The sequence below is a fragment of the Petromyzon marinus genome, chromosome 22 (assembly GCF_048934315.1).
Source record: "Petromyzon marinus isolate PM22_M1 ecotype Great Lakes invasive population chromosome 22, UKy_Petmar_22M1.pri1.0, whole genome shotgun sequence".
Taxonomy (NCBI): domain Eukaryota; kingdom Metazoa; phylum Chordata; class Hyperoartia; order Petromyzontiformes; family Petromyzontidae; genus Petromyzon; species Petromyzon marinus.
Genome location: NC_133688.1, coordinates 14661541 through 14733629, shown reverse-complemented (window position 1 = coordinate 14733629; position 72089 = coordinate 14661541). Strand labels below are relative to the sequence as shown.

The 72089-nt window shown below is 42.4% G+C and overlaps 2 protein-coding genes across 2 annotated transcripts; one reads left to right on the top strand and one right to left on the bottom strand.

Annotated features, from left to right (window-relative positions):
• Positions 1–17456: 17456 nt before the first annotated feature.
• On the bottom strand, positions 17457–46779 carry LOC116944961 (chloride intracellular channel protein 5-like). The gene is made up of 6 exons (XM_032958958.2): positions 46515–46779; positions 39622–39731; positions 33688–33813; positions 20482–20597; positions 20108–20274; positions 17457–17763 (listed from the first exon to the last, which is right to left on the bottom strand). Exons 1-6 carry the CDS (start codon positions 46563–46565, stop codon positions 17605–17607), a joined length of 729 nt encoding a protein of 242 aa, XP_032814849.1. The 5' UTR covers positions 46566–46779; the 3' UTR covers positions 17457–17604.
• Positions 46780–56160: 9381 nt separating this feature from the next.
• HDDC2 (HD domain containing 2) lies at positions 56161–63307 on the top strand. Its single transcript, XM_032958959.2, has 6 exons — positions 56161–56381; positions 60645–60766; positions 61216–61318; positions 61695–61763; positions 61968–62106; positions 62647–63307. Exons 1-6 carry the CDS (start codon positions 56316–56318, stop codon positions 62853–62855), a joined length of 708 nt encoding a protein of 235 aa, XP_032814850.1. The 5' UTR covers positions 56161–56315; the 3' UTR covers positions 62856–63307.
• Positions 63308–72089: the final 8782 nt, after the last annotated feature.

The following is a 72089-nucleotide window of genomic DNA, read 5'->3' as shown; positions in this document are numbered from 1 at the left end:
GCGGCCCGCGCTCGTCATTCTTTCAGTTATCCGGCCCACTGTGAAAAAAGTTTGGTGACCCCTGCTTTAAAGTTATCAATTCCGGTTCAGTGATACTGCACTTACTCTATCACTATAGTACTATACCGCCTTAAACTTTTATGAACGACTGGGTGTTTAAGGTTAGCGATTTGTCGTATTATCTGGTTGTATAGCAAATAAAAAAATACAATTACTTTACTATGCAAGTTACGTTGTTTTAGATTTCAGTTTTTTTAGGGCCCATTTATAACATATGCTACAGGCCCCGCACTAGCTTAATCCGGCACTGATTACACATTGTTTTTTTCTGTAATGATACATGCTACCACTTAAAAATTAACTCCAATGAATTGTCCTTCACATAAATTTGAAAGGCAAATGCAATAACTAAAATAAAAAAAAACACATTAACAATTGTAAGTGAATGGTGTTTTCCACATTGGCGTTTTAATAATGCCAGGTAACCAAAATAAAAAAAAAAATATCTCAAAGATGTTTGCATGCGCCACAATTCCAGTTGCTACATTATTTCATGCAACAATTCAGACGCATGCTGTGTGTTCTGCTCAGCTAGCTGTGCACAATGGGAGTTGACCAAGAGATGGCTCGTAAGGGTGAAGGCTGGGTCGTTTGTCAAGGACAATGACATTGCTTAGTTTGAACGTTTTCAAAAATTCTAAAGAAAAAAAGAGTAATTCCATTGCAGCTGAAAGCAAAATAATTAAACTGTATACAACGCAAGAACACCGAATTGATATATTTACCTTTTTATCGCCGGGTGTGTATAGTATATGCCACAAATGATAGGTTTACAGTTTTGCTCGCTGACAGATTTCCACACTATTGTGTATATTAATACCTGTTGGGACTTAAGTTTACCTTGATAAGATATATATATTATTTTCTGCACACCAAATGTTTGACGTTTTTTAAAATTACATACTACTTTATAGTGTCATTCGGTGTACACCCAGATAAAAGTTGGACGGGTGGAGTGGTGGCACAACTGTGAGAACCTGGGTTCGAATCCTGGCCATGGCTGGCATCACAGTGGTGAGTGATGTCTCAACTGCTTCTTGGCCTCTCCCCTTTCACCAGCCTTTACTGGCCATGCGTGGTGGAAGTGTGGCATATGTCAGTCAACAACCCTCATCAGCCTACATGGTGTGGAAAAGCCTTCGTGAACAGAGCACTGGATTCACAGAGGGTTGTTAATATTGTCCATCCATTAACCTTCAATTTATGCAATTCAAACAGCTCCCTCTACGTGCACAAACTGGACATTTTTGAAAAAGAGCTGCATAGCTCATCAGATTCCTACAGTCTAAATACAGTTTCTGATTCTGAGAGGTTAGACTAAGCTTGTTAAGGCCACAATTGATTGCAGGCGTTGAACAATTACGAAGATCACTTCATCCAGGGTCTTTATTACAAAAACTAATTATTCTTGAAGTAGGGATTAATCTGGATTTTTACACAGGACATTATCATGAAGGACCAAGTGCACTTTAAAACATCGTTACTGGATATGACCCAGATATGTGTGAAAGTGCAAATTCAACACACAGATAAGACCAGTAAATGGAGCCAAACATCCCGTATTTTTATTGTGATATTCTCTTCGAGTGTAAAGTCACTCAAGGATCTCTACCTCTGGCTTATGAATGACATGTATTGATATTCCATTTACAACATTATATACATTACTGTAAATGGTAGATACAAAATGGAAAGGACTAGCACGGTTGGCTACATACGGTGCTAAAGAAGTTCAACATACATACATGATGCATCTATTAAAATCCGTCCTTAGACTCACGATGCGTGTTAAATTATACATATAAGAGTATTTAATATACAGGGTGCTTAACAAAAATTAACACTTCTGAGAATTTGCAACAACACCACAAGAAATGTGCTGCTGCCTCCGGGCTCTGGAGACCACCTGGAGAAGATTCAAGGCCACGTGTTGACAACGATGGCGAACAAGTGGAGACTCTTTGACTTTTTGAAGCTATAAAGATACATTTGTTATCATGTTACAGTGTTTTATCCGTTCTTTTTCCATTTAAAACGATAGTCCCATCTAAGTGTCAACATTCTTTTCAAGCAACCTGTACTTTATTCTCTAGTTAACGAATGCAGCCACTCGAGGTGCTACATTCAAGATGGTCACTGTATCGTGCGCTTTCAGATGCGCTCCTGTGGCCGTCTGGAACGCTCTTCCTTCCGATATTAGGACGCCACTGGGGCTATGCACTTTTAAATCTAGATTGAAAACTAATTTCCTTCGAATTGCTTTTTGCGTTTGGTTTGTTGTCCTTCCCCTGCACCTCCAATTAGCACGGTTGGCTACGTATGGTGCGAAAGAAGTTAAACATACATACATTGTAAAAAAAATATAGATTTGTGGATCAATTTGTGATTTCCTAATCGTGACAAACCATCAGATTGCAGAGTGGAGAGAGTTCTCTCATGTTTACAAAACGAAGTGCAGTGTATGAATGTAATGCATTGACTTTGAGGCAGGGTGAATGGGTCGCTCACAGACGGGTTTTGTGTGAAACACCGGTCTAACAGAGCAAGGTAGTTTTTGTAAATGGCTATAAAGATAACAGGCCAGAGGTCGGTAACCTGAGGTTACGGAGCCGTGTGCAACTCTTTAAGGACTGCTTCGTGACGTTCTTTATTAAGTACCCACCGTCTCTTATTCGCATGCTTTGTGGCTCTTAAAATATTCTGTTTTTTTTCCCGAATTAGAAAAAAATGGCTCTTTTTGTTACTTAGGTTGAAAACTTTTGGATTCGGCATTTTTTTTTTACATTTGCACATGGCTTATTTTTAGTGTCACTGACTCATATGTGTGAGCGTTCTCTCGGCATTCCTGTTCCCTACCACACACAACATTCTCAAAAAGGAATTGTTGAAACATCCTGAGGCAGGGCCATCATAAAAATTGACCTCGAGACTTCGTGAGTTGCTTACTCACCCCGCTGCTGGTGAAAGGGCCTCCACTAGAGGACGCTCTAGCCATCAAGGCAACAGTTTGGAGTAACCACACTTTACTCCCAACCACATGTGATCTGGCGAATAACTGTGGTGTACGGACCCATTTATGCTTCTGGGTGGACGGAGGTAGGGAGATTTGAGAAACTCCCTCCATTGTTTCAACTGTTGCGCTGGCAGATCAAACCGGCGACCTCTGCACATTGTGCTAATCATTACACCACGATTATCCATCCCTCAGTTTACTATCGGCGCCACGGTGGCAAGATGTTAACTACCTCGCCTTGCATGAAGGAGGTCGTGGGTTCCATCCAGACCCTGACGCCTGTATATTTGGAGTTTGCATGTTCTCCGCATAGTTGAGTGGTTTTACCTTCACATTTAGAAACGTCCGTGTAAAGTATTTGGCTGTTATCAATTTCCACACTATAAGCCACTTCGTTGAGCTATCATTTGTGGCCCGGTTGCTTCTGAAAAAAAAGAGCAATATCGCTCAGTGGGCCTTACATGGTAAAATAAAAATAGTTTTGTTTAAAAAAATGTGTTTATTATCCTTGGGAAAACAAAGACAACACTATGTAATATGTAATAATAAACATCCGTTTGTCAATCAACTACTGGACCCAAGGCCTCCTTCCTTCCTTTTGTCATTCATTTGGGATTGAAGTTCGACTATTCTTCACCACGTCGGTCAGTTGCGGATTAGTGAAAGGTAGGCAGGGAGCAGCAACGATGAAGACATTCACTCGCCCACTGATGCCAGCGATGGTTGGGGAATGAAACTCAGGCCGCTGGGACTCACGTGGCAGGCCAGTGCACGAGCCACTGCCTTGCTTGCCACCGTTCCACCGCATTATTCCATTAACATCATTACTCTCACGAGACTCTTAGATTGCTTAAAGGATGAAATGCCATGGCAATTAGTTCAATTCGTTGTCGATCGTTTACAATCACAGATGTACAGTATCTATTGCTGTCACAATGTAAGCACTTGAATGCCGTCACTACTTATGACCACAAAGCAAACGTCTACAGTATTGAGAGGCGTGTGCGGGTGTTATGATCTGTACAACAATGTAACAACCTGTCGCTTTAAATGGATGCGTGTTTGTTAAAGTCCAATACCTCAGTAGTTTGGTATTTGAGCTAAAAGTTTGTGTGTGGAGGGGGGGGGGGTTCACACGCTTTGTGTCATGCTCTGCCACATGAACTCACCTTCAAATGGCCTCGCAAAGGGTGACCACATCATTACCTTCACCATAGCTCTGCCTCTTTAAATAGGAAATGTTTGTTACTATAGCTGGGAAATTATTGTTCGAGCCATGTACGTTTTCCCCTAAGTAAAATGCGTCTTGGTAGTCTAATACGGCTAATAAGGCGAACCAAAACAGTGTTTGATGTGTTTTTTCTTTCTTCTGGAACGAGTGACTTGTATGCGGTCAATGGCATTAAAAATAAACGTTTCCAAAACCAGCTTTCCCACGTGGTTGGTTGATCTCTAAATTGTGCATTTTTCCATTCCTTATGATCTTTGTGAGCAATTTGTATGTATGATTAACTTTTTTCGCACCGTACGTAGCCAACAGTGTGACAGAAAGTTGCATGGATACGAAAGAGGAGGGAGACTATTCCATCATCATTTGCAGCCCTGTGTCATTCTTCTGCTGGATGAAGGCCTCCCCATAACATGTTGTTCATGGGGACACCATGCTTTGCCACAACACATCTTGTTATTGTAAGTTGCTGACCCGCTACTACTGGAGATCTGTGAAAAAGAGCGTTTTAGCTTATCGAATTCCTCCAGTCTAAGTAAAGATTCTGATTCATTGGTCAGTACAGATTGGGAGTGGAGGATAGGCCCAGGATATATCACTCGCCACTGATGTTGACCACTACAATTACTGCTGATTAAACTCTGGGAAGGGGATGTTTTTTTCAAATAGTGAAGTGGGCTAAGAAGTGTTGCAATGCTCCACCCCAATGGCACCGCAGAGTTTTAAAATATGAATACTAAACAATGATTATTTTATTTTACCAGGTAAGGCCCACTGACCTATAAAGCTATTTTCCAGAAGCGACCAGGCCACGAATGATAGCCCATGTACTGTATATGTATATAAATTTGGATGAAAAACCCAGAGGACCGGGAGAAAAATCCACACAACCACGGGGAGAACATGCAAACTCCGAATATGAAGGCGTCAGGTCGGGATCGCACCCACGCCCTCCTGTATACCAGGCGAGGGCGTTAACATCTGGCCACCGCGGCACCCAAAGTTGCTGAACTGTCTCAGTTGTTGAACACTTTACATGCAGATCTCCAAATGCGTTTACATAACTTCACAAGCATAAACGTAACCTGACAATGCCTTAGCCATACCTTCACGCACTTCGTTAACATTTCCAGACAGAGGAACAAGACTTTGAACTTTTTATTAGATTGTTTTTATTAATGATAGCATGCACTTTCTATATTAAATATTATCCACCGAAAAACTCGCCACTGGCAAAGTTCATTTTGAAAACTGTCAGGTGATGTGTTTTATTTGTATTACAGTACTGCACAAGAGCTGCATGTCTGTCTAAGGTGTCAGACCAGCAGCCTTCTTGACAGGTATTAAGTGACGTGGATTCCAAGAGCCTCACCCTGTCCGCGTTATTATGAAAGTAAATATTTGACAGACGTACAAATAATTGTTTTCATGTTTCTAAATGCATTTTTGTTACGAATCATGTGATGTAAAAAAACCAAATTGTTATGAATTTGCGTCACTTAAAAGCCATGTATTCAAATACAAATAATTAATAGTGCAGTATAAACTGGAGTGGATCCAGGTGGAGGGGGAGGTGCCCCCTCCCTTCTGCTCCCGAAACCCACAATTTTTTTTTATTTTACTGATATTTACCACAGAAAATACAGGTTTCTATTTTTACTGTGGGGCACTGCCTTATGTGTTGAAGCTTGACAGTCCTTCGCACCCCGGGCAGCTATGCTGGGTAGGGGCATCCACACCAGTCAGATAGAGTGAGGCGAGACAAAATGGGTCTCGTTTCACCGACCCACATTGACGAGCGTGGGGAAGAATGATAAACAACAATCCCCATGACTGTCGCACATAAGCCACGGTCCCCACGGCCCACAGCAGCTGTGGATCTACAGCTGAGAAGGTGGAGGAGCAGTAGGGAGAGCAAAGAATCGCGGGGGTATGAACAGAATGCCTTCGGAGTTGACAAGTGCTTTGATGTCGTGTCACGTGGCACACTGTGATGTCACACTCCTCGGAGCAAGCCGTGATGTCACAGAGCACTGAGAACGCTGGGATGTTAAAGAAAACATTGTATCCATAATAGAGGTTTTTTGTTGTGGTTAGATCGCGTAAATATATCAATGTGTCGTTAAAACCCGCCACCACCCGACACAGCCAACTAGTAAGGGTTGTCACGTAAACATAACATGGCAATTCGTTACTAGTACAGCACACCGGTGTGTTGGAGAGCCAAGCCACAACATTACAATCTGAGTACGACGTTTCGCCAGTAATTACAACTAGCTTCTACTGGCCAAGACTAATTGGAGAATCTATCGAAATTGAAAGAAATAAAAATAACTTTAACCGTTCGGATAGCTACCACCTTAGTGCTGCGTGGAAGCGAATCATCAAATAATACATTATATAAATGCATGCCTACAAAGGGCAGCGTACTTCAATAGGAATTGCCGTTGGTACGACTATTTTACTCCACGTAATAGACAGGAAGGACAAGGTCAAAGGGCTCGCATAATGCACATACATAATGTTCGTTGACTCAGTAATCCCCCCCCCCCCCCACGTGGCGCAAGAGCGCACAAGCGTGGTCACCACATCTACGCCTCTATATAAGGAACAAAACAGGTGGACTTCTCCACAAATCTGGCTGTCGCCTGATGAAGCTAGTTGTAATTACTGGCGAAACGTCGTACTCAGATTGTAAATGTTGTGGGTTAGCTCTCCAACACACCGGTGTGCTGTACTAGTAACGAATTGGCCACGTTCTGTTGACGTGACGACCCTTACTAGCTGGCTGTGTCGGGTAGTGGCGGGTTTTAACGACACATTAATATATGTACGCAATCGAACACAAAAAAACCTCTATTATGGATGATATTTGTCGCGAAAGCCTACGTGTTAAACAGCACATTGCACGTTGTGATGCCCATTGAGAATAATTGTCCTCGGCATACAAACTCCAATGCTTTCCAGTTGTATGTTTCGCAAAAAATGTTACTCATGAGGTTTGTTTTCAACATAACGTATTCACCCTGATCCCAACATCGCAGCCGTCTTCATTACATTCCTGTAACCGTTTAGGTCGCTCATTTCCATTGTGTGCATTGGATTGTAGGGAATAATTGTATGAACACAGTGGCGCAGCTATGGAGTATGCAGGCGGTGCAAATGCACTCTGGCCGATGATGCGGAGGAGCCCAGGTGCCTGGCTACAAACAGGAGGACATTGGACAGTGGGCCCATATCACTCATTCAATCAGAATCCATGCCAATCACGCTACTCAATTGAATCGAGTGACTATTTGGAGTTTGCGCGGACATATATGACGTCACGCACCTGGGGGGGGGGTCAGACATTTGTGACGATGTGTCACGAGGTGGGGTTGGGGGGTGGTGAGAAATGTGACGTCACATCAAAATGCGCAACTTTAAATAAATACTGTATAGACAACACGTTCTACTGAATTAAATAGACTTTTTAATAAATGTTTTCTCCTACAACATCAGAGTGCAGCGCCACATTAAATACGCACTACAATGAAAATAGTTAAAAGCGATTTGAAGCATGTTTTATTTTTTTGGGGGGCGGGGGGGGCAGAGCTTTGTGACGTCATATTTGAGGGGGGGTCTGACTTTTCGTGACGCCGTGTGATGAGGGGGGGGGGGGGGTCAAAAATCGTCAAAAATCGCGTGACATCATTTATGGACGGCCCCTAATTTTTCGCAATGCGAATCCTACAGAAACGTTGTATTTCTGTTGCTATGGTGTCTTGACCTGTATCGCTTTTGTCACGTGCCACGCTTGACCGAGAACGACTTTCAAAGAGACAGATGCGTGCACACACATGCGCAGGTGTGAACAACTCCTATTGTTCTGCCTTAAGGCCAAGGGGGCCGCGATGCTTATTTTGCTTTCGACTGAGGACAATTGTGCTGTGTATCGAAGCAGAGAGGTGCGTCGTGGAGTGGAAGGAGATGCTGTACCTAGAAGGTTGGTGGCCTATGGGGGGAGGGGAGGGAGGGAGGGATGAAGGAGGCATTCGCAGTGGCCGGTGAAATACTGGTGACAGGTTGACGCCGTGTTTGAGATGGCAAGGTTCGAAAGTGCGGGCGATGGATGTTGGTGGGAAATGAGATGGGGTTGGAGAGAATCCACGGATTCCAAGATGCACTTAGATGGCTCGTAAACACAGATGTTGGACTCAGTCGTGGTGATGGATTGAGAGAGACGTAAGGTCGAGTCCAGAACAGAAAATTCAGACTCGGGAGTCTATGCCTAGGTTTTGGCTGACGGGAGATGACAGCGCGTGAGAGGTTGGAGGAGGTGGGTAGGAGGTGATGGGAGATATATTCAAAAGGGGGCGATGATTTTGGGGAATTTATGGCAGAGACTTTACAACGGGGTGTAGAAATGACAGCGCGGCCACCTCCACTGCCAGAGGATTGATGGATATGCTCATATCGACGGTAGCCAGGAGGGATGGCTTCAGAGAGGGCGTAGAGCTTCGAGATAGCGTGTGCCAAGTTTCAGAGAGACGGTGAATACCAATGATCTACACCGGAAGATAGTTGATAAGGAGTACAACGCTTTCTGTAAATGATGAGAAAACCCATCACACCGGGAAAATGCGTGCGTGCGGGAAACAAATAGATTTATCATGATTGGAGTAATTCCTTCTCTTTGTGAGTACACCTTTGTGTGTTGTTAAGACAATTGAGACCATCCTTAAATCCCAGTGAGTTCAACACTGGGCACCAACTCTCACCTATCATGAATATTTACAGCTCTCTGTATGTGAACGTCAATACAGTATTTTCAAAAACAGGGCCAGGCTGTCAAATCATTGAGATATACTGTTTCTCTTGGTGATAGTAAAAACAGAGAGAGCTGTTGTTATTTTTTTATTAAACAGTTGTTCTATGTTTACAGTCACTAAAGCAGTAACTTGATAACTCAACTTGAAAGAATTCCTCATTGGGTTCAATAATTGTCATCAATCCCAGCGATACTTATGTTACTGGGGAAGGTGCTTGATGCACTTGAACCAAGGCTGCTGGCCAGTAGATATCCTCACTCTCCTCTCTTCCATCATTTGCCATTCGCTCGGCGGTGAACAGTAATCTTTCCTCCCAAAATTTCGTTGTTGTCTCTTAAGTCCTCCTTTTTATGCCATGAACCCACCTCTTGCGTGGATGGCCTCCGCTTCTTGCCCCTTATACATGGCAGTGCAAGGCCACTGATGATCATTCGTTGGCCCTCCCTTCTTTTTACACTTCCAAAGCAATGACGTCTACGTCTTTGTACCTTTTGAACCAAAGTCGTATGCTGCAGGCCTCTTTGTTCCCCGATGGTGCATTAATTAGATGATCGTATTCGTGACGCTCCCAGAATCCTTCTCGGCTCGATCATTTCTTCTTTCTTTCATCCGATCTGCCGAAGATCCAGCGTGCATTATTCAGGTCCGTAGAGCAGAACTAGGGTAGAGCTGGGTTCACCATTGCCATATTAATAATACAATAACCATTTAACCAATTTTTTTACGCAAGGCACTGCTGGGTGAAGGCCTCTCCACACGCCATGTCAGTTGTGGTTGTTGTTCGCCATACCGAGTTCACTGCGCCGGTCAATACGTGTAGATGCAGCGAGGTGGCCCAGAACTGTTTCAGATATCGCTTGCCACTTATGTTAGCCATCGCTGGGAATGTAACTCGGGTTTGCTGAATTCGTAGCACACTGCACTAACCACTACACCACTGCTTCGCGCCACTGCCCTCTAAAATGTGAAATTGAGAGAAAACCACGCACCGTTCATTCTAATCTTCTTGTCTCTGTTGTATTTCTTGTGTGCGATGTCATTAATAAAACACAAAGCATGCAAAATGAAGTGCATTGTGGAATACTGTATTTCATCTTTCGTGGCTGTCTTCCAGTCAAGTCCTGGCTGATAATATTAGCAAAATTTTAACGAGTGTATTTTTCTCTAAATAAGTAGGGAGTGTTCACTGGGAAGAATGCTAGTCCGTGCATGTTTGTGACGTTGGGGGTTCGTACAGACTAAGAGTTGGATGTTGCTGCACTGCCATGTAATGTTCAAAATGACTACCACACCTGTGTATGCGCATGCTGGTCACCCGTCCGAGCACTATCCAGGTTCAAACCTGCTAAAGCCTCCAAAGTGTGAAGGGATCCGGCACATTCCGGGTGATTTAGTCATAGGGAAATTAGTAATGAAAGTATAATTAATACGCATTCTTGTCGCTCTTATTGGGGAAAAAATATATATATAATTTATGCATCGAATGAAATGCAATGTGGTAGTGCTTTCATGGGTCGGGCATTCCAGCAAATAGCAAATTATCTTGAAGTGGCTACTTCCTACAGAACAACAGCCTTGCTGTTATTGTGGGAGGTAATAATGAAAATCCTCCACGCTTTTAGTGAGGAATGGCAAATCGCCAAAATAACCTAATTGCGTGCAACGCGAGCCAGCCAGCCTGCGAGTGTAGCAGAACCATTGCCAATTAAATTGGGATTTTTTGTTTTGCTCCGTGTGAAAGCAACCCACGTTAATCGCAAAGCTGACCCTCATCTAATTTCTTTACCCTATAAGGCAGTGCTCCTTTTGTTTATGTTGCGATAATGTCGAACATGGAAGCGTATTGCTTCGTAAGAGTCCATTGGGGTCATGATCATTATGGATTTTTCGTTCTCACCAACATCTTGATAATCTACAGCAATGTGATTTTACATACATTAGAACGCAGTACTATATGCGAATGGTAAAAGGGCATCGCCCTTTCTCGCAAAAAAGCAGGCGTTAAGTTGTTCAAACACCAAATAGACACATTGCAAGGCATCGGGTCTCCATTCGCCACATATGCTTGCGCAAAAAAAATGCACCACAATATGCTTTGATAATGTATGCATTGTCGTTGAAGCTGATTGGCCTACACCAGAGACAGCCGATTTTATGGCTTTGTCTCACCAGTTCTAGAGCAAAGACCGCCAAAAGAGGAACATCGTAACGCTTGCATTTATGCCAGAAAGGGTATGAATCCTGTTTTTGGTCATTCAGTATCTTCGTACTATATATTTCAGGGAGTTGAGTCTGAGATGGCTAAAGTCTGCACAACTACTGGTTTTGAATGTCACATTGCATAGCTTTACATTTCACAAGCGAGTTGGACAACATCTGGAAACCCCCTCTGTTCCCATTGACGTAACAGATGCGCCTCAGGTTATCGGATATCAATGAAGGTCTGAGCCACTTCATTTTAACGTGGTCGAATATAACGTGGTCGAATATAACCAGTCAAGATGTGCTTTTATTCAATGGGCGCATTATAATTTCCTGCTCAGTTTGATAAAGCTTGGAATGCATCGCCTGTATGACCTGAGCATGCGAGGAACCCAAATCGAACCAGCCGGAGGAGTGTGAAGGGGAGATGCATGTTAGGGTTTGCCTCGCCTCTGGTTGTGTGGCTCTTCCTGAGGGCTACCACCGCTTTTTGACACGCGGAATGTGGGATTGCTAGGATTGTCACAATTGAGTTATCCTCCAATAAATGCGGCACGTTTCCTTCGATCACAAATACTTCGGGCGGTTTTAGTCACGGCATTGAGACGCTTGTGTGGAACTTCGAACAACGCACTAATTTTTTTATGAGTGTTTTTTTTAAACATCGTCTTCGATGGAATGTGTCATTGTTATGCTTCGGGAAAAAAAAAAAAACATACTTGAGCTTTGTTTTTGTAACGGGTATGTTGGCTAAAATGTGGCCCCTGAAGATAAATGCTGTATTTGGCAGCTATAAATTTCCACACGATAAGCCACTTCGTTGAGCTATCCTTTGTGGCCAGGTCACTTATGACAAACAGCTACAGTATATTAGCTCAGTGTGCCTTACACGGCAACATAAAAAAAATAGTTTAATAGATTAGTTGAACATAAAATAACGTGACATGACATTGGAGCACTCTTCAAAGCGAGTTAATTCAGTGATTTACCATGCGGCCTGACGAACTGCCTTGCCCCCTCCGTCTCTCGACGAGCTTATTATGTCTCGGTCATGCAGTCTGCCTCTGCCCGCCATGCCGCACCAATGCAGTTTGTGTGTTATTTTTTTACGAGCAGCAGAACAGATGGGAGCTGTCACATTAATAATAGGCGGTCGCCCATTATTGTTGATGGTGGTGGGGAGGGTTTGTTGGAGGAAGAGGGCGGAGGAACGTGACAACAACGATGTTTTATTTCCACGTAAGATGCCGAGTGCACATTTTAAGAACGTAAATAATGCAACCTTCTGGCTCCCAAATTGAAGACAGTCCACGGATGTGCAATGTCATCGAATGCTTTGATTATGTTTATTGAGCAAATGGTGAAATAAACCCGTAGCATTACCAAGAAATTACAGTTACGTTAGTAGAACTCTTAATGTTGTTACGCAACTTCAAAAATCATAGCTTTCTTTCTCCTGTTGTCATCGCATTACAATGCGGTCTTACTTTCAGCCCTGGTATACATTATACACACTCAATAAAAAATTTCACAAAATAAGAATATGTACGTGAAAATCTATATTTACATTTAGCACACAAGGACACAACAATGAAACCACGCAAACACAACCTGGCTATTACCATTCCGTGAGAACTACTGCCTCAAATTAATTATTGTGTTCAGTTTGTATGCCAAATGCAAACCTTTTCCCCCCCTCGGTCATGTGGGGAAAAGGACCAAGCAGAACCACGCGTGCTTTGTATAAAGGTGCAGCCCTGCAATGTCTTGGGTCATGTCACTGCTGGTAGAAAGGGCATCTCCCTCGTCGTGGGAACGTCACGATGTGTGGCCTACCCTTCTACGCTGGCCAGACACCTAGGAAGAGGTGGGAGCACCCACACGCTTGACCCTACCATAAAAGATCTGCCCATTCATTTATACTGATGGGTGTTGGACAGAGGCTGTGGGGGGTGGGATTTAAGAAAATGTCTCTGTCGTTTCAACTGCCTTGCCGGGGGATCAAATCGAACCGGCGATCTTTGGGTTGCAAGTCCAGCGTGGTTAGTTGACCCATCCTCCCGGCACATCCGATTAGCATGGTTGGCTATCTACAGGTGCGAAAGAAGTTCAACATACATACGTACACACGGTGGGCTCCTAACCATTAGACCAGGGCAGCATTCTTCTACCATTATGTAAAACCAGGTCATTTCTGAAAACGTGCAAGAAATTTCTGAAAACTAAGCGACAGTCCGTGAGCATAGTGAAGGTTGATGAACTTTATATATTTTTTCCTCAGAGACTACATGCATTAACCATGGCACGCTTTTACGAGTCCCAATTTGCACAGGCCTGACAGATGACGTAACAACTTTGTGTAATTGTAATATATGCATGGACATTAACTGTAAAGTATAAATCAACTGTTAGAGTTGCTGTTACATCACTGCTGAGCTCACGTAAACTGGACGGTAAACCGGCCATTCTCTTACGAATAATAATAAAACATCTTATCGTTTAATTTTAAAAGTGCGAATAGAAACATTAAATAAAACATTAATAACAAACCGTGATGATTAATAGACTTCAGTGTGATCAATGGACCTTTCAGTTCCAATGGCTTTGCACAAACACAACCTTTCCTCGAGTAAAGGAACACCTGGAGGGAGAGATATCATTGGCAGCTGAGAAGCATTTTGTGTAAAGCCCATTTGTGAAGTCAATGTTATATAAAAAATAAATAAATAGAAAATGAAATATAATTTTAATACGGGGGCAGTGTGAGGTGGGTGGATGTACTCTGCTTAAGGTATATATTACGTGTCTACTTGTTTGCTATATATGTGTCATTTGACACCATGGGCACCTTTGCAAACGAGATATTCCATCTCAAGGGATCATCCAGGTGAAAGGTTTTAATAAAAAAAGTATAACGATCTGACACTGATGTACAACCACTTCTGAGCCATTTTTCGAAGACTAAATTTTTTTGTCTGTGTACATAGTCCCCATATGTCATATGTAACGTTAGGGTTATTTTTTACCATACTTTGCCATGCTGGTCAGCTCGGGTTGGTGCAGTAGGAGAGGAGAGACGTTGTGAGGATAGCACAATACCATGGATTTTTCTGTACTGCCCTCTGCTGACAACAACCCACACCATATTTTTGTAATGTGTGGTGGTCAACCATCCAAGCACTATCCAGGCTCAATCCTGCTTATACTTCTGAGATAGGATGAGATTGGGCACGTGCGCTGGGTGATTTGTCCCGAGGCTGATTGAATGTGTTCAGAAATGCAGTTCAGATTGTCGCCGATTAGTTCAAGAGGACACCTTTAACGACACCTGAAATCAATGAAATCACACTGATCGTGGCAAACGTTCTCATTTTGGTTTGTGCCTGTGCATTCTTGAAAGACGTCTCATGAATATGACCGAAAGAGAACAAGGCCCTCCAATGCATGCTTTCCCCCGAATGCATGCTTTCCCCCGAGAAATAAAGGGTTGCGCGGTGTTCCAGAGAGAAAAACACAAGCAGAAATTCACGTGGATCGATGCGATTAGTCCATTCCCAACCCTCCTAGACGCGAGCGCCACCACTGTCAATCCTCAAAAACATGTGTTTGCGGACCCACTGCTCACCAACAACAAAATGACTCCCAAACACCGTATCGGCAACAGTTCCGGGTAACGCCTCCCATGGCCTCGGAGATCTTCTGTGGTCCGCAGACCACAGGCTGGCAGCCACTGGTCGATTCCACGATGGCAGCTTTTGCTTGCACTTTACACAAAGGTTGTGTGGAGTGCAAGCATTTTCAAGAAGTTAAGATTTTTTTTCCCCAAAGGTGTATGTATGCGGACTATGTTAATCACCCTGTAGAGTTGGTATAGTTTCTGATGAGCGCATCAATTTACTGCATGTGCTCCTGAGCATATGACATTTTTTTTTCTTTAAAATTTTTAGGAATGAACGGACTGAACTCAAAACTCTTGTAATTGCTTTAGTAGGACCATTACATTTACAGAACTAGTAGCCGCGACTATATTGTCCGCAACTCCTATTATTCACGGGACTCTCGGGTCCACGAAAACTCATCATTCATGGAGTAAAGTCGCAGATGACTCAGCGGATAAAAGGATCCGCAACATTCGTCGACCACGTCTGATCACGGATAAGAGGAGTTCTTTAACCACCACTTTGGAGCCTCCACTTATTTATGGCTTGGTGTACAAATGTGCCATGGCCCCTAATGTGCTACAAAGGAAAACATTCAATTGTAGTCTTGCTGTGACATTTGATAACGAACTAGGTAACATAGAAAAAAGAGCCATCAAAACAAAGACACCTCTTAGTTAAGCGTATAATAAACACACATCCAAGACTTAACAAGAAAAAAAAATAAGCGAGGACTCAATAGCATTGCCATCAACGGCCGTGTTTCGTTTAAGATAAGCGAGGACTCAATAACATTACCATCAACGGCCGTGTTTCGTTTAAAATAAGCGAGGACTCAATAACATTACCATCAACGGCCGTGTTTCGTTTAAGATACAAACTTCTGTGAGTAATGTTCGATTCATCACAGATGTGTAGGTCAGATTGCGCGAGTGTGACACACTTTGGCCCAAAAACCAATTGTGAATCACACCTTGATGTTTCATTGTTGCAAGTCTTATTTGAAGATAGTTGTGAAGAGCAGTATTGTAATACAAAGTTTTGAGTGTGTGAGCACTTCTGAAAAAATAAGTATAAGGACGTCACACATGTGGTGATATGAATTTGTTTTGTTTTACCATTAATTACCAATTTAACCATTATCGATATCAATAGACTAGAAAGTATCTATCTGCATGCATGTGAGGCATCTATAACTGGTTGAAGATATCATTTCCAGAGTATGACATTTTATAAGGTGATGTTAAACAGTCTTTAGCACTTGAGGAGTGTTTTTCCATAAAGCTTTTTAAAATAATTAAACTGTACAATAATATTACTCGTAACACATGACAGGAATATGCGCTTATGCGATGCCCCAAACACATATGTTTCACTTACTTTCATAAATAAGTAAATTCTATTCTATTTTTGCGTGTGGCAATATGTTCAAGAGCTTAATGCCAATGTCGAGGTCTGTTGGCCACGAGAGGGCTTCAGGAGAGAGTTGGTGTAGTTTTTGCAAGTTCCTCCATTTAGTAAGTAATTAAGCAAATTACACGTTTCAATTGTTGAAGCCGATAAGGCGATTGCACGGTGTAGATTATTGAAGGTCTTGCCTTTGTCTGGTAGAGGAATCTTCATTCTAAACCTGGAATGAGTTCATTACTGTTACCTAATCGGATTTGCTGTGCATCCCTAAAGAATGCAAGGTCATACCTGGAATCTGTATGGACATTAATTTGCCGTACCTCAATAGATACAAAGTAGTTTTTTGCCAACTACTGAATTACAATCAAATAATTAGATGTACAAAATCAATGATGTCACATGAACATTTATAATGTATTTATTTATTAGTGCTAGAACTAATAATGCAGTCATTCCGAATGCACATTACACAAGCTCAGATTCTCCTTATGACCATTAACGTATTTGTGTAAAAAGATGCATTAAAACTAATCTTGTAAGCACGATATATATCTATATAATTTATATGTGTAGGAGATATAACATATGTACAGGTGATTAATGTTAAAGCTTATATTAAAAGAGAACGTTTGAAAGTCATTTTTCAGGAAAAATACTGTTTGCGATCTTTAAGGTCTGCTTCGATTCCCACAGCTACAGCCGGTGCTAAGCAAGAGACAACACAGACCATCATCTTCAGCAACGGGCATTAGCGGGGGGGGGGGGGGGGGATACCAAATTTAACTCTGCTGAACCCTCCAAGCCGCTGACATAGAAAGGGATGCAAGTTTGCCTTTACTATCCACGGCTTGCGAGAAGCACTCGCCCCAGATGGGACACTAGCGCTGGGCGCGGTTGCCACCACTTGCATGTCATGGGCAGCAGAAGAATGTATCACAATACCGGACGATGTGAGAACTCCAATATGACGTGTAAATGCATTGTCTTCGGTGGTGTAGTAGTAGTAGTAGTATTGTTATTATAATTTTTACACAACTTACAAAAAAGCAGGGACTTTTCATATTCCGGGAAGACTTCCCTAAGACGGTGCACCTCAAAATAGAGGACGATGCTGGGAATGCCAGGACTGGTGTCAATCCCAAGTGCTTTGAAGGCTGTGCGGCAGTGGAGGGGGGGGGTGAGGGCGGTGTTGGGGTTTAGCCTCTGGACAGGGCCCTCGCCTCACTTCCTTCGGCACACCTCAGCGTAAGCGAGCTCAATCTCGCGGTCCGCCGGGCAGGTGCGCATGAACTCGTCCTGGGCGTACGCGTTCTTCAGGTAGTGCCAGATGCCCATCAGCTGCTCCGGAATGTCAAAGCCTCTGTAGCGCTTGCACACCACCTGCGAAGAGTGGCGCGTGGCATTGTTGGGCGTGAAGGAAATTGTACTTGCCCAGTCGTTAACTGAACGGCTGCATGAGACTTGGTGCCTTCTGGCAAGTTTTTTTTTGTTTCTGAAAGAAAACATTAACTGTTCGGAAAATGAGTGTCTTGTCATTCTGGTTATCTTGATCGTAAAAGTGCAGGCATGAAATTACTGGAGGAGGTGGGAGCACCCACATGTTACCCCATCACACGTGACGTTTATACTGCTGGGTTGACAGAGGTGTGAGTTTTAAGAAACTTGCCCATTGTTTCAACTGCTGCGCCAGGAAACTTAACCGGTGACCTCTAGATTACATGTTCAGTGTGCTAACCATGACACCAAGGCTTCATTCGTAATATAGTCAAGCAACCATTTCTGTTAGGTTATACATTGTTTTATATTCTTACATCACGTTTAGTAAAATTTTACAGGTTTTTTTACATATCAACTGGATTTTGGAATATATTCTGGTATATTTAAGAAGCTGCTATAATGCAGTTTATTGCGTTTTGCAAAATCACTTAGGACTGGTCACCAAATATTGATCTGAATTATTGAGTGCATTATTGATAGGTCTGGGTGAGTGGTGAAGTCAGGGAATCCATGAAATGTAGACTCTCTAAACCAAATATAACCAGAACCTTGTATACTTATATATTATTTTCAATGTTACCACAAAACATTTTATGAATTGCATCTGAAAGCCCTCCCAATCTTTTTTTTACAGGAAACCACGAATATTATTCAATAGTAATCTGTAATGGGACATTCTCCTGATTTCTATCTCAGTTCACGTCACACTCCACGGGAGACAAATTAGTTGCTTCAGTAATAATAGGATTGTACATTTGTAGTGACGTATATTGGAGGTCCCGAGAGCCAATCGGGGCTGTCTGTTTGAATGGAACCCGTCGGTGCTACGTCTCTTCGATCCTCGGTCCTTGGTCTTCGATCTTTACGCTCGGCATCGTGGGTCAGACAATGTGTTACTGACTGACCCGGTTATGTAGTTACCCCGTTGTGGTCTAGTTAACCAGTGTACGTTTATGTAGTTACCCTGTTGGGGTGTGAGAACAAACGTGTTGCCTCCAAGTTCAAGTGTGTGCCTCCGTGGGACCCACTACACATTTGTAAGTGATGAGCAACTTAATGCTTAACCATCCTCCTGGCCATAATTGTCAGCAGGCAAAATCCAAACATTGTGGAATTTGGATGTTTCTATTTATAAGCACTCAATTGTACTTATGTAAAACTTTCAGCTTCCTATCCCTTCTTGAACGTCATTCTAATTCACATTTAGGCAGTCAATCACGGTTGTCTAGATATACAAGACATGTATATCAATCGTGAAAATTATTTTGTATATTAGTGTCTGATATTCATTTGCTTTCTTTTTGTTCTCACTGTTACAAACTAGGTGGTGCTGTGCTAAGCCATGCATTGTTTAGTGAAAGAGCTCAGAGCTGGAGTTCAGCCATATTCATTGGTGATGGGAATGAGACCAGCAACGCATTACAATTGAGAACCCTGCTTATTCACAGGCGTTTACCTGGATACAAACTCAGGATCTCAGCGGCTCCGGCTCAGTGCTCTGACATCTGAGATGCCACGCTACCTCCTGCCCGACTCAATCAGAGGTCCCTGGCTCAGGTGTGACTTTCGTCAGCATCTGTTTGTTTAGTCATAGCCTTCGTCTGCACCTTCGTTATTTAGTCATTCTCTTTAGTCGACTAAAGCAGTCAAGAATGTAGTTCACCGTCAGTTATTAGAGGTTGGTGTGAGAGCCACGAAAGTTCCCCTCCCCCAACTACAACGAGCAGGTCGTCCAATCAGTGAACTCAGTAAATCTATTTGATATTCATTTACAAATACAATTTTTTGTAATCTTCCTCGTTGCACTGGAGTCTCTCATGTAGTTGATAAATTATCTTCGTCTGTACCTTCATTCAGCCTCGTAAATGTTTGTCTCGTCACAGCGAAGTAACGCTTTGGTCTATGGTGGGCAGTCATCTACAAAGGATGGTTCAGATGTCTTGTGACACCCAATTAATTGACTCCTAACATTTTTATTTCTTTTAAATTGCTTCCATTGCATGACACACCCATTGGTATGCATGCAAAAATATTACGTTTTAGAGAATTAAATAGGGGGGGGGGATCACAAGACATCTGGCCCAGGCTGTACAATAGCCGTCAAATCTTGATGCTTACCATCCGCTCAACAGTCAACGTCGGCTAAACAAAAAAAATGGAATAATTATCGCCGTACATTTCCGTCGCTGGTTTCGTTAGCAAAGCGAACACCGCCCGGGCGGCTCACCTTGACGATGTGGAGTTTGGGCAGGAGGTCGCAGTCGGCGAGCGTCAGCTGGTTCCCGTCCAGGAACTTCCGCTCAGTCACATCGCTGCTGTTTTCCTCGTATGGCAGCGGCTCCTTCAAGTAATCGTCGAGCCGCTTCAGCGCCTTCAGGAGGTTCTTCATCAGGTCTGCGCAGAAAGCGTTTCCGTATCGGGGGACATTCGTGTTGAGTTGTGGTGCGGTATCAATAATTCGGCGATGAATGCGCCAACAAACAAACAAACAAAAAACACACATTCTGTTTTCTCGAGTAAGACAAGTGTAGACTGGTATATACAAATAAAAAAAAAACTCCATGAATGTTTAAGAAGTGAAGCTGAGCCTTGGGCACTCACAGTTGTCGGAGCCGTTGTCCGTGGCGCTGGAGTTTTTGATGTACGCCGAGAACCTGGAGAACACATCAGCCCCTGCCTTGTAGGACGACTGATATTTGACGCCCAGGCTTGGGTACCTGTAGAGTGAACGACGCATTGCATTAGATTGGTGTGAATGCTACAAAAATAAGACACTCAAATTCCGTGGCCTAATAAAGGCTTTCATTAGAGGCGTAAAGATCCTTTGGTGTATTGATTAATGTCAATTCTCAAGGCTCACAATATACCGCATCGAATCACACTTGAGTAATCGGCATTTTTCAACGTATGATAACTACACGTGGATGATATGCGAATCTCTTACATTTAGGCAAATGGAGAGAACAAAATTGTATAAATGAGACCAAGGAGAAACAATAAAAATATTATGGTAAATAAGAGATACAAAAAGGTGTCTGTCCTCGCATGGAATTGTTGCCCTTAATCTGAACATTACATTGAACTGCCGGGTAGGGAACCATTACACCCCTGGTATTCATTACGAATATATCTTACCTTTGAATAATTTAGACATTTGAAAAAAACAAATGAACCACAATATTTTTTTAAAAATCCCCTTGGGTCTTGTACTCAAACAATACAACTACTCTATATCATGCACGGAATAAAAATTACACCATGGGAATTGCTACCATATTGTAAGTCCCTTTTATAAATGTTTGATGCCACGTGTAATGCGTTTTTCCAGCCATTTGTGCCCCTTGCGTGCCATAAACATAACGCACAAATGCGCTATTTGGCGGCTTGTTTAATAAATAATAAACTGCATAGCGAGATGTGATTAATGGATGAGCGCATTTCATATGGTGTACAGTGTTGCATTTTCAATTATAAGATGCCAAGGGCAGCATTTTAACCCTTAGAGGCAGTAATCCCGACGAGGACACTGAGCGGCTGATTCAGGACCTTGTGAACAATTGCATTTTCACTCTGCGGAGCTTTTAGTCAAGACGGATTATCTGTGTCATCTCCACGGGGCATTACAACTGCGAAGTCCCGTGCGCTGCCAACACGTTTGCCCTGTTTAGTCTTTTTTTCATGGATATAAAAGACATTATCCTGCTCTCCCCTAAACTAAAAGCTGTTTGTTTTTTTTACATGTTTTTTGTTGCTGTTGCTGTGCTGGTAAGCAAAACAAAAAGATGTATAATATAGAATTCTACATTCATTGTTAAAACTAATGGCATCACAAAAACACATCGTTTTGTTTTGCCATGGCAGTAGTTTTGCAAAATGAGTATACAGTGCTTCATGTAATTGCCAATCATAATATATTAATCACGTACAAATGCCACATTACTGCTGCAGTATTCAGAAATATATCTGTTATAACTACATCTTGCATTCGCTGAAAACATTCCCATTTAGAATGTTGCAAATAATATATGTGATAGCAGCAAGTACGCAATTAGCTAAGTGACCAATTTGGAGCAAGCACGTGCAGCATTTGGTCTGACAGGAGCGCGCCCGCTAATGCACATCCGTGTAAGATGAATCGTTACATTCCCTCTTATTTGTCCTTTGTTGTCACAAAGCCATTGTGCATGGCTTTGTGACATCGTCAAAAGCTGATCCATCTAATGCCTATTGTGTGGCTGCTGTATCATCTGCTAGACTGGGTGGGTGGGGGGCATTATAAAGGATAATGCAGAGGATACTGTCCCCGGATTTTGAAACCCATGGCTATCAAAGTATTGCCTTAAAGGTAAATGTAGAGAATGGAAATGACAATAATTCATCCGTCCATTGCTAGAATGTACCGCACCATGAGAGAGAGGGTGGCACGATACTGCCCTTACTGTATTTGTGGCGCAACTTGTTGTGTCATCGTCTTCAACGTTATTCACGAATAAATGTTTTAGGTTTTTATATGAAAAAAAAATATTGTGCCCAGCCTAGAAACAGGGGCGTATTCTTGAAAACAGCCCAATACTCATTATCCATTATAAAATCCTGGCATTCCGTTTGGCCGTCAACTGAATTAAAAGAGCTTTCAGAAGGCCTGCATCAAAAAAAGTTATAGAAAGTGGGTAGAAAATTTATCCAACAGGTTTCCAAAAATTGTCGACCCCCCCAAATTAGTTTTTACCTCCCCGCAAAAAAGAAATTTCTTGTGTGGGCATATATGCATATTAGCCGACGGGCGAGGCGCGATGCGCCCAAATTCTAATGCATTAAAATTGACCGCACGCATAAAAAATGACCTTTCGGTAAAGAATACAGGATAATACATTACTGTCCTGTAGCTGCCTATCTTCACTTGAATAAAAAATGAGATTAAATAAACCGATAGCAATATGCATTGCATGTTATGCTACACACGAAGACAAAGATCCCCCGTATATCATTTAAAATGTAAATGTTGTTGCTTGGCTCTCCAACACACCGGTGTGCTGTACTAGTGACGAATTGGCACGTTCTGTTTACGTGACGACCCTTACTAGTTGGTTGTGTCGGGTGGTGGTGGGATTTAACAACACATTTATATATATACGTGATCTAACCCAAACAAAAAACCTATATTATGGATTTAAAAGGCTGTTGGGGCAAGTGCTGTTCGCGAGCATCTATGCAGGCCGGGACGGCACACAATGGGGAGGGTACCACCCCCAGCCGTCTCCCCCCCCCCCCCCCCCCCCCCCCGTGTTAACGTTGAACTCACTGCACCACAGACTCACTATGAGGCTGAGTCCACGTAGGGGGAGGCCCAGGAGCGGTTCAAATATTCTCCACCGTACATTGGTCGTAAGTGGGAATTGAACTTGGGGAAATTCGGGTCCATAGCGCAGTGTGCTAAGCACTACACTCCTCATACATGCAGCTCTCAGACATGCAATGTGTGCATATATATAGTTTTATCCACCCCTTTATTGTAACAAATGCAACTTTGTATGTTTAAATTGTGCATTTTTCACTCTTAGTTTGATCTCGATGTAGTTGGAGTGCTTGCTATTTGATCATCTAAGGATATTCAAATTCTCTCCCCTCTTACCACACTCTAGGCTGCTTCACATGCCCTCCTCACCACCGACCAAGGCCGTTTGTTGAATCCCCGAGTCAGCCTTCACTCTGTGGGACGTTGCTTATTCTCATCTGGTACCTCCAGGTCTGGAACTTCCTCCTGCTGACCATCTGCACTGCTGCCTTTCTGCCCGTGTTTCTAAGTCCAGCCTCAAGACCATAACTTTCTCTTATTCCCACGACTCTTTCGTCACACAAAAGTAGAGTGAAGTTACTTGACCATCGGTTAACTGTGTTTTAGTTTAATTTTTAAGTAAAATGTAACCAGATTTTCTGATTATAATGTGGCTTTGAAATCTACACACGATTTTATTGGCCCAACACATGGCCTTTACTTAGTTTTGTCTTATATTATAGCTCATATGGACTGTGCTTCAACCTTGTCTGTGGCCCAATCACCCCCTAGAATCTGCCCGATCTCATCAGAGCCAAGCAAGGGTTTGTGCACCTTCAGTATTTGTGTGGATGACCACTGGCGTTAGGCAAGTTTTGTTGGCATGGGGCTGTGGGGTGGCCAGGGGGTGGTAGGTGTTGAGTTGCCCTACCCCCCGCCTTGTATGGGATCTCTAAGCAGAATTTTGTGGCTTATTCCTCACGAAATCAAAACACTCATTCGTCGTATTCGACAAACATTCCAATGCAGGATGACTCTCGTGAAAGGCAGTCTTGAGTCTCACGGAGGCTTTGCCAGATAAACAATTGTCATTATGAAAATAACTGTTTTATTTTTCCGAAACTAACCTCATAGCATAAATCGTAGCTCGTTAGAGGTTACTTTCTAACCCACGTTCCCCTAAAACGAGTCACCCCTGAATTTAAGAACCACTCCCACTTGCTGCTTGTTGACTTCTTGAAATAAAACGAAGTGCAACGTTTGATCCTTGACCTTTATATATTGCACCCCCTTTCAGAATCAGAGGTCAAGTAAGTTGAAACATGCAGCACACGTGATGCGAGAGTTCTATTGTGATCACATCAGTGGCAGTGACAAAACATATGCACGCATTATTTGTCATAATAATGACGCATTGTAAATTGTGGTTTTACATGGCACCACGAGATGAGTTTTTGTTGTCGTTGCCGTGCTGCCGAGACGTGAAAACTACAAAGTATTGCGCGCACTTGGCGTCAGCTGTGCGACTGTCGGGCATCAGAGTGTGACTCAAGAACGCTTTGAAGAGCTCTAGTGAGCCACACCCAGAGTGACAGCCTCTGTTACCAGGGCCAACAGTTCAGTTGAGCCCACGAACCAAGGGGGATTGGTCAGTACCACCTGGCGTGGCAATTGTTTCTCATACCCACCATCAGCAGTATCCACCCAATGTGGGCAGAGAGTGTGTCATATATATGCCACCTACTTTATGGACACACTTCCTATATATTTTCATATTCCATGGATGTTTAATGTAAAATTAGTTTTTTTTTTATTTCCCCTAAACATTATGCTCTACATATTAAATAAAAAATTGTACTGCAATACCGATAAAAACTATAAACTATTTTTTATTTTACCAGGTAAGGGTCTTTTAAGTAGCAACCTGGCCAAAAAATGATAGCTCAATTAAGTGGCTTATCATGGACATTTATAGCAGCCGAATACTCTTCTGAAACAACATATTTCTCACGAAAAGCTACCACAGTGGTCTTGCAATCGAACAAACACGTGATCGAGAGATACCATTTTTCCAGAAAATAATCCTTAGCATGTGCCATCGTTGGTGGTACCAATAGTTCCATTCTTGGGCAAATGGTTTTGAAGCGCCAAAGTGAGAAGTGCGTGTGGGGCGGGGTCAGTTGTGCAACCGGACGCTTGGACACTATCTCAGGGCTGCGGTGAGGGCCTACCCGGTGCCGGCGAGCCATCTGCCTATCTTCACCCTAAGCGCCAACTTCTCCTGTAGCTCTTGCTCATGTATGGGTAAAGGTGCAGCCCTGAAATTGCTCGCTCACGGCACTGCTGGCCAAAGGGCCTTCACTAGAGGGAGTTCTGAAGCGCCCCTTTTATTTTGTCTCCTTCTCTGTACTAAGCGCAGGACCACTGTTTAACGCGCAGTACGTTTTCGTGACCAATATTATTCGGTAGAGGTTTTTTTTTTTTGGGGGGGGGGGGTTAGATCACGTCAATATAAATGTCTCGTTCAACCCACCACTCGACACGGCAAATTGGTAAGGTTTGTCACGTAACAGAACACGCCAATTAGTTACGAGTTCGGCACACTAGTGTGTTGGAGAGTAAACCCACAAAACATCGGTGTGAACAGATCTACTGCTCACAAGGCTTATTATATATGATGGAAACTAAGAGACGCCAGTGGTGTGGTTAATACGATTTATATTTTTAGCCTCGTTTTTTCAGTTTCACAGGCCCATTAACTTAACTTTGCTGTATAAATTTGAATATGAATTGCACACAGAGTAAATCATTGTTATCACCATAATTTGCATACAAATGTCAAAGGCAAAATTAATAAAAACATGTGACTTTACCGAAAGACCCAAAGAGTAGATTGAACCTATTTTTAATAAAAGAATCAATTCGTCATCAAGGGCCAAGTGGTTCATTAATGTAAAGTGTGCGGCATGCCCACTGACACTAACTTAAGTGTTGATATTACCAAAGTGGAATAAGCTGTTGTTCAGCACTGCATATAGTGTTCATTTCCCGTAAATATCAAGAGGCGTTTTAGTCATTAGTCATCCATTCACATTATTTCACGAGGAAATAATAGTAATTTTCAAACCTGTTACTAATCTACTGCTGGATAAAGGGCTCCCTCCACATGCCGTATCAGTAACGGGGTTATATTATCATACTTCCCTCGGCTGACCAGTGCGGATTGGTCAAGTGGGATCCCCAAACCGCTTTAGACATCGCTCGCCACTGATGTTAGCAGTGGCTGCGAATGAAACTCGGCACGCCGGGTTCAAAGTGCAGCAACGCGGATTGCTGCGCGAACAAACGAAAATGACAAAACTACGATACTTGAATATCTGTATGTACAGTATATGAATCTCTGTATGTATTTGAGGCTCTGCAGTGGAGTTAATTGTCAGGCCAATGTCCCCACACCGGTCGTACTGGATTCCAATGAAGTGAACGTCGCCATCAAAAGTGCTGCCCAAGGTAATTGGCCAATCGGGAGCCGTCTTAGCCACCTGGCACTGACATTCAACAGCCGCGATGTTCCGAGTCCACAAGGTTTGATCCAAAGCTTATCCACCACAATAGGACACTTATGTATAGTATTATTACAATATATATATATTTTTTACATTATTCAGCATTTCTTCTCATTATATCCACAACTTTTTAGTCACCAAATAACTTGTGATATTACATGTAGATACTGTATAATTAGGAAATAGTGTTGCTTCTTGATGATGATTTATTATGACTTAATAACTCGTGATTGCTTTCTTACTTACATGGCCCATGATGGTGACATGTTAACTACCTCTCCTGGTTTGCAGGAGGTCGTGGGCTCGTTCCCGACCCTGATGCCTGCTGTATATTTGGATTTTTCACCGGGTCCTCCGGTTTTTCCCTCCACATTTCGAAATAATGCGATAAGCCACTTCATTGAGCGTTCATTTATGGCCAGGTCGCTACTGAAAAAGAGCCGTATAGCTCAGAAGGGCTTTCATTGGTAATATAAAAAGAGTTAATCGTAGTAAGAAACTCTGTAGCCTATGGGATGGGCAGGGGATGGGCAGGGGCTGGGCAAAGCTGGGCAGGGCCACATTGTTTCACTCTTAGTTTATTTCAGCGTTGATTTACGTCAGAGAAGGGCACGTTGCTTTATCGATGATAGCTGGTTACTCACAGGGTTCAGAATAACCACGTTTTAAAATGTCGGAGTGGCCTTAGTGATGGAAGGGTGTGGTGGCCTGCGGATTAAGTAGGTGGCATATTGTGTCTAAATTTGGAACATGTACCGGATACGTCCAATGAATATAGTCACTGGCCTCTCAGGAATGAGTAATAAAGTACAAGTTGGTATTTTTTTTTCTAAACGATCCCTGGCTGTGATGGAGGGAAATAGATGAGGAGAGAATAGAAAAGGAAGGGGAAAAATAAAAATAATCCATAGAAGCTGATAGAAAGGTTACACCTCATCAACAGTGGTATCCAGACAGCCTCCACGGCTGAAAAATACATTTTACTTATCAAGTAGGGAAATTTGGCAAAAATCAGAGATCCTGTTAGACTCCACTTAAGTATTAGCAGACACCATGATTAATTTCACCGTTCACTTTGAAGATAATTGTGATGTCTTCAACGTGGAGCGGAACGTCAGTTAACATGTCATGAAAGTATTTAACAGACCTTCAGGGAACCAGATGCAATTGCCCTTGCAAACAGCACAGTGTTTTTGTTGGGGTACTTTTTCAATGACAGGGCACACTTTTTTGAGTCCATTTTCTCCTCCTTGCATAGCCTACAACAACCAGGGCTATAATTGTCCCCGTAATAGAAGGGAGGTGTGGGGGGGGGGGGAAACTCACGTGAAATGACAAGCCCTGTGTGAGACTTAAAAGGAGCCTTCTGCCGTACATCCCTCTTTCCCTGGATGCAATTAAGATACTGAGCTTGGGGGCTTCTTCCACGGCAATTTAACCATCACTGTCCTCTACTCCTGTTTGATCGTGAAGTTCATCCTCTGTCTGGTTTATTATCCTTGCACGTGAGCGCGTCGTTGATGGCCTTTGCCCAAATGTGTACAACGACAACAACAGAAAGCAGTTGAGGTGGGGTGCGCGTGATCGAAGTCAACTGGTCGCGGGTACGAGCGCTGCGATGCATGTCCGTACGATGCCCGTCCGTCCGTACGATGCCCGTGCCGTACGATGCCCGTACCGTACGATGCCCGTACCGTACGATGCACACGTACCGTACGATGCCCGTACCGTACGATGCCCGTACCGTACGATGCCCGTACCGTACGATGCACGTACGTATGTACGATGCACACGTACGTACGCTCGTGTACATGTTGTGCGCTGAACTTCGTTGGTGCCGTAACGTGGCCAACCTGAGTGAATGCCCCGCGGGTTGGCGCTTTGCGAGCTTGGGAGCCCCGTTTGCACTGAAATCCGAGATACGTGGCCATTCCAGAGTGTGTGTGTGTGTACGCGCGCGCGCGCAGTCCGTGTGTTTGAATTACAATTTGTTTAGACATTGGAGCAGCCTGTACAATATCAACATGATTTTTTTTTTCCATTCAGCCGCTCCGCATTGGGTTACTTCTGTCCGTAGGCGAAGTTTGACTCCTGTATCTGGAGGAGGGGGTGCAAGGGTTCGCCTTGTCGCTCGCATAAGGAATCGCGGGTGCATATCATTTCGTTATTTTTTTAAAATCTTATTCGTAAACTTCTGAAAATAATAATAAAGGTGTCCATAATAGAGGTTTTTGGGTTAGGTCGCATAAATATAAATGTGTCGTTAAACCCGCCAATACCCGACACAGTCAATTACTAAAGGTTTGTCACGTAAACAAAACGTGGCAATTCGATACTGGACAACGCGCACCGGTTGTGTTGGAGAGTAAAACCCAGAACGTTTACAATTCGAGTATGACGTTTCGGTGGTAATTACAACGAGCATCATCAGGCGCACACAGCCAGAGTGTTAAAGGTGTTCAGTTTGGGCGAGGAGTTGCCCCCCCCCCGACCCCCCTCCCGTGCCCCCCCCCCCGCCTCGCGTCCCCTCTCCCCCTTACCCCCCTTACCCCCCCCCCGCCCATGCCCCCCCCGCCCATGCCCCCCCCCCCGCCCATGCTTCTGTCTCGGTCTTTGCGCCGTTTCGTTAAAAACCCCGGATACATTTGGAACGCCACTTGCTGAGTAGGCACCAAGGTGAACACGAACGGGGAGCCGATATCGCCGCTTGCATCGCCGTTATTGATCGTCCCGAGTGCCACGCCTGTGATGCTCAGGCTGCAATCTACACGAGTGTTTATTGAGCCACACCTAGGCACAGCTCTGTACATTCTCACGTGCTTACGAAGATAGGACATCGCCCGAAACGTCGCCCAGCACATGTTTTCCCTGTAAGGCGACATTGTCGCTGACGGATGTGTTGATTTTGTGTTGTTGTTAATTGTGCGCGGTTGCACCACACTTCCAATGCAGCGGCACCACCAAATCATGTGTGCGCTGCAACAGGGGGTGATTCCCTCATGCTTCTATCGATACCCCAGTGCTCTCCTAATGACCAGCTATTTTCTCAACGGGGTCGTCGAACAGAGCGAAAGCGACGGGTCCGTATCTAGCATAGCTGGAGGAAGCAGAGTGTTACAAGATTTAAATTGGTGGATTGAGATTGGTGGGTAACACACGTGCAGAAGCTTTCAATTGAGGTGTTGTTTTCTCCAGTTTCTATCTACAAATGCATCGCACTGTGTGTCTGTTGTAAGGTAGTGGCTGTTTGAGGAATGTTGTGAGGTCTTCGTTTGGCTGCAATAACGTTCGGCCCAGTGGATGGGCTCCTCTACACCCCAACAGTAACTCTGTTGCGAGTGGCTGCTGTAAGCAGCAGCCACTCGCACCGGAACTAGCCAGGTAACTGGCAAAAACGGAATTTTCCGTGTAACAAATGAACATTGACTTGAATTGAAACGGCGCAAGAAGCAGTTTTAAAGACAATAGATCGTGCCACTGTTGAGGTGGAAGCAACAAATGCAGAAGGCTGGCACGTTGCATTTTAGATTGATCTAAATTTGCCATGTGTGCGCCTATTAATGTAATTCTTTCGCCAGAATATATTTTTTAAAATCATGGAGAATATAAAAAAAACATCACAATAAACATTGTCTCGTGCTCCGATTACAAGATTGGGATACGAGTCGTCGTCTTAAACTAAACTTTGTAAAAACGATGTTTTATTTTACCAGGTAAGGCCCACTGAGCTATGTAGCTTTTTTTCGAAAGCGATCTGGCCACAAATGATAGCTCAACAAAGTGGCTTATTACGTGGACATTTGGAGCAGCCAGATACTCTTATATTCCATTACATTGAAAGAAATATATTTTAGAGTGCTTTGTCAATCTACTGCTGAATGTCACCATCGTTCATTATTCGACATGTTCTATCCACTGTTGATATTTGGCTGGTGGCTTCCAATGTTGTGTTAACTCAAAAGCATTTAACTGCAGGTGGTGTAAAAACAAATATACTGCAGAATAGTGTGCGTGCAATGAACAAGGCTATTGCCTTTAGCAAGTAGACACGTGTTTGTATGTTTGTTTATGTCAGACGTGTTTGTATGTTTAAGCTGTTTGTATGCGTGTGCTATTACGTGTCTACACCATAGACACCGTCGCAAATTAGATTCTCCATCTCAAGGGTGGTTTCACAGGTGGCATTTAAATTTGGCCCGAGTCTTGTCAGTTACAGCTACTGAATGATTGCCATTGCCGTAGAGGATTGTTCTCACTGGCAACAATTGGCAACAGAAGCCATTGAACCTTCACTTTGATGTTACGATCAAACTGTGGCTATTTTGTGCACTAAAATAACACCTACAATTAAATTAAAGGTCACGCAAATATAAGTACATTGCTTAACCCTGAATGATGCTAGGAAATCGTGAGGGTTCAGTTCAATATTCTGAACATATATGTGTGGTGAAAGTGATCGTTTAAAATAACTACATTGTTATCCAAGTGTGGTGAAGTATTGTCAAATAACTCCCACGATCCACACAGTCTGGGGAGGTCTTCACCCAGTGGTGGATTGACAGCAGTGTAGGTATCGGTGCATAGCTAACCATGAATAAATAATTTTCATGCCTGGGTAATACAAATTTCACATAGCACTCAGCAGCATTCTGAACAATACTTTTAAATTATACTCTTGATGCTATACATTTGTGTCAGTCCCACTACTATGTGTATGCCTCTCCAAGCTGTGCTGCTCATGGGGTTTATTTGGCCATACTTCACCATGCTGGTTACAGTGTGGGTCGGCGAGTGAGAGCCGAAGACCGGTTTAAATATCACTCGCTCAGATGTAAGTGGCCATGGCTGGGAATCCAACTACCCAAACTGCCAAGATATGGTAAGTAATGTAGGGGGTTACTTTCATACTTTATATTTAAACTTTGACCACAGTGGACTTACTATTTTCTGTATCAATTGACTGTGAAATACACGGTCAGCTATTCCTTTTCAGATTGCAGAATTCTGCGATATTGCAAATGCACGTTTTCCATTGTCACCCAGATTCCACATTCTCACATTTTCATGTGGACAGATGCTTTTGACTTAGGATTATTCTTTGTGCTGGTAATGATGTACATGTTCATAACTAAATCATGTGTTATGCTGTTTATAGTACACAGTAACACTGAACACATTACTTAGTGATGAAAGCAAATAGCGATTTGATAAATGTGGTTTTCCTTTAACGTGTGGCTTGCACTAAAAATAGTTCCATTTTGGTGAATCACAGTAACACGTTTCCGATATTGCAGCTGGTCTGTGTTGAGTCAAAAGGAACACAAAGGAAACGGGAAGTGACGATGCCATTAGGACATGGTTTGGTGGGCTGGAGACATTGACAGCACCGCAGTCTTGGTTCGTCAAGAAGCGGAAGTTCACGTATGGTGACTTGAATACACAGTGGGTATACTTTGATTAGTAACTGCATCGCTGAGTCAGAAGTTACATTTTTAAAAAGTACTTTTAAAAAATTATTGTCACATTTTAAGTGGGAAAATTCCAAATGTACATGAAAGAAAATATTTCATTGTATTTCCCCCCCCCCCCAATGTATTCCAATTGCCATGTCATTAGACAAAATAATCTATTTAGAAATGGCACACAGAAGCTTGCCACGTGTCAGAGAATGGCCTGCAAAAGAGATTTTGCACTGGACCTATCACAAACAAATTAATCAAGTGGATTCGTTATCCTTTACACAGTAATAGTTGCATTTTCTCATGCTCTTTATAATGAGACTCACATGAGAGTCATACCAATATTTTACTTTTATTTTCAGAGCTGGGACTTTAGCCAAACATACTGCAAGGCTAAATTTGTTTTGCCAATTGGTGACTGGGTTGAGGACTATGAGCTCACTGCACGTGAGTAGCCAGTTTAATCGTGGGTGGCTGCCCAGATTTTAACCCAGTGTCTCAGCGGTTCTGGCTCATTGCTCTGGACTCTGAACCAGCCAGCGACATCTACACAATATGAATTAATTATTTTTTTGGTATGCCCTTTTATTACTTTGGAATATTTGCAAAAGGTTTTGTGTCAACATGAAATTCTGAGCCACATCGTGTCTTAACAGTTCCATAATTGATGTGGCTGTGCAACTTTGATGTATGATCTTGCATTTAGGGCCTAAAAAATACACTGCAATGCTCAAAAAGTAACCGGCTCAGACCTGTGCCTACACATAGGGCTGGGCAGAGGTTTTCAGAACAGGATGCGAACTAATCTACGCTCCCTTTGTGTTAGTCCCATATTTACGTATTATACATATACTATTACGTAAAATTCGTAAATGTGGGGCAAAATAATGGAACTATAGGGGTAAACTTTAAATGCCTTACAAGATACGATAATTGTGAATGGATATCTTCATTTAGTTGGCCTAAAACCAGAACGTGTCCAATCTCATGAAATCTGAGAAGCTAAGCAGGATTGAGCCTTGATAAAGCTAGGGTGGGTGACAATCCATATACTAAGAGTCTACATGGTGGGCAGCATAAGGTAATGTAATTGTATCTTCATGCTCTCAACATCGGTGGGATGTTAACTATCTTGCGTGGTATACAGGAGGTCATGCGTTCGATCCTGACCCCTGTATATTTGGAGTTTGCATATTCTTCCCATTTTCGCGTGGATTTTTCTCAGGATCCTCTGGTTTTTCCCTCCACATTTAGAAACATGCATGTAGAGTATTTGGCTGCTGTACATTTCCACGTGATAAGCCACTTCGTTGAACTATTATTTGTAGCCAGGGCACTTCTAAAAAAGAGCTGTATAGCTCAGTGGGTCTTACCTGGTAAAACAAAAAAATGGTTTAGTAGTTTAAATCTATGCGACCCACCTTCACCAACCCACACTGACGACGTGGGGGGGGGGGGAGCCTTCATTCAGCAGTGGATCATCAGCTCGTGGTGTGCGAATGCTCACCTCGGGGGGCAGAGGGTCTCCTCCAGGAACTCCTCGATCTTGATGAAGTCGGTGCGGACGTCCCCGTTGAAGGTCAGGAAGGGAGGCTGGGATCCAGGGGCCAGGGAGCGCAGGATCGCCGGCTTCCTGCAGGTGCACAGGTTTTGGGCAAAAAAGGAATTTGTATGGAACTTAGGGAACACTCTGGAGAAGCGATGTGTTTCCAGCGGTGGAACCTGGTCTGTTGATTGAGTTGTTTCCACAAGGTGTTTTTTTTGTAATTGCATCAATAAAATGCTTTTTCCCGGTCTATATATTTTTACATACGTATATGTTCATTGTCGTTTTATCTTGCACCCTATTCCATCCCAATTGTGTTGAAATAAAGAGTCCATTCGGATATCTTGTAGAGCCGTGGTGCTATAGAGCGGCTCAGGGATGTGGATATTGCAGAGATCCACTCAAGTGACCTCTGGTCCCTATATAGGGGGGGGGGGGGCAGAAAATTCCCACCTGCCCTGCCATATCAGAGTGCTGTTTACCTGCCCTATGACAGTCTCAACAATGTTTTTAATTGTCAGAGTTCAAAATCAGCCAAATTAAGATTAAAATGTAATTTGATGTTATTATTTTGCACAGTCATCGCTAACCAGGCTGGGACCATCCACAATCAACAAGTATTGGCAATATGGTATCGGAAAACTTAATAAACAGATGCAAACCTAGCTTTCTTCAATAATTATTAACTGCAGAGACAACAAAACGTTTGGTTCAGTGATCAGAGTCTTGTTAATGACTGAGGTTGCTAGGTGGATCACGGCTTGTGTGTTCATGTTAAGGGCTAGGGGTCACTGATTTCAACCTCTATTGACAAAAGCACTCCATTTCAAAGTTCACAAAAGTGCTGAGGCTGTCCAGTCTATAAAGCTTCTAAACTGACATTGAATATCCTATGACATTACATATATATTCAGGAGGCTATTGATGCCAAAGTCAGGTAATAATGGGAAAATATTAACTATTTTTTTTGTTAAATAGGTTATACATGTGCTTTAGGGAATGAACCAGTATATAATTTAGAGTGGAGGTTGCAGGATGGCATAGTGATTAGCACACTGTGCTCTGGAACTGGAGACCAAGGCAAGTTCCCAGCCACGACGCACATCCATGGTCAGTGATATCTGGCAAAGTCTGTGGCTGCCCCTTCATCAACCCACACTGACCAGCATGGAGAAGTATGGTAAAAACATTCCCCATGGCCAACACGGCATGGGGAGGCCTTCATCCAGCAGTGGCTTGATAAAAGGGCTACACGTTATTATTGTTATTTAGAGTGTATGTAATATGCTATGTCTAGAATTCATGTAATATCGTACTGTATTCCTAATAACTAGAACACATTTCCTTCATTTAAATTAAATGTCATGGTGCTCCAACATAGGTAATACTCAGGGTGGTTGAGACCCAGTGCATCTCACATTAGGACGCTTTAGGTGATTCAAATAAAACCACTCTTTGTGTAAACGGTGAGAAAACCCACAATTGCCTCTTTGTTTGCCCTACTGCTTGTTGAGATGGTCACATTACCATATCAAACTCTTTGCGAGTTGGTGGCCGAAAGAATAACGACCAAACGTTCAGCTCTAGAGCTACTGACTTGACTCAATGTTGAGCGCATCGTACTGCACATGCGATGTGGTAGTCACATGATAAGCACGCAAGGAATTATGAGTGCTGTGCTTTATTACTGGTGTTTGTGACCCCATCCTGGGTATCCCCTAGGTCGACTCAGCCTTAAATGAGTACCTGGTGTGGTGTGCAAGCATCAGTACTGGGGAGACAAAAGCCAGGCAGTTTGGTGTGTTGCTGGCCAATCACTCTCTGGCGTGCAGTGCGCGAGCCTTAATAGGTGCTGCTCGCTAAAATAATTTTCTCCAACAGTCTGTTAAGGCTATATGTGTGTTGTTGGATCTATTAATATGCTAATAGAATGCCAATACAGGAGGCACGGGTTATACTGCTGCATGTGCGACTCTCATGCATATACGTGTGCACAATGTGGTGACATGTCCTCATGTCATATCCGCAACACACGAGGAAGAATAAAAGGTACACTAAAGCCATTAAAGCAAACCTGCTCATTACTGGTTATTTTTAAAACAAATATTAAGCCAGCTCTTTGCAAGCTGGTTCCAAGTCACGTGTCCATTTTGTTTGTAGTTTAACCATTTATGCTTTCAGCTTAGCACTGGCAAAAGAAAAGTGGACAGCTGGGAACAAATGTAAACAATCAAAACAAAGTGTCTCATAAGTGAGGGATGAATTCTGTGTATTTTACATTGTCCACTTAAAAAAAAAGCAAAATTATGCAAACCCACGGGAGAGAGATACCAGATAACACAATAAACACTCAGTATATCGTTTAACAATATACTTTAATATATCCCATTCCAGGAATTTAGGAGGATGTTTATCACTCGGGAGGATATTTATAAGAAATGTCCTCATTGTCATTCCACAAGTCAAGACATATCAGCATGGGCGTGTGAAAATGCACAGATGCGTGGATTTCCCCTAACTCGGGTTAGGAGAGGGGATGATGAGGGTGATGGAACAGTTGTGGTTCCTGTTTCTGTTCCCTTGTTGTCGTTACTGGGAGGCCACATGTGGACGTGACTTGTCCGGGGGGCATGGCTGTGATTACTCATGCTCACAGGTTCCACTGTCAACCTCGCCTTTAACTTCGTACTTTCCCAACAGTTTATTTTTTAATGTACAACTGCAATCGTTGACCGTGTTCTGTTCGACCGTATGCGTGTCCCGGTTAGGGTTGCTGCTGCCTTTGAGTTTGACAAGAAAAAGTATGGAGAAGAAACATGCGTTTAAAGTAATGCACTTCAGAGTCACGTTTTTTCCTGGCCAATTTGTGTTCGGGGATAAAAGCGTCAAATCACACAAGGGGCTATTTACAGAGTCAAAGAGAGTCGAAGTAGTGCTGAGGAGACCCACCTGCAATACGTGCTGTGCGTAGTAATAATCATCTACCCAGCCAACTGGTTCAACGGTAGAGCGAGTGACTCACAGTGGAAGGTCGTGAGTTCAAATCTTGGTTGGGGGTTGACTTTAGCCCATCATCCTTCGATAGATCATTAAAATGAGTACCACCTTTTGGGGAAGTCCAGCGGTGGTTGTCTTATGGATAGCATCACTCCTGCCGCAGGAATGTGGAATTTCTACTGCTGGCTCAGGGCTGCAAACGGGCTATGAGCGCCTCCTCCTTGATTACTTGAGCAGGACATCACTTTGACCTTTGCACTCATAATGTATGAGTCGCAACCCTGTCCACGGTCATCAGGAATGACATACTGGATTTGTAAAGCGCATAGTGTTTGTTTCGTCGTCTTTTAAAATCATATAAACTGCTTATCTAGCTTGCGTAGTAACAAAAACTGAGCCCTCTCCGCGAAATAATATCGGTTTTCTCTTAAAGTAGGACTGCTAAGAGTAATGAAGTGCGTTGGTATGCAGTTAATAATTGGGTGATGCCACAGTGGCTTACACACAACGAGCAGTGGGAAGGACTCTGGCATGTGAGCAGCACTGCCCTTAACGATCTGTCATTTTTCATACTTTTGTCCAGCCTGGCGCTAGATTTGACACTTAGAGTGAAAAGCTACTACTGTACGTACACGTCGCAATTACGGGGGGGAAGGCGGTAGAGATGGATGATGCTCGTTAAAGTCTCGTCGCGTGCCCCCAAATCTCATGGCCACGAAGACAAAATCCCGGTGGTACGTAATCAACGCACGCACACAAACGGAAGACCGTTTGTAAACAGCTTGAGATAATGTTCCCAAAGAATGCACCAGCACAAGGCGCTGGTGGCTGCGTTCACTCCTAAAACACGAACACTTAATAAACTTGGAACGTCAGTAGACTGCTGAGTCTCCAGTTGGCAGACCACACTTTGTGTTGAGAAATATCTTTTATTGGCCAGACATAAATATCACAAAGAAATTACGCATGACCCTGTACTGCATGATACTTAATTAACTCTTTGTGTTTGCATATTGCAGAACTGTATATGACACCATACCCAGTAGATTATGATATGCTTTAATAAGTAATGAAATAGCAACCCTTCATTAATTGCTCGACAAGGGGGTTTGTTTGACCATACTTCATCAGCGTTGGTCAGTGCAGTCTTGGTGAGGGGGCGGGCAGTCGAGGACCGTATTAGGTAAAAGTTTCTACTGATGTTTGCGGTGGCTGGGAATCGAACTTTGGTTTGCCTTGTTCAAAGCACAGCGTGCTAACAGCAGCGCCACCGCTACACTCCCGCAAGCAATTACTAAGGAAAACTTGGAATTGGGAAAACATCCCCAATGCTGGTCAATGTTAGTCTGTTGAGACAAATGCTCTCATGGACCATTTGTTTGGGTCGCAAAGAGAGTAAACTGGTAAACTAAAAAAATATATTTTGTTTATTTACTGCGTTAAAAATAGATGTGACACCCTATGATTCACACCTGGACAAACAAAAACATAATGTAACCTATATTTTATCTTGCAATCAATGTTATATATTGTGGCTTAAAATTTCATGGCATTTTTTCTGCATGATATATTTTATGTTGTGCTAAAAATACTGCGGTATTTATACAAATCAGGTGTGTCACCTCACATCATTTAACCTGAGGTATAAAACCATGCTCAGTGACTCTTACGGGAAGCAAAGTGTCAAACACCTCATGGTTAACAGTGCATATCATGTATTTAGTATATGACTATATTTTCTAAGCGTGTATATATAACAAAATATAATGCAGGGCAGCTAAAAGACAAGTCCTACATTTTTACCAAATCCGCTTCACAAATTCAGCAGAAAACATTAGCAGTTTACAAACAGGACCTTGTCTAACAAACCAAAGCATCCTACAGCAAATAAGAGGGGCGGATATGCAGTCCACTCAGAAGCAGATGCTAAGAGGCACTTGAAAAGGCCGCACGTCAGAAAGGGAACATTTACTCTAGAAAAAAATATATACGCAAATCTTTTCCTATTTGCAGCGCTTTAATGGGTGGGTTTTCCGGAATTTTCAGCAGGGAGAGAGAAAAAAAATGAAGTCGAAAACTTTCCTTTGAAAAGCGGGAAGGAAATGGTCCGTCGAAAACTTGAACTGGGATGACATCCAACGGACGTGATGGCTTTACCGATAAGTAACTAAAATGCTTCGGATGGTGAAGTTCAACGTTTGAGTGTCCTTCGCGTCCTCTGAATGTCCCCCTTAAATTAAATTTGTGCACGTTACAAATTTATCAGCGAAATACTTTATTTTGAAAAAGACCACAGAGTTACGGGCAGTGATGTGTTTAGTTTGATGAGTGTGTGTGTGTGAACGTGTTTGTGGCATGTAGTTCAGGACCAGGGAACGGTAGTGGAGCGGTTAGCACACCGTGTTATGAACCCGATGAGCCGAGTTCGATTCCAAGCTCGTGGCCAACACCAGTGACAATTATCTGAACCGGTCCTGGTCCTCCCCTAGGTTGCAGATGAGTACCTTGTATGGTGTGTAAAAACATCGCCACTGTGGAGACAAAGGCGACCGGGCGTGGTGCTAGCCACCCATCCCCTTGTGTGCCGTACCAGCCTTTCATAGGTGCTCACTCACAATTGCTCCAAAAGTATATTAAGGCTATACGGGGGATCTTTATCTTTGCATTTTTGTGGAATGTAGTCGAGGCCCGATTTGTATTCTGATGTCACATCGGTCAACATGACTCACAGTGAAGTAACAGTTAATGTTTTCAAAATAACGTTTGCATATGTTTTGCTTGACTGAGCGTAAGCACAAATACCCCTCCCCCAGCCAACGCCAACCCAATGTGATTAACTTATGGCGCATGTTCAGCCCATGTGCGCGGTTTGCAGTGGTGGGTGGTGCGACCATTTACTTTGTCATGTCGACCGTGGTGACGTTGAAGGTAACCCCCTTGAGCCAGAGCACCATGAAGATCCTCTGGCACAGGGGACAGTTTCCAATTGTCTCTCCATCACTTCCAGCCTGGAAAACACCAGAAGGCATTCGAATGTATTGCAACACACACACACACTTGTCTGGAATACAAAGAACAATTCAGCAATGCAGCCAGTGCCAGATTATCCTTGTCGCAAAAGTAGCTACACGTGCTACGGGCTCCGCACTTTCAAGGGCCCCGCGCTAAATGCTTTCAAGATATCAATTCCGGTTGAGTGAATCTGCACTTGCTTTATTACTATAGTACTATACTATCTTCAACTTTTATGAACGACTGGGTGTTTAAGGTTAGCGATTTGTCGAATTATCTGGTACGTAAAAAGTACAATTACTTTACTACGCAAGTTAATATTTGCGTTTTAATATTTATGTGTTTTTTTTTAATTTCGGGCCCCTTTATAACATATAAGCTACAGGCCCCGCACTAGCTTAATCCGGCACTGGATGCAACACAAATACACACGCACAACGAATTATGACGACCCACAACCACCACACAGGGGACGATGACAACTTGCAAAAAAAAGGGATATTATTTTTACATCATCGTCAATCATCATCGGTTATCGTCGTCAGCCATGATAAATCCACTGCTAGATGAAGGCCTTCCCAAGCCGTCGCCATCACTCGCGGTCCTGCATTGCGATGGTCAATCGAGTTGATTTCATCGCTTAATTCTCTCCAGCGGACAAACCATCGGGTGTGTGGGCCTGCTTTAGCTTGCGCGTCTCCATGAACGTCGACCACCTGCCCATCTTCCCTCCTCGCCAAGCGTCGCGCCCAAACCCACGACTTTATTATTATTATTTATCGGTCAATATGATGCGTTTGTTGCCGGCCACTTATATTTGTCAATTGTTTTTGAACATGGAGGCTTTTGCTCAGCAACGGTGTAAAAAATAATAATAATAACGATGTTGTCCATGTACAGAGAACGTTAATAAGTAACACGACAAATTTAGACTACCCACAGATACTTCACAAAGGGTGGTAATGACCGTTCCAGAAAAACTTTTTTCAAAACGTATGTATTCAAATTTATATATGATGAGAAACTCTCCCTATCCCCCCCGCATCAAAACAGAAAAATAGTGCAGGACAGAAAAGCCATAAGTTTCAAACAACAACACAAAAACGCGCACACGTGTGTGCGCTTTTTTTCCTGCCACGCTTATTTGTACGTCGTTCATTTATCCCTGGGTGACAACAATAACAACAACAACATGTTGCTTTAAATAATTGCGAGGTCGCTCTGCGACTGCTACGCCGTTGGGGCTTCAGGCCGTGTTTCTGTTGTCGTCAGCCACCCCCCACCCCCCCAGGGTGGTTAAGAAAGGTGACATGGGTTGGGATGAGGTCGGGTGGGGAACCTGGCTCGGACTCGAGTCTCTGCCCTCCTCAAAGAAAGTTCAATCTTGCCCCTTTGTGAGAATCGGGGCCCTTTTCACCAGACACTTGCCTCTTATTCTCCTGCCCCAAACCGCCGTGTCCTTGCGTGGGGGACCCAAATGATGGCGGTGTTGGTCGACGGGGCTTATTTAGCAACTGCCGTGAGCGTCTTCGTTAATGTGCGTGCATGATAGATATATAGTGTAGTATCTCGACCGGGATAAAACAACATTGAAGCAGGGGTGGGGGGGGGGAAATACGTTGGTTGCGTTGTCAAATAATTTGACTATCCTGTAGTCGTCTGCCAAATGGCACAACCCTCAACCCATCTGATTTTGAGCTTCATGTAACTGTAAAGCCGTTTTCGATATCGTCATGACACTGAATTAAAATTTACATGCCTGCTTATGTGTGTCCCCCCCCCAGAATAAAGCTTTCAAAGATATGTAACAAACGACATTTGTTTTCCGAAAGTCAAAGTAAGCCATGTACAGCCTATACTGGGGATTAGTATTGGATTTGAATATTTTCAGACTTTCAAAGACCAGAAAGAATGGATAATGATTGCATTGGGATTCACAAGGCGCCGGACTGTATAGGCTTTCAGTTGGCGCACTGTGCTATTGCGAATTCATATCACAGTGCCTGCTGGCTCATATTGCTTGCAGTCACAGCTCATTTTAGTAACATGACTTGTCTCCTGGCTTTGCACAGCGAGCAGCGAGTGTGGCCGACAAACAAACGCACGCGTCAACTGCCAAGTGTATATAAATCTTGACTGAAAGCTTTCGTGACTGCAGGAATTCATATTCTTGGGTCGTAGTTTTCTGTTATTTTTGATTTTTTTCTTTGAACCTATCTACGTGACTTTACCGAAAGACCCAATAATATCCCAAGTGTCATGTTGTTCATATAGTTGGTGAACTTCTTTCGCGCCGTACGTAGCCAACCGTGCGAATCGAAGGCGTTATCTGTGAGCTCATTACCAACGACTCCAATTATCTGCGGGAGCTGCAGGGTCCACAAAACCCATTATCTGAGGCCCTTTTCTTCCCATTATCCACGATTAGCCACCATTGTGTGTTTTCTCCCCGCAGGTAAGTGCAGTACATCCGCGATGATTGTATCCCACATCACCGTGAACAAGAGGAGTTCTGCAGTATTATATATTTATATTTACAAAGTGATTGTGAACCACTCTTTGTGAACACGGGCACTTTAGTGCACACTCATTTTTCAGTTGGCCTTCTATTGGTGAGCAATTTGAGCAACATCTCATATCACCATAATGAGAATTTTATGTAAAAGTTGAGCCTGGTCCTCGACAGGGTGGTCCAGATGTCTTGTGACCCGCGTTTAATTATCTTAAACGTAATGTCTTTTACGGTTTATTTACAACAGAAATTAATATTCAAAGGAAAATATTTTTTTAGAGACAAATTAATTGAGGGTTAGGGGCCGTCCATAAATGACGTCACGCACCTATGGCGGGGGGGGGGGGGTCAGACATTTGTGACGATGTGTGACGAGGGGGGGGGGTTGAGAAATGTGACGTCACATCAAAATGCGCAACTTTAAAAAAATATAGACAACACGTTCTCCTTAATTAAATAGACTTTTTAGTAAATGTTTTCTCCTACAACATCAGATTAAATACGCACTACAATGACAATAGTTTAAAGCGATTTGAAGCTTGTTTTGGGGGTGGGGGGGGGGAGAGCTTTGTGACGTCATATTTGAGGGGGGTCCGACTTTTTGTGACACCGTGTGACGAGGGGGGGGTCAAAAATCGTCCAAAATCGCGTGACGTCATTTATGGACGGCCCCTTACAAGACAGCTGGACCATCCTGTGTGCAGCAGTCCCAGCCACTGGCTCCCTGCTGTATTTTCAAGGTTAGTGGCTATGCCCAGTGGCCAACGTTTATCTTGGTAGCAAACTACAGTAAACAGTTCCTGTGAAATTATCAATAAATCCTCATTCTGCAGCTGCTGCAGTCTCACTGAAAAAGCCTGCGCCGAGTCTTTTATGTTCAGGGTATGGAAAGGATGGCCTTAGGGAGTGGAAAGAAAAAAACATGCTAAAGTTGCGGGGTGTTTGAGCCTCTGTGTAATCATGCTGATGGCGATTACTGCGAAATACGTGATGTTTATTGTGACGCCTCTTTTGTGTATTATGATCTGGTGCCTGGGGTCCAAAGGGCACAACATTTGTATATTTATAAACTGTTTGTTTTACTATATGTGAGTCAAAAGACCCCAGTATTTGCCTTTTAATAGGAAGTGAACAAACAGTTCACATCCGACTATCAGTTTTCCCGGTGATGTCCTTTCTTTTGATGATGTTGTGTCACTTTAATCATCTTTTTGTAACGCACACCAACGCCACGTTTGAACCTTGACCATATTTTATGGCTCAGCGTTGCTCCACTTTTGTAACACCACGCAGCTATATACCGTTTGCAGGCTCTTAAAGGGAAGTTACCACATTTAAAAAAAATACTACGGTTTTTATACCAAAATGTAGCAGGGCTATGTCATCGGCCGTGTAATATTTATTCAAAATTTACACCTTCTACTCAAAGTACTGTAAGAATTCCCATAATTGTTACGTGGTTTTTTTTTAATGTGGGATGTATATGGTTGAATGCAAGTTTGAATAAATTTGTAAGAAAATGTGCAAAACATTCCTTTTGAAATTACCCAGTCTTTCCGACGCAGAATCCTCCCAAAAAAGACATTGTTGAGACTCAGTTTGGCATAGTATATACAAGGACTGTACACAAACATTTCTAAGGATTACATCGTAAGGTACCAGATGTATGCATTGGAATATATAACCTAGCTGTACTGATTACAAATATAAACTAAAGCGCCATTACAATGATGTAATTACTGAAATGTAACATTGGCAAACATTGGCAAACGCGTAGCCATAAATGTATTCGATCTTTTGTCCACAATGGTGTTTTTTGTGATAACAAACACATTGCAACCTATAACCTCGACGTTAATTCTCACAGAACAAAATGTAGTGAGGTACAATTTACTGGAATCTGAACAGGTTACAACATGACTTGCTTGTTGTCTGTTGCACCGAACCAAGTTCTGTCTCATCCACTTCACACAGTGAGTGCTCTTTGTTTTAGAAGGCTCTGGAAATGTTTGAGGTAGGTATTAGTGGTGTAACCATTGGAAGAAAATATTTGCATCGCATACACCTCATTTATAAACAGCCCTTTGCCACGCAGCGCGCGTGTATTTATGGTGACATTCTCAAAGAGTGTCTTGTTTTCATTTGCACTTGAATTTATATATACAGTATAGACATATATTTTTACAAGTGAATACCTCTACACTATTCTGTTCCATGATGGCAAGACATCTTGAAAGAGGTGGAGGGTACCCACACTTCACCCCACCACATGCGACCTGCCAGTCGACCGTGATGTTACGGAGGCGTTGGTTGTAATGAAGAATCATCATCACCTTGCCCCTTCATTTTAACTGCCAACACCAGGAGACTGAAATGGCAACATCCTCCTGAAGTCCAGTGGCGCTAACCATCATAAACACCATTGCAGCATCCTGCCTCTTACACTCCATTCATATAATACGGAAATGTAAGTATCAAGGATTATATCGATTTTAGAGTGCTTATTTCAGTACAGTATCGTAGTGTACAGCACTGTTGTTAAATTACACTGCAGAAACTGTGGCCAGCATATACAGGGTGCTTCGAAAATGTTTTAACACTTCTGAGAATTTGCAACAACACCACAAGAAATGTTCCTCCAGGCTCTGGAGACCACCTGGAGAAGATTCGAGGCATGTGTTGACAATGACGGCGAACAAGTGGAGACTCTTTGACTTTTTAAGGCTATTAACATTACATTTGTTATCATGTTCCCATTAAAAACGAGAGTCCGATAGTAAGTGTTAACATTTTTTTGAAGCACCCTATATATAGATGGTGCGCAGAAAAAAATAACTCACACAGGAGCCCTCACATTGTTAAACAAGCCTACAAAGTAAATGTGGTACTGTATTAGCACCAAGTAAAAAAAAAGTCGCCCACACTTGGCAGCAGGCATGACCTCATGTGTTATGCATGTCCACGCCACTTGACTTCTTTCTCGAGGCACAATAGGGCCCTCTTACAGCTTTATTTACTTCTGATAAAGTTTATTCATCGCTGCAGCTTGCTGTCTGAACATCCTTTACACGATTACGGTATTTCACTGTGAAATATCCACCCGTTTCTTACGATATACCAAATAAAACACACGCGCACACAAATCGGGACATCTAACATTATAATACGTTTCAATCAATTGAACAAAAAATGCGTTGATGATTATGGCAAAATTTGTGTACAGCACTTCTGTAATGCGCGGCTACTTTATTAAGACGTTTCCTCACTCAAATATTCATGTGGGTGTCTCGAGACACGAAAGGCTTCCTCCACTTATCAATGTACGCACGCACTTGGCTTGTCAAGACACCAAACATCCCTAATGTTATTTACAGTGGCGTAATCGTTACAGGTGGGTCTCGCCCCCAGGTCATTGTCGTGCACACGAGTTAAGGGCACATTTAATTATTTATTTTGTTCCTCGTGCCACACCTGAACCAAACATTTTGACCCAGCCCAATGTTCACGTCCAGCTGAGGAATGTGAGCTGCGTCCACTGAAATTGTCTTTGCTTGCCAGGCTTTTTTTTTGTTTGACACTATCGTTTCTAAATAATGAATCGTGTACTTCATCCATATATACAGTATATATGTCTATTCACTGTCACTTTAATTCCAAATAATGAAACTTTGTTTCATGTTAGGGTATTTTATGTATCGGAATTGCAGACACCTTCAAGCGTTTTAATACGCACATTTGACGATGTTCTGTTAAGATTTCGTGGTTAAGATGATTAAAATGCTGTATGTGCATTTTATCATAAGTAAATAACAAAAGTATGTTCATGGCCTAACAGATTAAGTAATGTCTATATTTACATTTTACCTGCCTAACGAGTATTAACAAAACATATTTCATAGCAGGAATTATTTGCTTGTTGCATATTGAAACCAACCAACATATCATAGGTCAGCACATCATAAAATGACATCAATGTTAATTATAAATAACAAAACAGTATTTGCAGACATAGAACACGTATTATTTATTCATACATAACACACACTTTTTAGGGTTAATGAAGAGTTTTTGGTCAAATAAACTTTTTTTTATATCGTACCATCTTACGGAGGTGTTCAAATAGTGTCAGAATAAGGTTCTAAACAGAATTGACCAGACACATGAAGTAAACGGACATGAGTCTCTTTACATTCACAGGCGCTAGCGATATTTCCAAAAATGTTGTCATCACTCCGTAATATAATGCACGTTCACAGTTCGACCTTACCTTCACAAACAGCTCGATGGAAGGCTCGTTGGCGTCAACCCCGTTGGACATTTTGAGACGACTCCAAAAGTGGTCTGACAAATGTGAGCAAAAAAAAAAATAACAACTAAAAGCCTAACAAACAAACAAAAAATCTCGCGTAACACCGGGGCCCAATGTCGAGAGATGACGAGACGCTCTTTTTTTTAAAAAAAAAAATTTCTCTCCACACTGCAAATACCAAAAAAAAAGATTACAGCAACACGGACAACCGAAGTGAGCGCAGCGCATCGGGAGCTCGGAAGGGCGGATGCGAGCAAGAGACCGCAGCTGGAGGCTTTTTATTGGCGACCCGAATTAGGAGCAGAGCGAGCTCCACCTCCCAACATCAGCGGAGCTGCCCCCTTACATGCCCAACGCGCGTGCGTCACTCCACTCCCAGACGCGAGAGAGCAAAAGTTGGCTCTTTGTTGTTCGGACGCGCGCTCCCTGCGCGCGCTGGCGAGCAAGGACTTTGTAATTACGCAGCTGACGTGCGCCGAGGTTCATGTTTTGTATTGCCTGCGTCGTCTCTCTAAGTGGGCACCTAACCGTTATAAGCATTCGCTCGCGCAGATTTGCCCGGTGTCCGAAGATTATTCTGAGCATTATTGACTGTGGCTCCGGGGATCCCGTCGCATTGAATATGGGCGGAGGGGAGCATCGAATGTCACGCTTCGCGTAGGACGTTGATTGGTAATGGATCTGTTATGGCAATAGCGCACCAAAGGCTGAGTCTTTGGCCAACAACTCTGTGCAAGTGTGAAACCCAAAGTGTAAAAGCCAAACAAAGGTAGCAGTGTAATGTCTAAACCAGCAGGCTACCGTATTGTTATCAAGCACGTGCTCTGTATGGCCAGAGCAGGCAGTACCGGAGGTTAAGCAGTGTAATTCGAACACCGTGTTGTGAACCCAGCAACCTGAATTCGACTCATGTCCATGGAACTCTCAGTGGTGATTGATATCTGAACTCGCCCGAGTGGCTCTCCCATCAGCCCTCTGTCCCACTTTCCTAGGCCACACTGGCCAATGTGGTGAAGCCTAACCTTAATCCAGCATCGGATTGGCAATTGGCTGTAAATCAATCAAAATAGGCCAGCGTCATACCCCAGAGGTCGCCAGTGTTTCTGTTGATACAGCACCAGGTGCTTCATTTCAGGCTGCGTTGACCTTGAGTAGAGTCCCAAGACAGATTCAGATACCGTGGCAAATAGCACGGTGTGCTATCCATACACAAGCAAACACTGGACAATGCCACAGGTGCTACACAGTTATCAGCTGTTTGCACACGTGTATGCCACTGCTCACATTGCTCTAATTAAATACGGACACTACAAATTGCCACAAACATACTCAACGGGCAACGTGCTCGAGTGTGACGGGTTTTGACCGCTGACCAAATGAGTTGTGGGATTTTCTCAAAAATTGCATATTTTGTTACTAAAAAAGGCCACCTCTTCTCACCTTGGATGTAATGTATTTTTTGATGACCATTACAATTTTAAACCTCCCAAGAATCCACCTGCCTACTTATCCTATTTGCAAACAACTACACACTTCTGCTAATTCCTGACTTTACTATTTGCTTCGTTGGGTGTTTCGTCATAGTTGTGTTTGGTATATCCCACCGAGGCTTGTGGACCAGCTTCCCATTAACCGCACATTTTTCGCGGATAAGAGGAGTCCATTGGCAAATTCGTAAGAAGAAATGTTTTTTTTTGTGGATAACCCTGCAGATAATCCGATGTGCGATATTTCTGTCCCGCATCACCATGGACAAGTGGCGTTAACTCCTGCATAATAATATTGTGTTGACTACGCATAGATTAAACATGCAAGCAATATACCTGTTACGCATCACTTTACACAACTGGAGAATTCTCACTCACAAGACCCCCGGGGGCAACATTTATGATGCTGTTGTCAAGGTGTTGTTAGGACCACACCCACCAGAATTACACTATGCTGTATCAGTAAGGTATTTTAACTCCAGCATATATCGCTGTCGTCACGAAATATTCGCGAGGCTTCCCATATCGCGGTGTCGTGAATCATCACCATATTACGAAGTGTACCTATTTATGGTTCATTATACCTTCCCTTAAAACAATAGACTGGTGAGTAAATGTTGAAACAGGGCCAACACTGTCGTCACAAACTACATTTGTTGCCATGGGTTGCCGTACTGAATTGCCCCTTTTTGAAACTGGAGGCTTTCAGTCCCCTTTTCCATTCTTAACTCGAACATTTATTTCAAGTTTGCTGAGACCGACTATATATGTCCTTAAATAAGATAATGCTACAGGGCTGACAGGTACAGATATGTATCCTCTGCCCATTCACTATTGCCACATTAACCTTGAAAAGTAGGAGACATAGCTCAGATAATGAAATCGAAATCTATTCAGAAGGTTTTGTAATGGTGGAGGCCATCCTTGGAATGTACAACATTTATTGTGATTGTTTGGCTAACCATTTTTTCCTACGGAATTATTTCACTTTTAGCACCATGAGTAAGTAACCTTGTGTGCTGTGAACGGAATGTGCCATGTGCAGGTTTTTTTAACTTAATATATATTTATCATCATCATCAGCCATGATCTGTCCACTGCTTGATGAAGGCCTCCCCATATTATCGCCATCTATCGAGCTTTTAGTGGGACAACAATCCATCTGGGACCTACGCACAAACTGAATTTATCAATCGTCTTTGCAGTGGACTTTCTCTCAAGCACGTTTCCTCACTTGGCTGCCACTCCATCATTAATCTATACCGAATAACAGTCAACATCTTATTCTTAGCTCTTTCGGTAAAGTCACGTTGAAGGGAAACAATAAAATATATACCGAAAGAGCTAAGAAGATGAATTACTGCAGTCACGAAAGCTTTAAATCAAAAGTCAGCATTTTGTCTCTAACTTGCGTATGTTCTCATTCGTGTGGTCCACTTCCGAGTGTGCACCTCTCCATGCTTTTTTACACACTTTTCAGCTTTAGTTAAATGTTCTTTGTCATCGTCCTTGTTTATGATTCACAAGTTATAGCAGGTAATGCACATGGATGAGTGATAGACTAATTTAATGAATAAGATTTCAAAATATGAGCATGTTTTTTTGTTTCCTAAGCAGTTGAATATATCTGATAGAGACACAACTGGGAAACCCATCCGAGTATTTTACACGAAGGGTATTTTTTGACGCCTGACGAGGATCAAAATTCGAAACTATTAAATAAAGAGGTCGACGCAAGCAGGTTGGATGCTTTTTGAACAGCGGTCCCGAACGATTTTGGCACCAGGGACCGGTTTCGTGGAAGACAATTTTTTCACGGCAACGTTTGATTTTACTAATTTTGGCTACTAGGGGGTCAGCTTGTGGGCTTACCTAAACTGTGACTGAGACAAGTGCGCAGTGCGGGAAAGAGGCGCGGACGGAAGTGGTAAATAAAATAATGGGGGCGGGCCAAGCGTGGACTCACCGCTCTCACCTCCTGCTGCTGTGCGGCCCTTTTCTTAACAGGCCACGGAATATGTAACTTCATACTATATGGAAGAGCAAGCATACAGTTGTGCTTAAGCAAGACAACGTATTCACTGTGCCCTAAATTTGATTTATTGATCAGTATATAGAACACGTCATTTGTATTCATTGTATTGATTTTTCAAATGTGTGTTTGAATAAACAGCACTTAGAGGAATGAATACCTGATTTGTAAAACCAGTACTTGTCAAAACAATTGCTGCGAGAATACTGTTCGTATGAAAGACACAACACGCATTCTTAATGAGGTATGGTACCAAAATTACTTCTGCTATTTAGCTCTGTTTTATGAATGAACGCCTTTATGTACTTGCCATGATTTATTATGGTGGAAGTTACTACTATCCCATAAAATTGCGAATGTTAGCCTTTTGTATAGCAGGCAGTGTGGTATTGCACTCTATTATTGATAATATATATAAAATATTGCACTGCACTGTTTTATATTCTTGGTTCTTTAGGTAAAGTCACGTAGAAGGGAAACAAAATAATAAAAATATAAAGCAATACAATTCTCACGACGTTTCGACTGCAACACAAGAACATTTTCTCGTTGTGGCTTTCACACCTGATGATGATTGCTTGTGTTGCAGTCGAAACGTCGTGAGAATTTTATGGTTTTATATTTTTATTATTTTATTGTTTCCCTTCTACGTGACTTTACCGAAAGAACCAATAATATGAATCCCTGCAGTCACGAAAGCTTTAAATCAAAATTTGCACTGTTTTAGTTTACTCAAGAAAGCCTCAATGAGCCTCAAGCATTTTTGGGAGGGTTCTGCATTGGAATGTTTGGCTAATTCCATCAATGAGTGTTTGGCTTCGCGTGGGAGGAAACTGTAGGGTATACAGATAAAATTCCGAGCAAACCAGGGGCCCTAAGTTCCACACAACGAGTTTCTGAACGCACTTGCTGCACTGCCACTTGTTGACCACCTCGAGTTTTGGCCCAGCTGCTTTGAGAGCTTCATAAATACTTTCGTGATGTCCCCAACTCTTGCCACATCCTCAATACTGTAATGGAATTGGCCAAAATTCCAAACCTGTCAACCCATACCGTTTACCCGTGTTCTTGTACAGGGAAAAAGAGTTTTCAGATCCATATGGCATACGGCCATTGCTATACGGGCAAACAATTGTTGTCTATTTGTTTGTGTTTCTTCCTTGTGATGGGACTTTGTAGGATGAACGTTGACCAATAAGGTCTCTATTGGTCCGTAATAAGGTAGGCACTGATATAATAATGGGTTGACAGGTATGAATTCCCAATGCAGGACCCTTCCTTAAGAAGCCTCGAGACTTGCCGAGTCATTTCTAGATAAGGGGTATTGTTAAATAAGCCTGACTCTGCTAATGAGATCCAGAGGGTTGAAACCGATCCAGAGTTTGCTTGCTTTAAAAAAAGATATGCAACATTGGTCTGGAAAGTAAAAAGCTCAGCTGATGAGATTAAAAACACGTATTTTATAATTTATAAGTGTTAACACTGGACTAAGTTTTGCTTGTGTATGATTATTATTGGAGTCCTGCATTACGGGGATGTAGCTAACAACTAGAGTTATTTGATGAATGTTTTTTGAAATGTAAACAACATTAATGACACCATGAAGCTGTATTTTAAACAAGGGCCCAACTTGGCCAGTGGCACCATCTGTTGGTGCCACTGGGAAATGCAGGAAAATGTCCAGTGCTGCATGGGGGCCGTCCATAAATGACGTCACGCGATTTTGGACGATTTTTTACCCCCCCCCCCCTTCGTCACACGGCGTCACAAAAAGTCAGACCCCCCCCTCAAATATGACGTCACAAAGCTCTGTCTCCCCCCCCCCCCAAATAAAACATGCTTTAAACTATTGTCATTGTAGTGCGTATTTAATGTGGCGCTGCACTCTGATGTTGTAGGAGAAAACATTTATTACAAAGTCTATTTAATTAAGTAGAACGTGTTGTCTATATTTATTTAAAGTTGCGCATTTTGATGTGACGTCACTTTTCTCACCCCCCCCCCCTACCCTTGTCACACATCGTCCCAAATGTCTGATCCCCCCTCCCCCCAGGTGCGTGACGTCATTTATGGACGGCCCCTTGCTTCACATTTCAGGGATTTTTTTTTTATTTAAAGCTTTCGTGACTGCAGGGATTCATATTCTTGGTTATTTCGGTAAAGTCACGTAGAAGGGAAACAATAAAATAAAAATATATATAAAATTCTCACGACGTTTCGACTGCAACACAAGCAATCATCATCAGGTGTGAAAACCACAGCAAGAAATTGCTTGTGTTGCAGTCGAAACGTCGTGAGAATTTTGTTTTATATATTTTTTTTATTTTATTGTTTCCCTTCTACGTGACTTTACCGAAAGAACCAAGAATATATTTCAAGGAATCTAAAGGGATAGATATTAAACACCAGCTGATGATTCAACTGTTAGCAACAATTTTCTGAATATAAACGCACGTGTGGTGCCATTCGAGAGGGCCTCCACTCACTGACTGGCAGCTCGTGCAGAAGTAGTATATTTTGTGTGACGTCATCGCACGAGCACATCGACGCTGTTTACATGACGTCATCGTTGCAAGGGAATGACTCGTTCTTTTGCGTCATTCACCCAGTTCAGTCGCTTGACGTTGCCACAAGAGACTGTAGTCGTTATGACATAATCTGGCTGTTGATAGTCGCTATGATGTCATCGCCCTCACGAGTCGATAGTTCATAGTTCATTTATTTGGTATAGCCCTGTGAGCCATTCGGCTCTTGAATCGGGTGCAACCGCAACAAACAAAAAACATGAACAAGAAAACATCTTAAAGTGATTATGTGACTGTGCAAACAGAAAATACAGGAAAAAAATATCAAAATATTCCTGAAATAGCACCGTACACCAACGCTGTGTGCAAAAATCCCAGTGGGATGCAAGTCAAACAACAACAACAACCACAAGACAAAAAGATTAAGGCCATCAGTCTAACTTCGTACTACAATAAACAAAAACATGGCCAAAACAAAAAAAAACTTTTCGAAATCACCAAAATAAAAGGCATAAATCCAATGTAACAGTGATCATAGGGACTGTGACCGAATTTTTTACAATAAACTACATAAATAAATTATAACACCAAAATCTAGAGCCATATTTTAGGCCACTGAATAGCAGTGGCAGCTAGGGTTGTACAACTCCTCTAGAGCAGTTTTGAGTGAAGATCTCATAGGTAGTGATTCAAGTTGCAGTTTATTGGCAATAGCATTCCAGACCCTGGGGGCATCAATAGCAAAGGCCCTTCCTCCAGTTTTTGTACGGCAATAGGGAATGTGAAGCTGGTAAATGAGCGAAGACCTGAGGTCAAATTTGTTCTTTGAAACAGAGAGGAGATCCAGTAGGTAGTCTGCGGAATTTTTTGTAAGTACATCGTGAATAAATAAGATCTGGTGCACAAGCCGTCGAACATTAAGAGATGTTAAGTTTTACCCAATGTAGAGATCACAGTGGTGAGTCCTATATGGGCAGTTCAATGCAAATCTTAAGGCCGAGTGATAGATGGAATCAAGCTTCTTCAGTACAGTACTTGGGGCTGATTTATACACGATGTCACAGTAGTCAAGTAGAGGCAGTATGGTAGCTTTTATCAATTCCAAACGGAACATTGGGGAGAAGCAGTGCTTGTGTCGATACAGAAAACCAATTTTTATTTTTGTCTTTTTACCAATATAATCAATGTGATTTTCAAAACTAAGTTTTGAATCCAGGATGACCCCAAGATACTTATAGATCTTGACTTGCTCTATTTGATAATTATTCAAGGAATGTAATTGGGGAAAAATAACTTCCTGCTTTAGTCCCAGAGAGAAGCATAGCACCTTGGTTTTGGAGGTATTCAGGACTAGTTTAAGAGAAACTAGCTGATGTTGTACTTTGTTGAAATCACCCTGGAGATTAGCAATCACGTCATCTGGAGAGCGGCCAGCAGTAATCAGTATCGTGTCATCTGCAAAAAGATTTACCCTGGAATGATCCAGTTCAGTGCCCAAGTCATTGACATGAAGAGAGAACAAGAGGGGGCCGAGGATGGAACCCTGTGGAACCCCTTTTGTTATCTTAACACTGTTTGACCTCCAACCATCTGTGAATACAGTTTGGGTGCGAGAAAAGAGGTAATTTTTTAACCATTGTACTGTGTTCTCGGAAAAACCGAGGCAACTTAGTTTACTAAGCAGGGTGTTGTGGTCAACTGTATCAAAAGCTTTGGACAGGTCAAGAAAAAGACAGGCACAGTACTGCTTATTATCAAGGCTATTGTAAATTTGATTCAAAGAGTCTAATGCAGCAGATGTGGTGCTGTATTTTTTCCGGAACCCAGATTGTTTTAGATGTAGTAGATTGTTGGTGGACAGGAAACTGCTAATTTGGTAGTTCAATAATTTTTCAAAAATGTTCATCAATGGGGACAAAATTGAGATAGGTCGGTAGTTATTGGGATCATCTTTAGGGCCCCCTTTGTGAAGTGGACGGACATAGGAATGTTTCCATTCTAGAGGAACTGATGCTTCTTTGATGGACAGGTTGAAAATATGGGCTATAGGTTTGTATATTAGGTGACCAACAGTTAGTAGAGCAAAGACGGAAAAACTATCTGCTCCGGTAGAGGAGGACCCTTTGAGGTAGGACAGTTGTTTCAGAACATTACTTTAGTGGATTGGTTGGAAACTAAATTCTTTAATGTTTGGACAGGGGTGTAGGAATTTGCAGGAGCAGGGGTGACTCCCAATACATTATCAAAAAGATTACCAGCTTCAGAAAAATGAAGGTTAAAATTGTCATCTATTTTTTGGGGATCTGAAAAATATTCCCCATTTCGGTGAAGCTCAACGGGCAGATTTTCTGTTTTGGATGCCTTTTCGATAGATTTGATTGTTTTCCAAAAAATCCTGGCATTTCCATGTGATTCCAGGAGAGTGGAGGAAAAATAGTCATTTTTTGCATGCCGCATTTTTTACGCATCTATTCCTTAAAATCCTGTATTCTAGCCAGTCATTTACCAAATTACTTTTCTGAGCACATGCCCAAGCCTTGTCCCTAGTTTTCATGAGCTTTGTAATCAAAGGATCATACCATGGTGGGCGGTTGCCTTTAGTTTTAAATCTAACCAACGGAGCATGTTTGTTAAGAATTTGGAGAAACGTGTACCTGAAAGTCTCCCAAGCCGTAGTCAGGTTGGGGATATCACAGACCTTATCAATATCCGAGTGAAGCACATCATTTGTAAATGCCTGAGTGCTGAAGTGCCTCAAAGAGTGCTTCTCAACAATTTTAGGGGGGGCTTTGGGTCTGGCTGATGATCTCACACCAAAAATGAAGGAGTGATCACTAAGGTTATTACCCAGAACACCAGTCAGTGCGAAATTGTGAGGGGCATTTGTCAATAGGACGTCAAGCAGAGTTGACTGTCCCGGATTTTTTAGGTTGGGTCTTGTGGGGACATTTATTACTTGAAACAAGTTAAATTCATCTGTAAAATTTGTGGCCACGGCCGGCGGGTTTAGCCAATTCCAATTTAGATCACCCACTAAAATTATTTCACCTTTAGGGAGGCCCCCAAAAAGCTCTCTCAGTGCCGATGTCGATAACGTAAACGAGGCGGCAAAACGAAAGATATGTATATAAAGCACAATTGAATAGTGACAATTAATCGATTAGCTTCCTGGTGGAGGGTCAATTAATGAGACGCCTTCTAGATCGTCAAATGAATATTTAAAAAATATATATTTTTCTAACTCGCTATGACGTCACCCGGCAGCGTTTCACACTGCGGCAATCGATCACGCAGTCGTGACGTCATCACAACTCTATATCCGTTATCTGTGGGGTGACGTCACGTCTAGCTTGTTGGCGCGAGAGGGTTGGGGGGGGGGCGAAGGGGTGGGGGGCGCGAGGGGGGGCAGGGAAGGGGGGGGGAGCGAGGGGGGGGGGGCGCGAAGGGGGGGGCGAGGGGTGGCGGACGTTGCGTCAAATCTCTGCGGAAGTGTCGTCACGTCGCTCCCCGACATGACGTCACTACTGTAAGGAGACAAGTCCGCCTTGGCTAACGCGGATCCCACCTCCCCCATTCATTGCGCTCGTAACTCGGCGGGGGGAAAAGAGAAAAAAAAACCTCGCGTACGTGCGTGGCACCAGCCTCGTTGGCACTGCCGGCCGGAGTTGGCGGGGGCGCCAGCGTGTCTCTCGTGTCGCCGTCGCAGCAGCTCGAGATGGCGTCAGGAGCCACGCGGATGCAGAAGCTCTTCGAGTTCATCAAAGTTGTCGGGCAGCTGAAGGTTCGTGTTTCGCGTTGTTGAGGCGGCGCCATTCCTCACCACCCCTCCCGCTCGACGTTGTCTGCTGCTTCTGTACCGACGTCGCCTGGCGTCGCCCGACATCAACGAACGTCGCCCCAACGTAACCCCCCCCCCCCTAAACAACCGCGGCCCCACAGTCGGGCCTAGTCACAGCCGCCGCCGGCAGCTGTGTTTCAGTTTCATTCCACATTTTGACACGAACAAGGGCCGTTGCACGAAACGTCGCCGATAATTTTATTTGAAGGCAGTGTTTGACGGGCGTGGAGGTAAAAAAACATTGTGGTTGTGTTAATTGCTCTTTACATTTGTAACTGTACTGTGGTAAGCAAGCAAGTAACGATTTAGTAATAGGTTTTTACCCTTTTAACTGGCACAAAAAACTGACACCTTTATTCAAGGCATCATGTCTGTAATAACCACAACACAAGCAGTCAAAATGCAAACAAAAAAGACAACTCTGATAATAATATGCACTGTCATTGAATTTGATTGGTCCACACCCGAGACGGCTTCAAATTCAATGACAGTGCATATTATTATCAGAGTTGTCTTTTTGTTTGCATTTTGACTGCTTGTGTTGTGGTTATTGCAGACATGATGCCTTGAATAAAGGTGTCAGTTTTTTTTGTGCCAGTTACAAAGGGTAAAACCTATTTACTAATTCTTGTTACTGGCAAAGGAGGCATCATAAAATAAAAGTAACGATTTGTACATTTGATTCCTGTACCGATCATAGGTGGAGGAATCGAGTTGAATCGTAGTCGGGGCGTACAGCCCCAGTTCACATGCGCGGTGCTGTAGGTGGTTCATTGAAACGCGATGAGTTTGTGTAACATTTGCAGGTTCGCAGAGTTTAACCGCAGCGCCTCTGCCGGTAACAAAAGGCTACAGTACCCAAACCGCATTGGGATAACGAGAATCGATTCGTGGATCTAAATACAATAATTGTGACCTTCAATCCTGCATGCGATTGGCTGCGATTATAATTAATTATACATGATTTATAATTGTATCTTTTTCCTTTGCGTTAATTTAATGACGCAAGGCAGCTGACGAGCTGCTGTGAACCATTATTATTTTTTTAAAAACGGCCAGCCACAACACGGCACAATCAACCGTTGAAATGGATGCGAGTGATTACGAATTGAGCAAGGTCTCATTTAGGAGTTTTTGGCAAAAAGAGACTATGGGAATACATGTAAGAATCGAGAAGTGAGAGTGCAGAAGCAGAATATCGTGACCTGCCAGTGGAGTGGTTGAACACAGTGCAGTAATGATGAGATGGGTGGGTAGAATCATCCACAACTTTAAAGTAAATTTTTTGGCATTTATAGGGCGTTTGAATTCCTTCGCATCTCAAAGCGCCCTGTCATCTCTCATTTCAACCTTTATACGGCAAGTGTCCGTGTGCGGCACGAGGTGACTTCACTACTCCGTCCCGGTCTGCAAGTAACTACCGTGTGTAATTACAATTGAGTAAAAAGTACAAGTGTTTCCCCCCCCCCCCCTATTAGTCTGTGGGATTTACAGACGGGTATAACATACCGATGAACTAAACAGTGTAGTAGACTCTCGATTTCCGTGCTAATGATGGGGAGAACGGCCGAGGATAATTCAAAATTGAGGATAATTCAAAAATATAAATTTCCCCGGATCTCTGCCAGAAGCCACAAATATAGGTATACAATACTAATGATCGACCAATCGATGGGCATGCTCCGTGATAATACTTCCCCGATTCCGCGCAGAAGACTCGGCCCACGAAGTGGATCGCAGGGCCATGCCGATGAAAATCAAATCAAACTCCGCCCACTGTTGTAAACATGTTGCAGCTACTGAACTGTAGGGCCGATCACGTGGCTTTTGGATTAACCGGAGCAACATTTGTTCGGTTTAAGCACGTGACTTATAATACACATTTCCAAGAATAAGTGTATAACTGTTTTTAGATTATATATTCTTTTGGTCTTTCGGTAAAGCCACGTAGATAGAAAAATAATAAGGGGAAATCCATGAGTTATTTATTTATGTAAAAATCTCAAGTATGTGATTAATCCGCAAATCGGATAAAAGCAGATAATCGAGAGTCTACTGTCTATGCTTTAGAGAGAGAACAGAGTTCCGCTTATAAATATCCTTAATGCTCCACAGCAACGGTCATTGAGTTTGTATATAAATAACTTTTTGCTTTCAACAAGACAAATCTTTAATATGGTTTGCTCTTGCCAATAACATCTGGTAACCCAGCAGCATATTTATTAACAAGCTTGACTTTACTGATGAGACACAGAAAGTCAAAACCGGTCCAGGGATTGCTTGCTTAGCCAAATGCTGCTAGATATTAGTGGTCTAAAAATCCAATAGACCGATGACTGAGAGTAATTTGTTCATTATGGATTAAATGGACAAAGCAAGTTTCCTGCTTCTAATTGGGAATGCAACATTTGGGCCAAAGCAAGAACTTTCTAATGACACCACCTAAGGTATATTTTAGTCACAATCATCAGCTCAGATCTATCTACTGCTGGAAGAAGCCTCCCCAATCTGTTGACATTTCATGGTCTTGCGATGCAACATCCATCTAGGTCCTGGACAAGAGATGGTCTCATGGCTCCATCTCTGCAGTAGATAGATATATTCGGGGGCATTTTCCCTCCTTTAGTTGCCACTCAATTGTTAGTCTTGACCACCATTCATCATCCCTTCTCGTGACATCACCTGCCTCGGCCCACGTTTATTAATGGTCATTATATCACTGATGTGGCTACCCCCCCAGCGCCTCTCCAATGGCACGCATCAATCATTTATAATTTTGCGGCACCACGGTGGCAATGTTAATTTCCTCACCTGGTATACAGGAGGTCGTGGGTTCGTGCCCAACCCTGACGCATGTATTTTTGGAGTTTGCATGTTCTCCCTGTGGTCATGTGGATTTTTCTCTGGGTCCTCCAGTTTTTTCCTCCACATTTAAAAACGTGTTTTAGAGTGTTTGGTTAATACCCATTGTAAATCATTGTTGGTGAATAATTCCAGTGGGAGGAGTGATTTTACTTTTCAGTTATGTCTGGGCAAAATACATGGCATTTGTTTAGTGTAATGATGTTGTGTATGAATACAAAGCCTTGGATTTGAAACATGGAAGCATTTTGGCTGAATTGTACATTGGCTAGAATACCATTTAACACGTTTCAACATCTGTTTTACAAGTTATTTCATTTTGACTTATATCTTTTGTGACTGCAGGAATTCATATTCTTGATTCTTTCGGTAAAGTCACATAAATAGAAAAATAGAAAGAAAAAAATAATAAAAGCAAAAAAACCTCCAATAAAAAATAAAAATAGTAAACTAAATTGCAAGTAAATAGAAATAAATTTAAAATAAAATAAAAAACCCACGACGTTTCGATCGCAACACAAGCGGTCTTGTATTATTCTTTAAAAAAAATTATATTTGCGTGACGTTACCGAAAGAAACAAAAACGCAAGTTATTACATACCATTAACATTAACCTTGATAGCTGACGTCCTACTGTCGCTTGAGCTGAAAGCATTTGATGTATCTGTGTTGACATCTTCTTTGCATTTTTTATCATGGCCTCCGGCATCTGGAGATGGCATACAACTGTGCCAGGCAGCCTTCTCCTGGGACTGTTATCATGCACAAAATACTTTAACCGGTTCCTGCAGTGCATGGGTTGTCTCTACCCTGAAGCATTCTCTCCCCTCAATTTGCGACTTGATCTTTATTGCATTTGGGTTTGTTATTTACATAACATGTAACCGCATGATAGAAATTATTCAGATTTTGAATATTACTTGGAAACTACAGTACACCAGAGTGAATGGAGTGTGGTGTAAAATATGTATGTGCCCTGCACGCCGTTTTTCACTCTCTCCACCTTATTTTAAAGATGTCTCCCCTGTCTTGGTGGCAGTCAAGTGGGAGTCCCAGAATTTGTTGCACTAGAAGTTAAAAGCCACTGACTTGAGTGCAGTTATATCACTTTTCTGCATGGGCACGTGCATACAGCGTATTAAAGAACCTTGGATAATGTTTCAAGCACCTTTGGTGGGAATTGTAGCTCGTAACTCTGCACTTTAAATCCAGCATGTTTACATCTACACCATGACGGGACTTGGACAGTCCCCTCTTGCACGCAGGGCAAACCATAGCTCCGATGCGGACATCTCGCCTATTGTTTGAGCTTGACTAAAGCTGATACCTTGACCTCTATTTCAGAACGTCAAACGGACTGGATGGATCTACAGAAGGGTGCCAGACCCAGAAAGTGTGGCCGACCACATGTACAGGATGGCCATTTTGGCTTTCCTCATTCGTGATGAGTGTCTCAACAAGGACAAGTGAGTGTGTTGCATTGGATTGTGAACTTGCCGTTTAACAGTTATTGGCATGTAGATAAGTGAACTTTCCTCATAGTTTTGCAAATATTTAAAACAAACTTTGGACAGTTTTTACGTAGAATCGCGTTGTTTACGTGAAGCCTCATAGCAGCGTTTAGCAAAAACCAAGTACTGACATTGAGAGACATTATTCCATTCTTGTAGAAGTTATGTAATATTTTCGTGTCAACTGTTATGTAAAACTGGGCACCAGCCCTTTCCATTCACAGCATTTCACGACAAAATGCATCTTCCAGTAAAAACATTGTTAACTGTCTTTTATCCGTCCAAAACAGCTACAGCGAAATGTAAACATTCCTTTAAAGTTGGGATGGTTTTCCATTTCTTAGTAGCAATGAATCTCAGGAAATGTGGGGATGGCCCATGTGATAATGACAGTTATTGTGTAGATGCATGAAGCTGGCTCTGGTGCATGACATGGCAGAGTCGATTGTGGGGGACATTGCACCAGCTGATAACGTCAGCAAGGAGGAAAAACATCGCAGAGAAGAGGTATCTTGCTTATGTTGTTGCACTATGATTGGTTGATGCTCTGGTACAGAGTACACAACTAATGCTCACAAAGTAACATATTGAAGGCTTTTGTGTCTGGCCCTTAATTTTTACAATATTTTCTAATTTTATAGCAATCATTTGACTTTTGGTTATAGTCTGATGGCATTTAGGTACGTTTTTATTTGTGTAAGTTTAAAAGAATCCTCACCGTGCAAATTGTTGTTCTGCCTGTGTATTTTCTGTATACACTTTGTTAAGTATTGAAACAGACTCGTACATTTGAAGGTACTGCACAAATGTTGAAAAGAGTTAACATTTGAAATGACACTGCACCTTTAAACTGCAATGCAAATGTTTTTTTTCCCATTTGTAGGATGCCATGAAACACATTTCAACCTTGGTAGATGAAGAAATTGGAAAGGAACTTTATAGCTTGTGGGAGGTATGTACCATGTATACCTTCGGCAATGATTGCATTGCTTTCATACATGAGGTAACATGTCCACACAATCCTCATTCCACAGCAAAGCCACTTGCTCTGGGGAATCTTAAAAGCAAGGTTTAAATCTTCACTTGGGTTTGTGAGTGAATCGCTGTCAAATCACATCCTTTAGCTTCTGCATTTTTTGTTTTGTTTTACTCAAAGGAGTACGAATATCAGAGGTCTGCGGAGGCCAAGCTCGTGAAGGACCTGGATCGATTTGAGATGATCTTTCAGGCGTACGAGTATGAGCAGACTCACCATCGTCCGGGAGAGCTCCAGGATTTTTACAACTCCACAGAAGGTAATGTATATGTGGCACAAACACGCAAGTGCAATTGAGCAACAGCTCTGTTACAAAGGTGATCTTGCAGAGGTGATTCTTATAATTTGAAAAAAAAATTATATTCTGGCAATATGAGAACTGTACTTAATTCCAACATATATGGATATTTTTATACCACAGATAACACGTTTCTATATACTTGTATATGAATGTTTTTTTTAGTTTTCACCATTTATTTAAAGGTAAGAGACACCAAACTTGATTTAAAGCTTTCGTGACTGCAGGAATTACTCTTTGGTTCTTACGGCAAAGTCACGTGGAAAGGAAATAAATGAAATAACAGAGTACGACGTTTCGATTGCATACCAGTTGTTGATTTGTTTATGATTAAATGTTTAAACATTACAAACGTACTAGACTCGGAAGCATAATGTACATTAACTCGATTTGGCGAGCGTGCTGTAAAATAGTACAGAATCAACTCTCGAATAATAAAAAAAAAAAATCTATTTTCAATTCGCTGCATTAGAGTGTTTGCGCGAATCTCCACGCTCGCAGGGAAGTTCCAGCACCCGGAGATGGTTGAGTGGGACGGCGCCTTGAGAGCCTTGAGAAGCACGGGCGAGCAGCACGGCGCGGAGGGACAATCGGCGGCGGGAGCGACGGCCACCCAGCCGCAGTGTTCCAGGGCGGGCCTCGGATTGCGGACAGAGCCTGAGGGGCAGACCGACCAGCCCAGCCCTCCGTACCGGTCCACGCGCAACTGAGCGTGCGGCACTTTTGCACCGGTCGTTTAAGAAGCATGCACAGCCACCGCCAGGCTCGCCTCGGCTCGCACAAGAGTTCCGGGGTGGTTGACTTGTAAGCCGATTCGCAGCAGCTCACGTTAATGCCACGTTCACGAGCCAGCCCCGTTGATATTGTGGGACCAATTCGTGGCTGGTCTGCAGAGCGTGACGTCACAGTGGGATTGGCTCGTGAAATGCGTTTAAGGACGGTGTTCACATGCCTCGGGTCAACAGTCCTCACATCTGCTATCGCTCGGATGCCATTCCATTCCGGCATTCCTTGTCTGCTATTTACCTCGGCCGATATGTATATTGTTAGGCGTTTTCCACGTTTGTGATCAATAGACATTGAGAGCTGGATTAAAGGTGGCTTCTGAAGGAAATAGTTTGAAGAATACGCGATCCTCATTAAAGTTAGACCTTTAAACTTCTTTCATTGCACACAATGTGTTATTTTACAAAAAAAGGCAAAATGTGGTACTGAACATTATTTTAATTTATTTTATCCTATGATAACTAGTGGGTATACAGTTGCTGTGATATTGAGGCTAGCTAAACAATGCAAAATTGTGTATCTTATAGTTTTTTTCATGACCACCCCCCCCCCCCCTCTGCACACTTGGGGTTGTGCAGTTGTTGTGAATGGCTAGAAAAAAAACCTGCTCCATTCCATTTTCACTGCAATAGTGAACAATGCATGTCAACGCTATGGGAGGTATTTAAGTATATTCGTTGAACATTTTCACAATTGTATTCAGAATGAAGCAACATCGTAATTACACTTCACACCTTACAAACTTTGGTTTCATTTTGTAGACATATATACACAGCTTTAATTGGCGACTAAGCAGTGCCACTTAATGCCAGGTGTTTTGTGGAAAACAGACGGCCCCTTGTGTTCTAAAATCCCCCTACACTGTGATGTGTGGTCGATGGTGTTAATGTTTATTGCACTGATGTACTGTGACTTTCATTGCACACTATTTGCCACACTTGACTTGGTTTGCGTGGTAGTAAAACACAAGATGTATTTTTTTTTCTCTCGGCTGAATGGAGACTTGGTGTTTCGTGTCCGGTCTGTATTCACCGTAGGTTTTCATCGAGCAAACTTAACAAAAACGTGTGGCCAGCAAATGCTAAGTGTTCAAAAAAAGAAAAGAGACTTGGCTTTAAGCGCTGCTGTAATCGCTTTGGCAAAGTGTGAAACGTCAGCTCTCAATCCTGAATAGTGTACTCCTTTTGCTGTAGTTCGTACACAGTGCTTGTATATATGTATCTAAAATGCCAAAAGTCACTTTGTGTCTTACACAAGGTATGCTGTCACAACAAGTTAATAGTAAATAAATTGAATTGCGGAGCTAATATATGTTGTACACCGGCTATTTACATATATGTTTGAATGTGGTAAGAATTTAATTGAGATTACACAATACGAATTTTTTTTAAATGAAGAAACATTGTTACTTTTAGTAACAGTATTGATTATTTATTTTCTGTCGGTTGTTGCTTTCAGCGGGTTTTAGTTTTTTTTTTGTTTTACCGGTGTTGCCGTTCAAGTAACCCTGCACGATTCGCTGCAAGAGTGATAGTTTATAGGTTCTTCCTGGCAGCCTGTGCCCACTGACATTGAAAAACAAATATATTTAACTGGAGTAAGTAATCTACTTTTAAAATAACATGTTTAGACAATTGGGAGGTAGGCAGAGTACAAAACCACAGCCCGACCTGCAACATTTTCACCTAAATGGGGGGTGGGGGGGGTGACGTGGGATAGCGGTACAGCGTTTGCCACTTGCTGCAGAGGTTCACAATTCGAATCCAGATGCTGCCCTGATTAATACTGTGGGTGTATGAACCGCAAAAATGCGCCATCTGGTTCACACAGTGGACGTTAAGGATACCATGATGCCATTCGCAAGACTTGGACAATCATGTGCAGTGGCAGTCAAAACTTGGCAAATTCGAAATTTATCCACAAATTATTCAATTCGGATTACACACAGAAATTGTCACCCCCTACTCGCAGACTAGCGTAATAGGTGCGATCAGAAACGAAACCTTTTCATAGAATGTTTCTTTCAGATTCGCGTATAATCTGAATTAAGTGAATGTTCACGTATAATCCACCCACTAATATTTGTAGTACAGTTATCACTGCGTACACAGTTCTTAAAATACTGTGTTTCGAAAACGTTACCTTCATATATTTATTTTAAAAAAGCAAGTATTTTTAAGTAATGTGCTGAAAACTAATGGTGTGAGATTAAGCATTGTTAAGAAAATTTTATTTTGGAAATTGTGTGGTGCGCTTATGTAAAGTTAATGAGAAAGCGTATTCAACAGTGTTTTAATAGCTCCGTATTATATTAGGTAAATACATCCATTCGTATGCCAATCGTGACCAAACAACGGAGCAATAATAAAATTGTGGTGTGTGGACATTAATACATTTAGTCTTGCTCAAACTATGTATTAAAAGTGTGAAGGTCTACATTCCTTGTTGCTAAAATTTCATGTTCTTACTCTGCATTAAAACCACTACTTACATTACCATACTCGGTGATATAATTACACATTCTTAAATAAACCTAGCATATATAAAAAATATTAGAAGTAAATAAACGTTAGGTATCAAATTGTTAATTAAACGGTGCACATTGTGTTCATGAAATGTATATTAAGGAGGAGTCAGTTAACGGTGTAGTTTAATATTTCCGCGCAATGCATAATTTACGTTGCTGCCATGCATGGGTTTGTATTTTCTGTTTTAAAAGTTTAGTAAAAAAAATTCTCCCAAAATCTTGTAATCTTTTTAATTTGTATTGAATGTGGAAAAGCTGTTTTTGTCGTGTAAAATGGAATTGGAAGCGTTAAATCGACGTGGCACGTTTCACCAATTTTTTCGGTGTGTTGAACCTCTGCAGAAGGGGTTGCAAGCTTTTGCATTATTATTTTGTGTTGCAGCAAAAAACAATGAATGTGCTTGGCGGAGGTATTGGGCCGGCATAAACACCAGGTCTTTTGGGAGCCTGTTTGATATACTACACGATAAACCAGGGCATGCTTTACAGTAAATTCCTATTCACCTGTTAGACCTTATAATTAATTGAGGTATTTTCGTAATGAGAGGTCTGATTAAGACCGAGGAGGAGGGGATGAGGTGAATTTGGGTCGGCGTTTAATGCATGAAAATGTACCACAAACTCTCACCCCGCGTGATCTTTTAACGCCAATTTGAAACATTTCCCAGGTGTTGGCTAAAGCTGCTTGTGAATCGGCCCCATTGTACAAGTTGGGGGTCTGCCTTGTGTTTCCGTTGCTGCTCATGGGTCCTGCCAGGGGACATCAGTTTAACGTTAATTCCCTCATCCTTTGTATGTCAAGGTTGGGCTTCGTTTGACAAACTACCACGCAAGTCCCGCACATGAGTTGTGCAGCTTTGATCGGGGTGATCCGTTATGGGTCAGTGTTGGTTACGTGACTGACTTGTGAACATCTCCGGCTGTAACTTGATAATCTCGCAGCTAACTCCGTGCAAAAGTGTTCGAGAAGTCCGTGGCATTGAGCTACTAGAAGTTGTACTTAGAGACGATGTGCATAAGGTTAAAAACATCGAATTATGTGTGGGCTACAAATTAGTGACGTAAATAAAGCGCTCGTTTCAAGCAGTCGTGACGTTTGCACATTTTAAACACGTGTGCAGTAGTTGGGATGCGCAGTACGTTCACAGTGATGTGGTTAGTCACAATGTGAGAACATGTTTAGCTTTAGTTCATGCAGTGGCAACGTAGAAACTCAACTCATCTGTGAATGGCTATATTTCGTTTTTCCAACATTTTTACTTGGCAGGGAAAGAGCAGGTATTAGCATTCAGGCCTGACTTGACCTGTTGCTGATACTATCAGCCAAGCCAGGCAATCAACACCTCCGATTAGCATGGTTGGCTTCGTACAGTGCGAAAGAAGTTCAATACACAGTTTGTACAATAGAGTTTAAGCAAATATAAAACCTTGTTCTGATTATAGTTGACAATTGGGACTGCATGAACTGCCAAAGTTGTTAATTCTAAGTGAAAATATAGGTTCAAAAAAATGTCCTGTACTTGATTTTCAACATTTAAATAATTCGCTCCTTTTGCTTACAACTATCTGCTGATTTGCATGCAATTTGCATGTGATTCACTCTTGGAAGGTTTGCCCCGGGTGTGTGCCCTTGAATAAACAGCGTTGGTTAATTGATTATATGGTAAGGAGCTGAATGACCACTGGGTAGTGCAAAAGAGCATGCATTGCCTTGGCTAATACGTTAGTGATGTTCGGTATTGCATCGATCTTGTGCAGACCGGGAAAAGGCTACTTTGTGGTATAATTGTACCACCTGGATCTCCTTATGATTATTAACAAGGTGCCTTTGTATTGTTTTCTTTAGAAAAGGTACAACTGCTTTACCGCACAAGCATGTTCTACTCTTAAGTAAAGACTTTAGTTGCAGTGTGTGTTGCACGCACACGTCGCTCAATTATGTATCTTAAAAAGGCGAATAACTTTCAGACTTTGTTACAGTGCTTGTGCGAATATATGTGGTTGGGTTTCTCATGTTGTAAAAGTTTGCGAATAAACATGCATGGTTGTATTGTCGTCGTGTGGTTTAATTGTTTCGTTCCGTTAATTTTGCACACGTTTATCTCGTGCGTTGACATTTTTTTTTTTATGAAGCACTGACTACGCTGCAAGTTGTATGTACGTATGTTGGACTTCTTTCGCACCGTACGTAGCCAACCTTGCTAGTCGGAGGTGCAGGCGAATGACAACAACGCAAAGCAGTTGTATTTTGGAAGTGGAGCAGCGTGGTCCAATGGTTGCCCCCACTGCACTTCGAACCTGGCCACTTAAGTTCGATGTCTGGCCATGCGTGCGATTCGTGGTGATATCTGAACTGAGGTCTGTTTGCCCACCACACCACCTTCGCCAACCTGCACTGACCAACGTGGTAAAGTATGGTCAAACAACCCTTATGCTGGGTTGCCAACTGACGTGCATGAGAAGAAGAATATCTCAATACAGGAAGAAGAGAGAACTTAAAAGATTTCCCCAGCTGTCTCGAGAGTATGATCCCTGGGAAAACCGGAACAGGTGGCAATCCTACCGAACGCGGTGTGGAAGGGCCATCCAGCAGGGGATTGAAAAAAGATTGTTAATTTGTATTTGTGTATGTAGTTCATAGGAAGATGATAATACACAAGGAGTTATACGCTTTTTACAGCACCAAACCAATCTGCAGTGTATTGTGCAAAAACGTTCCAAGTCTAATTTCTAATTGAAAATGCAAATGTGTCCCAACGCAGCTTTAGCAACACAATAACATGACACTGCTTTACAGGGTGGTCCAGATGTCTTGACCCCCAATTAATGAACCGCTAAAAATTTTTTCCTTTGCATATTCATTTCTGTTTTGAATAACCCTTAAAAAAAACTTGACATTTTAGAGAATGAAATGTGGGTTATAGGACGTCTGGACCACCCTGTCGAGTTTGGAGAGAATTCCTGTCGGTCACTGACCCGGGTATGGTGTTGAACATTGTTCGTGGAGTGGAGCACATGGGATTATTTGAGCGTTTTAAAGAGTGTTTCCCGCATCACAGCTATGCAGAAAAGATTTACAGTGATACCAGTTATTAACTTGCTGCGTTTTGGCAGATGTGGAATTTTGAAAGTTCTTGATGAATACTTTACAAGAATACAATGAAGAGGTATTTTATTTACACTTGAATGCATACAGTATATATATACCATATATAATTCTGAACGAATACATCATGCAGTGCTATTGAACCTGGACAGTGCTTGGATGGGCGTCATGAATACCAGGTGTTATAGGTGACGTGCCCATGTCGGGGACAGCAGAATGGTCAATATCGGAATCAGAATATTTATACCGGAGGAATCCGATGAGCTGCAAAGCTCTTTTTCAACGGTGTGATGAGGGCCTCATCCAACAGCGGATCCACGAAAGGGCTGCCCAGTACACGTAGATACGCCATCCAGCTGAGAGGTAGATCAGGAACATCACAGACACCGCTTCTGCTGGGGACTCCGTCCTGATGGACCCTTCCATTGGCTCAAAGTGGGCACCAGAGGCTTGGCGGTCTAGTGTAAATGTCAATGTTGAGATGCAGTCCCAACATACGCATGGGCGAGCCACGCCGGGGAGAGAGAGAGTCTATTCTTGAGCAGAATTAGCGTTTGTGGATTTCCCAAAGGTATCGTAGCGCCGCTCTGATCCAATACGCACAGGAAGATGTAACGCCACACCGCCGTGTGTACGCTACGAGCACGTTAATTTCCGTTGTTAAGAGTGTAAAAAAAAAATGCATTTCATTAAAAATATATATGCAGGATTATTATTCTTGGCTTTTAAAAATGATTGCTTTGTAAGCCTTGGCTAAGGATAACAGAACAAGCCGTGGAACAATGATGTCTGCAGGATGAATGTTTAAAGTACTACAAGATCCCCTTACTCGTAACCAGGAAACCCATGGAGGACCGCTCGCAGTCGGGGAGCTATCGCTGCCCCAAATCCAATTTCATCGTTCCTCCAGCTTTGAGAAGCACCGTGGTTTTCGAGGGGACAGGGGGCAGAGCCAGACGGTCTCTTGTTGTGCAGCGTATCCCGATGTTGCTTGCAGCAACAGCAGCGATTGCTGCGATCACGCCTGTAGTGTCCTTAAATGTTGTACTCGTTCTACAGGATAAGGGGGGGGGAGGTTAGATCGCGTAAATATAAATGTGTCGTTAAACCCGCCACCACCCGACACAGCCAACGAGTAAGTTTGGTCACGTCAACAAAACATAGCGATTTTGTTACTAGTTCAGCACATCGGTATGTTGGAGGGTAAGCCCACTGCAACATTTTCAATTCGAGTACGACGTTTCACCGGTCATTATAACAACCAGCCTCATGAGGCGACAGCCAGAGTTGTGGAGAAATCCTCCTGTCATGGATAATATTGGTCGCGAAAGCCACCATTATGCCTGCATCACAGGTTCAGAACCGCTAGGCATGTCAAATGTCAGCGCCGCGTCGCAGGATCAAGTAAATGCCTTACTAACAGCGCATGGGCTAGAAATGTGGACATGCGATATCTCTGTATTGTGGCCTTAGTAATTGAGGTAGGGGGGGGGGGGCAAAGGGTTTTGATTGAGGGGGGCCACAATCCCAAGGATTTTGAGGACCACTGGGTATATGATTGATTAGTCAATACCGTTTTATCCACTTGAGGGCACTGCTGTTCTTTCTGTAGGAACATAAGTAATTCTACCCTTTGCATGGTGCCATGTATTATAATCAGCACCATATGTTTATTAAATCATCAATAATTCATCAGTGTACACTGCCAAATAATGGTATGTAAAACAAAGTTACGTGATTATAATGTTTTTTCTTCCCACCACCAAGAAAAACGTTTAAATACTTCAATTAAAATGCACTTTTAAAAAATTCATATTGTGCAGAATAATTGCCTTTTCATTTGTGTAATGCGCGAATTTAAAATAACATTAAGTGGAGGGTTATCAGGATCCCCTTGTGGTTCCTGATCAGAGTCCTTTGTGATGGTTTTGGTAATGCAGTACTATTAGTTAACAGGAGCAGAATGTACGGTGTCATTTTCAGCTGATTGCTTAATGTTCCAATAATAAATAAAGTACTACCTGTACAGTTACAAGGCAAGTTCACTGCTCTTTCAAGGTCATTAACTGGTAACGCTCCAGCTCATTTGTTAAAATGTTTTTCAAGATAACTTAGCAGATTATACTTGAATTTGTAAACAGACGCACGTCGTTATCTGTGGATAGGCTACAATCTTTTACCCATGGCGAGTCCTACTTGCTCGAAAATTTAACTTGGTTTTGTCGCGTAATTAATTCCGGCAGAGTAAATAATGGATGGTATCTTACTGCAATTACATAGTAATGAAGGTTAAATGGTAGGGGCAAGGAGGCAGTGTTTAGATTAGGACTAAACAATTAACATTTAATTTTCCTCTTATTTAACTAACCATTAAACCTTTGACCTCTTGATTTTTTCCCAAATGCATAAAAAAATACAGAGGACATTCCTTAATCTATGTCAGAAAAAAGCACTTTGAAATGTTTACATCTGTTAAAATAATAATTGCAATTCCAGTACCGCATACATTTAAACAATGCATTTGTTTTTCATAAACTGATCAAGCTGATTTGTTTTTCATAAGCAGCAACATCGGCGGATTTTGAGCTTTAAACATCGCCTTTTTGTCGGGTTAAGACAAAGTCACCTCAGGTGCTTGGTATCAACAAGGGCCAACTGGCTTATAGTGTGGCATTGCAAGTTTAGCACCTGATCTAAGGTTTCCTCTTCTGTTTCATAAGACCCACAATAGACGAGACCGTTGTGTGGATTGAAGGCAGCAGGCAATGTGGTCTTTAATTTTTCTACTTGCTTTGCAACTCCGTCAACATAAGGAATAACTCCTTACATGGAAATTCAAGTTTTCATCAAGCTCAGCAAAGCCAATTCAATAAATAAGCCTTTTCATGGTTTCAATAAATCGTATGTTTTTGTGAGAAAACAAGCCGCATGCGTCCAGCGAAGGCCAACTGAGACATACATTGTTTGTAATTGTGAGTGCAGTCACGATGAGAGATGTACGCACAAAACTACATCAGCAAACAAAATCGGTTACAGTATATGTCACTGCACTCAACAAAGGGCATTTATGTTGTGCAGTCTTAAGTTATGTTTCTGTACACAAAACATGTCACTGGAACAGATGTACGCACACACACGCGCATACTCACGGACAGAGGCGTAAATATACAAGCAATTTGCATTGTTTATTATAAACATCAGACAACCTGTAATGCATGTCTTCATTGTTTAGTATGGAAGGCAGAATCATTTAAACGTCCGTTATACTCATAACTGTACAGATAAAGGTACATTTAAACGCTTCCCAGGATGCAGTGTTGTATTCCTTCTTAAATTTTAAATAAATGTTAAATGTTTGAGCGTTCCTGTAATTACATGCACCTATAATAATAATTCACATACTATGATATTTAATAATAATACATACAGGACTAACTTTGTAGACATGCATTTGAAATGCATTCACGTAAAGATTATTAACATTCCAATGACTATACGACCACCTGTATTTTCCGCTTGCAATTA

What these genes read in the sequence shown, in the direction of transcription:
- HDDC2 (XM_032958959.2), top strand. Translation starts at nt 56,316, where the DNA reads ATGGCGTCAGGAGCCACGCGGATGCAGAAGCTCTTCGAGTTCATCAAA. An exon ending in AAAAACATCGCAGAGAAGAG is followed by an intron (nt 61,319 to 61,694) that starts GTATCTTGCTTA and finishes TCCCATTTGTAG; the next exon opens with GATGCCATGAAACACATTTC. An exon ending in AACTTTATAGCTTGTGGGAG is followed by an intron (nt 61,764 to 61,967) that starts GTATGTACCATG and finishes TTTTACTCAAAG; the next exon opens with GAGTACGAATATCAGAGGTC.
- LOC116944961 (XM_032958958.2), bottom strand. Translation starts at nt 46,565, where the DNA reads ATGTCCAACGGGGTTGACGCCAACGAGCCTTCCATCGAGCTGTTTGTG. An exon ending in CCATCGAGCTGTTTGTGAAG is followed by an intron (nt 39,732 to 46,514) that starts GTAAGGTCGAAC and finishes GGTGTTTTCCAG; the next exon opens with GCTGGAAGTGATGGAGAGAC. An exon ending in GGACAACGGCTCCGACAACT is followed by an intron (nt 20,275 to 20,481) that starts GTGAGTGCCCAA and finishes CTTTCTGCGCAG; the next exon opens with ACCTGATGAAGAACCTCCTG.